Source organism: Hyperoodon ampullatus, assembly GCF_949752795.1.
Source record: "Hyperoodon ampullatus genome assembly, chromosome: 5".
In the NCBI taxonomy this organism is placed as follows: Eukaryota; Metazoa; Chordata; class Mammalia; order Artiodactyla; family Ziphiidae; genus Hyperoodon; species Hyperoodon ampullatus.
Genome location: NC_136918.1, coordinates 46,295,410 through 46,362,503, shown reverse-complemented (window position 1 = coordinate 46,362,503; position 67,094 = coordinate 46,295,410). Strand labels below are relative to the sequence as shown.

The 67,094-nt window shown below is 51.5% G+C and overlaps 7 protein-coding genes across 9 annotated transcripts in view; 5 read left to right on the top strand and 2 right to left on the bottom strand.

The window, feature by feature from the left end:
- Nucleotides 1-1,716, top strand: part of VWA5B2 (von Willebrand factor A domain containing 5B2) — a gene marked incomplete at both ends in the record, with an annotated part of 10,925 nt that extends 9,209 nt beyond the window's left edge. The window contains 4 exons of the mRNA XM_079704847.1: nucleotides 442-579; nucleotides 680-763; nucleotides 837-1,081; nucleotides 1,168-1,716. Of these exons, the coding sequence (XP_079560973.1) occupies nucleotides 442-579; nucleotides 680-763; nucleotides 837-1,081; nucleotides 1,168-1,716 (1,016 nt within the window). The remainder of the gene's footprint in view (nucleotides 1-441; nucleotides 580-679; nucleotides 764-836; nucleotides 1,082-1,167) is intronic.
- A 332-nt stretch (nucleotides 1,717-2,048) lies between these two features.
- ALG3 (ALG3 alpha-1,3- mannosyltransferase) lies at nucleotides 2,049-7,338 on the bottom strand. Its single transcript, XM_079704882.1, has 9 exons — nucleotides 7,104-7,338; nucleotides 5,173-5,272; nucleotides 4,929-5,076; nucleotides 4,659-4,819; nucleotides 4,048-4,168; nucleotides 3,418-3,623; nucleotides 3,203-3,281; nucleotides 2,467-2,609; nucleotides 2,049-2,323 (listed from the first exon to the last, which is right to left on the bottom strand). Exons 1-9 carry the CDS (start codon nucleotides 7,297-7,299, stop codon nucleotides 2,161-2,163), a joined length of 1,317 nt encoding a protein of 438 aa, XP_079561008.1. The 5' UTR covers nucleotides 7,300-7,338; the 3' UTR covers nucleotides 2,049-2,160.
- A 766-nt stretch (nucleotides 7,339-8,104) lies between these two features.
- On the top strand, nucleotides 8,105-13,488 carry EEF1AKMT4 (EEF1A lysine methyltransferase 4; the record flags this gene model as incomplete). Its single annotated transcript, XM_079705221.1, has 3 exons — nucleotides 8,105-8,300; nucleotides 12,255-12,538; nucleotides 13,069-13,488. The coding sequence occupies 3 exons, from the start codon at nucleotides 8,105-8,107 to the stop codon at nucleotides 13,354-13,356; spliced, it is 768 nt and encodes a 255-aa protein (XP_079561347.1). The 3' UTR covers nucleotides 13,357-13,488.
- Nucleotides 13,489-14,988: 1,500 nt separating this feature from the next.
- On the bottom strand, nucleotides 14,989-16,116 carry CAMK2N2 (calcium/calmodulin dependent protein kinase II inhibitor 2; the record flags this gene model as incomplete). The annotated part of the gene is made up of 2 exons (XM_079705615.1): nucleotides 14,989-15,059; nucleotides 15,948-16,116. The coding sequence occupies 2 exons, from the start codon at nucleotides 16,114-16,116 to the stop codon at nucleotides 14,989-14,991; spliced, it is 240 nt and encodes a 79-aa protein (XP_079561741.1).
- Nucleotides 16,117-24,663: 8,547 nt separating this feature from the next.
- On the top strand, nucleotides 24,664-37,542 carry LOC307053200 (endothelin-converting enzyme 2; the record flags this gene model as incomplete). Of its 3 annotated transcripts, none has more annotated exons than XM_079704507.1 (19): nucleotides 24,664-24,705; nucleotides 24,975-25,061; nucleotides 25,409-25,544; nucleotides 25,759-25,974; nucleotides 26,436-26,560; nucleotides 26,677-26,823; nucleotides 26,976-27,041; nucleotides 30,831-31,019; nucleotides 31,712-31,854; nucleotides 32,138-32,252; nucleotides 33,628-33,738; nucleotides 34,685-34,783; nucleotides 34,905-34,982; nucleotides 35,510-35,613; nucleotides 35,792-35,902; nucleotides 36,028-36,095; nucleotides 36,277-36,467; nucleotides 36,574-36,669; nucleotides 37,366-37,542. In XM_079704507.1, 19 exons carry the CDS (start codon nucleotides 24,664-24,666, stop codon nucleotides 37,540-37,542), a joined length of 2,301 nt encoding a protein of 766 aa, XP_079560633.1. The 3 variants fall into 3 exon arrangements, with proteins under 3 accessions (XP_079560633.1, XP_079560632.1, XP_079560634.1); XM_079704506.1 differs by having other exon boundaries at nucleotides 24,975-25,199; XM_079704508.1 differs by lacking the exon at nucleotides 24,975-25,061.
- Nucleotides 37,543-43,835: 6,293 nt separating this feature from the next.
- PSMD2 (proteasome 26S subunit ubiquitin receptor, non-ATPase 2) lies at nucleotides 43,836-52,710 on the top strand (the record flags this gene model as incomplete). Its single annotated transcript, XM_079704685.1, has 21 exons — nucleotides 43,836-43,970; nucleotides 44,420-44,476; nucleotides 44,862-45,026; nucleotides 46,168-46,289; nucleotides 46,455-46,679; nucleotides 46,962-47,120; nucleotides 47,274-47,418; nucleotides 47,602-47,662; nucleotides 47,911-48,057; nucleotides 48,226-48,332; nucleotides 48,530-48,657; nucleotides 48,877-48,964; nucleotides 49,739-49,901; nucleotides 50,027-50,128; nucleotides 50,294-50,439; nucleotides 50,680-50,763; nucleotides 50,977-51,145; nucleotides 51,238-51,332; nucleotides 51,563-51,689; nucleotides 52,104-52,222; nucleotides 52,369-52,710. 21 exons carry the CDS (start codon nucleotides 43,836-43,838, stop codon nucleotides 52,549-52,551), a joined length of 2,727 nt encoding a protein of 908 aa, XP_079560811.1. The 3' UTR covers nucleotides 52,552-52,710.
- A 5,129-nt stretch (nucleotides 52,711-57,839) lies between these two features.
- The window catches only part of EIF4G1 (eukaryotic translation initiation factor 4 gamma 1), a 17,417-nt gene continuing 8,162 nt past the window's right edge, over nucleotides 57,840-67,094 (top strand). The window contains exons 1-20 of the mRNA XM_079705438.1: nucleotides 57,840-57,898; nucleotides 58,121-58,214; nucleotides 58,506-58,592; nucleotides 59,111-59,131; nucleotides 59,713-59,889; nucleotides 60,120-60,219; nucleotides 61,300-61,412; nucleotides 62,219-62,311; nucleotides 62,510-62,576; nucleotides 62,864-63,685; nucleotides 63,934-64,022; nucleotides 64,115-64,301; nucleotides 64,394-64,527; nucleotides 64,656-64,814; nucleotides 64,965-65,153; nucleotides 65,341-65,538; nucleotides 65,748-65,894; nucleotides 66,106-66,342; nucleotides 66,537-66,641; nucleotides 66,757-66,916. Of these exons, the coding sequence (XP_079561564.1) occupies nucleotides 58,155-58,214; nucleotides 58,506-58,592; nucleotides 59,111-59,131; nucleotides 59,713-59,889; nucleotides 60,120-60,219; nucleotides 61,300-61,412; nucleotides 62,219-62,311; nucleotides 62,510-62,576; nucleotides 62,864-63,685; nucleotides 63,934-64,022; nucleotides 64,115-64,301; nucleotides 64,394-64,527; nucleotides 64,656-64,814; nucleotides 64,965-65,153; nucleotides 65,341-65,538; nucleotides 65,748-65,894; nucleotides 66,106-66,342; nucleotides 66,537-66,641; nucleotides 66,757-66,916 (3,145 nt within the window). The 5' untranslated portion in view covers nucleotides 57,840-57,898; nucleotides 58,121-58,154. The remainder of the gene's footprint in view (nucleotides 57,899-58,120; nucleotides 58,215-58,505; nucleotides 58,593-59,110; nucleotides 59,132-59,712; nucleotides 59,890-60,119; nucleotides 60,220-61,299; nucleotides 61,413-62,218; nucleotides 62,312-62,509; nucleotides 62,577-62,863; nucleotides 63,686-63,933; nucleotides 64,023-64,114; nucleotides 64,302-64,393; nucleotides 64,528-64,655; nucleotides 64,815-64,964; nucleotides 65,154-65,340; nucleotides 65,539-65,747; nucleotides 65,895-66,105; nucleotides 66,343-66,536; nucleotides 66,642-66,756; nucleotides 66,917-67,094) is intronic.

The following is a 67,094-nucleotide window of genomic DNA, read 5'->3' as shown; positions in this document are numbered from 1 at the left end:
ATGAGTGGATGGAAAAGGTACCACAGTCAATGCCTCCTCTGGGCTCTATCCAGAATGTTAAATTTGTGGGTGGCCAGGGGCCTAGTCTTGGTACCTTGAGTGTTCAGCCTAACCACTTCTTGTCAAAGCTGAGTCTGAGCTGACCCCGAGAAGGAACTCCACTCTGTTCAGAAGTGGACAGAAGGCAGGGAATTCCCTGGCGGTCCAGTGGTTAGGACTTGGTGCTTTCACTGCCAGGGACCAGGTTCAATCCTTGGTCGGGGAACTACTAAGATCCCGCAAGCCTGGAGGCACGGCAAAAAAAAAAAACAAAAAAAAAACGTGTACAGAGGGAGAAGCTATGGGAGCACTGAGATTTTTTTTCTGTGAAGCCCTTTGTAGAGAGTGGGTGCTGGGAGTGCACCCCCCTCCCAGTCAACATGTGGCCCCTTGGTTTTGCAGGTCATGCCCGGAGGTCCTGGCTCCGAGCCCTTCAGACAAGCAAGGTCAGCTCTGCCCCCTCCTGCTTCACCTGCCCTGTAGCTGTGGATGCTACCACCAGAGAGGTCCTACCTTCAGCCCTGCAGGTGCACAGCTCAGGTAGGTAAGGTCCCTTTCAGGTGACCTCCCAGGTGCCGGTTCCCATCTCACTGGCCACCCTCCGAGACATACCTCACCCCTCTCTTCTGTGCCCCTGCAGAGCCAGCCGAACCCCCAGGCACCCCTCCTGCCTCTCAAGGGCATCTAGATGCAGCTCCTCTGCCCACAGCCGTCCACTCTAAAGGTAACACTCAAATTTGGGTAACTGGTAGGGACCAACCAGGCTTAGGGACCACCACTGAATGGCTCCAGTTCAGGACTTAAGGGAGGCTCTCTGGCAGGCAGCTGGGAGCCGGACCAAATTGGCAACTCCAGTTCTGCTTTGGGGGACCGCGCAGCCCCCATCGGAGGTCCTCATCGTCTGCCCCCCGAGCATCCCTCTCGGCTCAGCCTGGGCCGTCGGAAGGCCAGAGGCCCAGACAGCCATAGACTCTGCAGCCCCAACACGGGCCAAGCCAGTGACAGCAACAGTGAAGGCAGCAACCATGACTACCTGCCCTTGGTGAGGACTCGGGAGGTGGAGGGTGGCGCTACCAGGGCCAGGGCGCTGTCTCAGCTCGATTCTCCCCCCACCTCCTCTCTCCTCAGGTGCGCTTGCAGGAGGCGCCCGGCTCCTTCCGCCTAGACGCGCCCTTCTGCGCAGCAGTGCGCATCTCACGGGAGCGCCTGTGCCGCGCCTCGCCCTTCGCTGCGCATCGTGCCAGCCTCAGCCCCACCTCGGCCTCCTCTCCCTGGGCACTTCTAGGCCATGGTGCTGGCCACGGTGACAGTGCCACGGCCTCTTGCAGCCCGTCCCCCAGCTCGGGCTCCGAGGGTCCAGGCCAGGTGGACAGTGGCCGGGGCTCAGACACCGAGGCCTCGGAGGGGGCGGAAGGGCCTGGTGGTGCCGAACTGCGGGGCCGGACTTGGGCCACCGCTGTGGCACTTGCGTGGCTGGAGCACCGCTGTGCCGCGGCCTTCGGTGAGTGGGAACTGGCGGCAGCTAAGGCTGACTGTTGGCTGCGGGCCCAGCACCTGCCCGACGGCCTCGACCTGGCCAACCTCAAGGCCGCAGCCCGGGGTCTCTTCCTGCTGCTGCGCCACTGGGACCAGAACCTGCAGCTGCACCTGCTGTGCTACAGCCCAGCAAACATGTGAGGGTCACCGGTTGCTCTGGCTGGCACCCCCCAAGAAACTCAAGTCACTGCCACCCAGAGCCGGCCTCTTGGTGCTGGGAAGGGGTGGGCTGGTGACAGTCCGCCCCTACTGCTTCTCATTCCCTTCACAGAATCCACTTGCCCCACAGAAAGTGCCTGCCTGTGCTCTCTCCTGCTCCTTCCGCCCCACGCCCCTTCCCCTCTGAGCTCTGTGCAGTGCAGTAGAAGGGGAGAGAGCCACAGTCCCTAAATCCTATGCAATAAAGTGCCTCTTAGGACTGTCTGAATGAGTTCTTTAATTGCCACGTGCCTGTCCCTCACAGCTTGGTCCAGGCACCTCCACGTAGGCTGCACAGAAGTGGACTTCGTAAAGTTTATTGGGAAGGGCACACAGTCCATCCCCGTCCAGGGTCCTGAGAATAGACTGGAGGGGAAGAGATGGATCTCAGTGGGCTTTCTTGCTGTGCTGGATGGTCTTGGGGAACGGCTGGGGGCCCAGCCAGAGCTGCAGCAGGATGACAGCATGGCACATGTGCAGGGCACCAGAGCTGCAGGACGTGGATGGGTATGTGTTCCAGGAGAGCTCAATGAGCCCCAGCACCAGCAACCTGGAGATGAGAAATAAGCTCCAGGTCTGTCCAGGTTCTAGGCCTGCAGCACTTCAGCTCACCCCCCGCCCCTCCGTGGTCACAGTCTTGGGATGAGGAGCTCCCTACCCCTTCCCACGCCCCCAGGTTGTCCCAGCTGGTACCTGAGCAGGTGTGTGAGCCAGCGTGCAGGCGTGGCCCACAGGAGGTAGGGCAGTGTGTGGAAATACCAGACGTAGAACTGGTAGTGAAGGGAGCGGCTGAAGCAGATGCCAATGAAGTTGGAGGTGAAGAGGGCAGAAACAATCTGTATGTGGTGGTCAAGGCCAAGGGCAGAAGCAGAAGGGGTAGGGAGGTTTCAAAGCAGAGGGACAAAAGTTTGGGGGTCAGATAGCCCCTTGGCTCTGCTGTTCCTAGATGCATACCTTTGGGCAAGTTTCTTAACCTCTCTGGACCTATTGCTCAGTCTGATGTGGAGGCAGTAATATCTAGAGCCCTAACGCCTAACGAGTCGTCACTTACTAGCTATGTGACCTTGGCAAATTACTTAACTTCTTAAAGCCCTAATTTTCCCATCTTTAAAATCTGTAAAATGAGGATAAAACAGAGTCTCTTGTGAGCTTTAAATGTTAGAATGTATGTAAATCTCTTAGGACAGCACCAGGCAGAGAGTGAGCACTCATAATGGTAACTCAATAATATTTAGAATAAAGAATAAAAAATGCTTAAATGTGTAAAGTGCTCAGCACAGCATTGGTAAGAGCTCTATGAATGGGCCCTGTAGCTATTACTGCTAGCTCCTTTTCCCTCTCCCAGGTCACCAGCCATGCAGGGCTAGTTGACCAGGACCCCAACTTCAGCTGGAGAGGGCAAGACTTACCTTCCCATGATTTAAAGGATATGGTTGGGTGTGAGGGGCTGGAGTGGAACCTTCCTTTTGGAGGGATCCTTCAGCAGTGACAGGATACTTTCCCCTGTCCTGGGGAGAAGCCATTGAGATACTTATCAAGCCCCCAATGTGGGCCAAGCGGAGCTCAACATCCCCCATGCAGCCCCTAAGGCCTAGGCCCTTCACTCCTTCCCCCATGTCTCATGAAATTGCTCCCCTTTCTCACCTGTGCCACCTGCAGAGGGCAAAGAGCAAGAGCAGGGTGAGGTGGGCAGTCAAAAGTGCCAGGTGGAAGGCACGATGCAGGAAGAGGGCCTCGGGGAGGAAGCGCCAGTTCACTGTCCAGCAGAAGAGAAACTGGCGGCCAAGGTCAAAGGAGCGGGATACGTAGCCGACGGGGTTCTCCAGCAGGAAGGGTAGCCCCAGCACCACCTGAGGATGGGTGTGATGTCAACAGAGCTGCCCAGGCTCACCCTCAGCCTCATGCTAATCACTGAGAGGAGGGGGAACAAGGTATAGGTCTCAGAGGTTCCCTAACTCCCACTAGGAATAGCAAGAAAGCCAGCCCACCCACCGAGACAAGAGCCTTGGGCCAAAGAAGCAGGTAATAACAGTGCTTTAAGTTTGGATTCACCAAGTCATAAATGCGCAGAGTTAGAAAGGCTCTCAGAGACCATGTAGTTCAACACCCTTGTTTGACAGCTAAAGGAACCAAAGCCTAGAGGTGGTGGCTGCCCAGATCAGAATCAACTCCAAAACTCTGTCTCTTGTCTTTGAGGAAGTCTCAAGGATGAAAGGAGGCCAGACAGAGTGGCCTCCGCTTCGTTAGAAAGGGGAAAGGGTAAGGAGGGAATACCTGAAGGACAGCACAGATGCCCAGCTTGGGGAGGGCCCCACGGAGGCCAAATTGCGTGAGGAGAAGGAATAGTAACCCAGGGGCGAAGAGCAGCACATTCATCTTCACAGAGACTGCCAGGCTGCAGTGGATAGGGGAGAGGAGAGTGGAGATCAGCTCCAGGGCCATGCACCCCACCCAAAGATGTACAGCCCACCATCACCACAGCAACTCCTCCCCTCCCCTGCCAGCAAGCTCCAGGCAGAGGGTGAGCACTCATACTCAGAACTGCTGGAGGGAGGATAAGGAAGCCTGGGAGGAGGCTGGGAGTAGGGTGCTGATGCCTTGTCTCTACACTCAGACTGAGTGAGCAAATATATATTGAGTATTTAGAAAGTGCAATGACCAACTCCAACAGCAGATGCTGTCTGGAGGGGACAGAGGATGGGAAGAGGGTGTGTGTGTAGGGGGCCTGGGGGGGAAGACTTTCTACACATCCTGGACTCACCTAGTATGGCCCTAACTGACCTACACTGTCTGGCCACTCCCTTACTTCCTCTGCTGCAGAAAATTGGGGAGAAAGTGATGAATACAGAAAATGAAAGAGGGGGCCAGAAGGGAGGGGTGTTGACCTGAAACAGCAGCAGCCCCAGCTCCAGCGCTCGGCCAGCAGGAGGTTGACACTGAGGAAGAGCAGCACCATGGCCACTGGATCATTGAAGAGCCGCAGCACAAAGATGGAGTGGACACGGTAAGAGGCACAGCACATGAAGAAAAAGACGAAGGGAGGTACCTGAGAGGTGGGCACAGTGGGGAAAAAGGTCAGCTCCCCAACCCTGAACCATCCCCACTCCCCAGCCCTCCCAGTTTGGGGCCCCCTGTTCCTGGTAGTGAGGACTCACCTTGCAGGTCTTGCGGTAAATCAAGAAGACAAGCAGCAAAGTGGCCAGGTAGAGCACAGCAAAGATGTGCTGGGCCATGCGGATGTCAGTGCCCCGGCCAGTGGCATAGTATAGCCCCATAAAGATGTACACAAAGCCGGCTGGGTACCTGGAAGAGGAGAAAGAACCTGAGTCTGGGTCAAGCTATCCGGTCTGGCATCCAGTCAGCCCCTCCATCCTCACTGAACCACCTATCCCCACTCACACAAGAGGTCCAGTGTCACCCCGCAGTTGAGTATAGTCATAGGTGCCATTGATGACACCCTCCACCTCAGACATGTAGGCTTTCCAATCAATCTCTGTATCTGGAAAAGGACAGGATGGTGTGGTTACTTCCAGGTTCAGAATTTCTCTGCCTCAGCCCATCAAAGCACAGAGTTCCAGCTCATCCTCGGGACTTCTATCATAACCCCTTCTCTAAAGGCCTATCTGACATTCTCTGGGTGAACTCAGGTATCTCAAACTCAAACATGTCTGTAATGGAACTCATAACCTTCCACTCCAAATCTGCTCCCCTTCCTGGGTTCCATGAATGGTACCATTAACCTCTCAGCTGCTCAAGTCACAAACCTGGGAAACACCTTTAATACTTCCTTCTCTTTCATTTCCAATGCCCAGTCACCAAGTCCTGCCTATTCTTTTTTTTTTTTTTTTTTGCTGTACGCAGGCCTCTCACTGTTGTGGCCTCTCCCGTTGTGGAGCACAGGCTCCGGACGCGCAGGCTCAGCGGCCATGGCTCATGGGCCCAGCCGCTCCGTGGCATGTGGGATCTTCCCGGACCGGGGCACGAACCCGTGTCCCCTGCATCGGCAGGCGGACTCTCAACCACTGCGCCACCAGGGAAGCCTCCTGCCTATTCTTTATCCTAAATATCTCTACTATCTCATCCTTCTCTGCTATCATGCACTCAAATTTGGGCCTAACATAATCTCTAGCCACAATGGTGTAAGAGCTCCCTAACTAGGCTCCCAGCTTCCACTTTCACCCCACTGCAATATATTTTCCACCCTGCAACCGGAGAGCTCATCCTATAATAGAAATCATATCACATTTCTCTGCTTAAAACTCTTCAATGATTCCCCAAGGCTCTTAAGATAAAGACCAAATTCTATTCTTCCCATTTTTAGAAGATGAAATTATGAATTAATAAGGTTAAGTGACTAGCTCAAGAACAGTGAGCTAGAAAGGGTAGAGTTGAGACTGGAACACATGGAGCTCTAAATTCTTAACCACCATGCTAACTATCTCCTTAACACAGCTTACAGATTCCTTCACGATCTTGTCTCGACTTCTGCAATCTCATCTCTTAGTACTACCCTCACTTGATTTCTGTGTTCCAGCTCTAAAAACTTCTTTCAGTTCCTCAAAGGAAACAGACTTTCTCTTTTGATAGGAGCTCTTTGATACAGGATTCTCTATGCCTAGAGTACTCTTCCCCACGACCCCTTTTGTCTCTTTCCTCAAGGAACTAGCTCTTATCTTTCGAGGAGGACTCTCGGAAGCCTTCTCTGACTCCTCAAGTCTGCATTAAGTGCCCTCCTATGTCCTTTTTAGCACCCTGTCTACTACCATCACGAGGAATCTGATGTGTTGTAATTTTCTGTTATCTTTGTCCAGGCCCACACACGCAAGTAGAAAATGTGTCTATCCTTTTCACCACTATAGCCTTGGTACCTAGCATAGTGTAAGCCATATAATAAGCACTCAATAAATATGTATTGAATTATTGGTCTTTAGCAAGTAAGCCTTAAGTCCAGTGTTTTCAGCCTGGAGAGAAGTCACCAATAATGCCAAACGGACTCAAACGGTCACAAAATGCCATCACTGAGAAGAGACTTCCAGACCTCAGAATTGAACAGATGATAAGATTGAGACCCAGCAAGGGAAGTGACGTGTCCAAAGCCACACAGACAAGCAGCAGCAGCAGCCACTAACTTGGACCCAGGTTTTCTGGGAGGGATTAAGATCGGGTTTGGCTCTCCGCGGAGCAGGCTTGGGATTTGGGTAAAAGATACGGGTCTGCAACTGATGACTGAGTGGATCAGGGGTCTAAGTCTGAGCTCCGAATGTGGGTCCCAGTTTTGGTCGGGGGTTCGGTCCCCCTTCCCACCCTCCTCTCCCCCTCGGCGCACTCACATGCCACCCTGTGAATGACCCAGAAGGTGATGCCCACCTCCGCCAGGCAGAGGCAGGCGGCCACCCGCAGCGTGTAGCGCGGCTCCAGCAGCAGTCGGCGCCGCTCTTGCCAGGCGCGCCGCAGCCACTGCCCGCACAGTCTCACTGCCCGAGCTGCGGGACCTGCCCGGCCTCGTTTCCTCAGGCCTGCCGCCATCTTGAAGGTGCGCCGCACTTGCGGGCCCGCTACCCCGGAAGCCCGACCCTTTGGTACTTAGGTTCCGCTTCCCGCGCCGCGTGCCCCAACGGACCGAGGGCTGAGTGGAGTTGCCGGAGTCCTTATTTACTCCACTAAAATCTACTTCTTCCACATGTCTCCCCTGATGGACTGCATGCTCCATACGAGCAGGAACGGTCTTACTCCTCAGTACATACTTAGCCCTGGGCACACAGGAGCTCATGTGGATCGAACGTTTGCCCAGAAAAGTAACATTCCTGCCCACGCCATGTCTCCCCCCACTCCTCCGCACCTCCTCCGCCTAGCATAACACTTCGCCTATGTTGGTAATATCTGCGTTCATGCCAGTCTTTTCTGGAGAGCAAGACCTCTGTCCGCGCTACTCCCGCCACCCCCCAGAGCCTTTCGGGTGCTCAAAACTAGAAAGAAATGAATGTTTCGTTAATTTTCAGACTTCTTAATGGAAGGAGCCAAACTGAAGATAGAGGGGCAATGACGAGCCGGAGTGAGTCTGACACCATGAGTGTGGCTCTCAGAAGTTAGTGAGCAGCGCATCCAGAGGATTCAGGGTCTGGACGATATTATTTTCCCACCCGGAGGATTCTTCCAAGAGCGCTTAGCAGAGAACGGAAGTTCCACGTGTTTATGTTGAGCAACTGCTGGTGCCGGGCGGAGACACAAAGGCCCCGCCTCCCACATGCAGCCATTCCAATTGGCTACATAAGGAGCCAAGCCCCGCCCAGAGGTGGGGGCCAGTTGCCTTCAAGGTCCGGCAGCCGCAATCATGGCCTGTCCTGAGGCCTGGGCGCCGCTGCTGGAGTTACCAGAGAAGAACTGTGGGTACCGCGAGGTCCAGTACTGGGACCAGCGCTACCGGGGCGCTGCCGACTCTGCTCCCTACGAGTGGTTCGGGGACTTCTCTTCCTTTCGTGACCTCCTAGAGCCGGAGCTGAGGCCGGAGGACCGTATCCTCGTGCTAGGTGGGTAGTCCCGGGGCTGCCCAGCCCAGGTGGAGCTGGTTGGACTGGCCCCGCCCCTCGCTCCTGCCTGCCCCTCTCAGAAGACTCCCCAGTCAGGAGTCAGGATCCAGTACCTTTAGAATCGCGGCAGTATTTAGCCAGGGCAAACAGGAGCCAAGAGATTCTTAGTCCGAGGACCCCCAGGAGAAAGACAGTCTCTCTGAGTCTGAGTGTGGTAGGTGACCCATGACCCCTTTCCGGACCCTGGGGAGGCAGCCTCGAGCACTGGAGAGTTCACAGTAACTAGTTCAAGTCCCAGCGCTAGTTGACTGTAGGACTTAGGACAAATCATGAACCTGTTCTGAGCCCCGGATTCACTTCTAGAAATGGGACTGCGAAATCAAGTCGGATAAGGCACGTGCAGGCACCTCGAGCGCAATGCCTAGCGCTTTTCTGGGTGCGCCACTGGGCACCGTGAGCCATTGTCGCCTAGAGAGTTATCTCTTGACTCTCCAAGCTCTAACTGAAACTTGGTCCTATGTCGTCGTCGTCCCCAACCCCCCTCCACCCCACCCCCATCCCACCGTGTGCAGTGAGGATGAGGACAGCTCCCTCTGAGGGGAGATTGCAGCCGACATTGGTGTGACTCCCCAAAAGGAACAAGTACTGGGGTTTCAGGTGGGGCTCTGAGAGGTCCACCTGCCCCCCTTGGGGTTCTCTTTCACTGCCAGCCTTGGGGGCTCCAGTGAAGTTTGATTAAACAACGGATTTCCTTCCAATTATAGTTTTTATTTTGCTATTTTTAAAACCATGTATTAAGTGAAATATTTCACATATATGAGACATTTATAATACAGTATATATGTAAAGTATAAATAATAACTCGAATGTGTGTGAATACCCTACTCGGTTTGAGAAATACAGCATTCCTAGGACTAGAAAGTGCTTAAGAACTTGAACCCTGGAGGCAGCTAATTATGTAGGGATCTCAGCACATGTCATCTTAGCTGTGGAATCGTGGGCAAAATACTTAAATTTCTGTGCCTCCATTTTCTCAGCCTTAAAAAAAAAAAGTAAGAGTACATACTTATTTATCAGGTTTTTAAGATGATTGAGTGTGTATGAAAGATAACTAGAAAAAAGCCTGACAAAATAAAAAGCCTTGTATATCCAAGGTTTTCTGTGTGGTCCCCCAAACCTCTTCCCCCCAGAGGTAAAACCTATCTTGAATTTTGTGGCTTTAAACCATTGCATTTATCTATAGATTTACCATAGATCTATGTTTTTCAAGATTTAGTGTAATAACCTGGAAAACTGGACCCCACTCTGAGTATATAATTCCAGGGATGGTCTAAGGCGGGTCCCGGGGTCTGTATTTTCAACAAGCCCACAGGCTGATTCTCATGCTGGTAATTGGCAGAGTAACACTGCCTTAAATTCTGCCCGACTGGGAGATACCCTTTTCTGGATAGAGGAGGGAAAAGTCTAAAAATCAAAAAGAAAAACTTTCCAGACAGGATTCCCAAGATCTAAGAACAGGACCCACAGCTTGGGGGGTACCCTATGTTACTTTCCACCTAAACAAACAAATTGAACACCTGGTAGGTGCTAGGGAATGTGGTGAGCCCTTTCTAACTTATTTAATCCTCATGGCAACCCCAAGAGGTTAGTGATAAATATTATGAGAACTACTGTAGGTTAGGGTTCAGTAAACTTTTTCTGAAAAATGGCCAAATAGTAAATATTTTAGGCCTTTCAGGCTACACAGTTGGTGTCACAACTAGAAAATGGCGATGGTTGTTATAATAGAATCTTCAGTATGGAGCTCCTGGGGAAATAAACTGAGATAATCCTTATAAAGTACTTAGCATGGGACCTAGTGTTCAAAAACTGTTAGCTATCATTATTATTGAAAATGGGAGTCAGAGAGGCACTTTCTCCAGGACTGCTCGGAGAAAGAGTACCTTGCCTGAAGACTTGTGTGTCTGGTCCCTATGGCTAGATTCCTCATTACAGATGAGTCCATGTGGCCGTCCCAGTTTTGCTGTCATTATACTTCTCTTGATTCTCTTCTTGCTTGACTCCATGCTCTGTAGAATCTTCGGATTATAATTTGGCTTCAGTTTGTATTTCCTATAGAGACACAAGGGACTGACCAGAGGATTGACTGTCCAGACCCCATGATGGCTATTTTTTCCTATTATAAATAAGCAAATTGGTATTCTGGTTTACACTTCAGTCTCTTGGTGTTGGGATAGCATCCACATAACTCTGGGCTCCCATATGATGGGTTCTTGGATCTGGCTCAATTCTCCAGAGCTCTGCTTCCCTAAGGCCCCACCTAGGGAAGCAGTGGCAGTTCCAAGCCTCATCTTAGTTGTTAGCCCCAAATCACTGCTTTGTAGGCATAACTGGCCCTGTGGTCAAGTTTTATTTTCCCTTCATCTTTAATAAAGTTGTTTTGGGAGATACCATTCCTGTACCAAAGGGAACGAAGGAAGGAAATTTGGGTTTGTCCACAGTTAGGCAGAGCTCTGCAGGCATATGAGGTCAGGTGTTGGTTGATGAAGGCATTGTGGTCAGAGAACCCAGTGGGATTTCAGGCTGAACTGGGTTAGAGTCTCCTATTCAGCTACCCTCACCTCCCGTCCCAGAGCCTGTTGTGGTTCCAGTGTTGGGACGCACACATTGGGTTTTCCCAGGTAAGACTGTACTCTTCCTGAGCCCCAGAGCCTGAGGAGAAACACAAGAAGGGGCAGCCGAGGACCAACCAGCAGTCTCTGGCACCTGTCCAGGTGCCAAGCTCTGCCTGCTAGATTAGGGCTATCCCAACAGCTGATTCTGTGATCCTTTTAGGGAGGCAAATGGGGATTAAAGGCAATCTAATCCCAAGAGCTGGGGATCCTCATGTGAGGCCACCAAGAACTGTCATCCAGGCCTGTTCTTGGGCTGATACTGACCACAAGAGGGCCTGGAAGAGGCCAACAGATCTTTGAAGGAAGCCATGCCCACTGGGCAGTAGGTCCACATCCACTCCTCTAACCTCCACCCTCCACCACTTTGCGACTGCTTTCCGGGCACTTCCCACCAGAGTGTTATGATTCTTCAAGACTCTGACTGGTTGTCAGTTCCCCCGATCCTGTTGGCCCACCCATCTAAAGTGGGGACAGGGACTCTCCTGTGTGCTCCTGCAGCCTGTCCCTATTGAAACTCTCACTGCATTATGTGGCAGTTGCCTGACTACACATCTGTTCCTCTCACCAGAGCATCAGCTCCTTGAGGGCAGAAGCCTTTTATTCATCAGCAGAACCCAATATGTGGCGCTCAATCATACATGAAGAAATTACAAGGAATCATCTCCACTGTGTGTCCCCACTTAGTTTCCCCTTCACTTGTTAATTCTGCCTTGGAAAGCAAAGTAAGATAAAAACCCCTAACATGAAGTCTTCCCAGGGCTGATATCATCAGAGGATCTCTGAGAGGTTAGGAATTAGGATAATACTAGCATTATCCTATTAATAATATTATGATGCCAATATTATTCCCATTCTGAGTCTGAGGAAACTGAGGCTGAGTTGAATGACTTGCCATGGCTGTATGACTAGAGATGTCAGAACCCAAATCTTTGAACTCCTAAGTTCAAAGCTCCTACTCTCCAGTTGTTTAGTTTTTAAATTTAGAGCATCACATCCTACATGTAGGCTCGGTATTGTTATCTTCATTTTTCTGACTAGGAAATCCAAGTTCCTAGTATGTAAATGACTTGCTTTAGTCCACACAGCCAGGAATGATAGAGCCAGGATATGTGCCCAGATCTGTATGACTCTAAGGCTCATGCTCTTGTACCATGCTGCTTCTCCCTCAGTACAGGAGGGTTTGAGCTGAGAGAAAACAGGCCAAGAGTGGATGGATAATTGGGGAGGTGAGAACCAAAGCTAACCTAGACCTTTTGTCATCCACCCCTTCTCACCCCAGGCTGTGGAAACAGTGCCCTGAGCTACGAACTATTCCTTGGGGGCTTCCCTGATGTGACCAGTGTGGACTACTCATCAGTAGTGGTGGCTGCCATGCGGGCTCGATATGCCCATGTGCCCAAGCTGCGCTGGGAGACCATGGACGTGCGGGCACTGGGCTTCCCCAGTGGCTCCTTTGACGTGGTGCTCGAGAAGGGCACGCTGGATGCCCTGTTGACTGGAGAACAGTATCCCTGGAACGTGTCCTCTGAAGGTATCCACACTGTGGACCAGGTGCTGAGTGAGGTGAGGGAGCACCAAGGGAAAGACGGCTGATCAAGAGCTGGGGATGAGGGGTTAAGGTTTTAGGAGACTAGAAGAACTCAGAAGCCAGAAGGAGGCATGGTTTGGAACAAGTAGTGGGTCCCTTCAGGACTATGGTTACCTGAAGGAAGGGGGTGTTAAGCTGGATCGAGATTGTAGGGGGCTGGAGTGGCCAGGCTCACAGAGGCTGAGGATTGAATACTGTGTTGCCATAGAGATGAGGTAGCGGCCAGGTTCCAGGTAGGGAAGGTAAGCAGCTGACAGGAAGGCAGTGCCCCCTGCACCTGACATCACTCCCATGCTCCTACCTGTTTAAAAAATAGCCCTACCCCCATGGAACAACCAGGGGCAGAGAAGAAGCCTCACTCTTTTGCCATGGAAAGCCCTGAGCCCTGAGCTACTGGATGGAGGGTAGTACCTGAGATTTCGCTGGGAGGGCATCTGGGGCCATACTGACCTTTGAGAACCTGGAGATGGGCTTCTCACCAATGGCTTCTCTATCTGCCTTTCAGGTGAGCCGAGTACTGGTCCCTGGGGGCCAGTTCATCTCAATGACCTCTGCTGCCCCCCACTTTCGGACAAGACACTACGCCCAAGCTCGTTACGGCTGGTCCTTGAGGCATGCAACCTATGGCAATGGTTTCCACTTCCATTTCTACCTCATGCAGAAGGGCAAAGAGCTCAGTGTGGCCCAGCTGGCCCTTGGGGCCCAGATCCTCTCACCTCCTAGACCTCCCACCCCACCCTGCTTCCTCCAGGACTCAGATCATGAGGACTTCCTCAGTGCCATTCAGCTGTGAGGCCAGAAGCATGGTTCTCCTGCCTTTCTGCCCCAGGCTCAAGTATTCAGAATTCCTGACTCAGTGCTTAAGGTCAGGTCCAAAGTGCCCACATCCCAGGGGCCTCATGCCTAACTAAGAGCTGATGGGAGCAACCCCACATGAAAAAAATACAGGCTAGGTCAAACTAGATCCCAGATCTCAGGTTTCTGACTTCCTTCTTAGGCTCCTCAGATCTCTCCTGGATTCCCCAACTTCCTCCCCCACCATACTGAACCATCAGTGATTCATCCCCAGGGGCAAATCTCAGCACAACCCCTGTGCATGCCAGCCAGACTTGGAGACTTGCATCCCTGGGGCCTGTTACTGACCCCCATTCAACCTGGACGTATTCATAGGAGGCTGCACACTTTGAATATAGACTGCTTCTGACCCCAGCTCCAGCTCCGGCCCCAACTCTGGTGACCTATCCTGCTCAGGTTGTATTATTTACCCAAGGAGGCCACGCTGTAATGATGTTCCCAGGCCAGGCTGACCTGCCTGTGTTTACTTGGCAACGCTTCTCTGTCAGTTACATGCACCTGAGGTTCCCAAGTATCTGCTCCCCTCCCCCAAAAAGAATTGGAGCCATTTTGGGCTGGCTCCTATAGCAAACCAAAGCAGCAGCTACACACACACGCACACACAGGGGGGTCTGTGTTTATTCACACACTCCTGGTACAGTGAGGATGGAGGAACATTTACAAAGGACATCCCTGGGGTTGAGAATATCTCCCGGGCTAGGGCTACAGGTGTCATCCAAAGATGCAATGCAGCCCCCATTTGGATTCCCAGGGGCAGGACGCAGGGGTCCAAGGTAAAATCAGACCTGGGCCCTTGGAAGGTGATACCTTGAGGGGAGGAGTCTGCCAGAGAGCCGCCTAGGGTCAGGCATGGGCAGACTGGTCATATGGTTGGTTACCATGTTGGGGGCTTGTCCCATCCCAGCCTCAACACCCATCCTATCTGCCAGGCGCAGAAGAGCGTGGCCGAGACCGTGGGGGGAGGGCATGAACCACGAGGGGAATCAGTAAACAAAGAGTCGGATATAAAAATACAAATGTGCTGAGGAAGTCCCTTAGAAAGAGGCTGAGGCTGGGGTCACGCCAGACAGGGGTGGAGGGTGAGGAGCGGCCTGGAGGGCTGGGCTCAGGTGGGTGGGAAGCTCATGCAAATGTGCAGCCAAACATCCCTGGCCGCGTGCGAGGTCCGGCACCGGCAGGCAGCCGGTCTGCGGACCAGACCTGCCTGAGAGGGGCGGGGCAGGGGAGCCGTGCGGGAGGGGACGGGCCGGGGCTGAGGGCCGCGGGTCTCTGTCCGTTCCGGTGTGCGGGGTGGGGCTGCGGCCCGAGGTTCTAAAGTGCATGAGCGCGGCGACGGGCTCCGGGCCGGTCCGCGCCGCCGCTACCGCCGCCGCCGTGGTGCTGAAGCGGACAGCTCCGGAGTGCCTGGCGGCGGCGGCGGCAGCGACTATGACCCGAAAGCGGCGCGGCCCTGCAGCCCCCGCCCGCGAGCGCCTGGGCCGGGGCGGGGGGCGCCGGCAGCCGCATCGCCGGCCCGCGGTCCTGGCCGCCGCGGGGCTGGGCCCGGAGCCCGCCGCCTGAGCCGGCGCGTCTACACTCCGGACGGCGGCTTCTCCCCCATCCCTTTCAGCACGTCGTCTATCCGGTCATCCTCGATCACCACTGCGCAGGGAGAAAGCGCGTCAGCCGCGCGGCCTCGGGGGGCGGCGGCGAGAATGGGGCCCTGGTCCCCGCGCCCCGCTCAGCTACTGCCCGTGGCCCAGAGACGCCCCTCGGACCTCCGTGCTACAGTGACCTCCCCGTCCGAACTCTCCTGCCGACTCAACCCACTGCTGACCCCAGCTCCCACAGACCCACTCCTCTCCTTGTGGAGGAACGCCCCTCTTCCAAAGACTCCAGCCGTTCAACCTTCCAGTCCAAACCCTCCCGCCGCCTGAGCTCTCCTCCATCCGAGCTGATCGGAAAGCTTTTGCTCATGGGATCCCCCTCTTCCACCCTCACTTCAACAGGATTTCCTCCTCAAACCGAATCTCCATCTATTCCAGCCCTCTCCCCAACCCAACCTTCTTGCGGCTAGAACCCCTCTTCCGATCCTGGCACTAACAGAGCCCCTTCCCCATGCAAACAACCAGGACAAGCGAACCCCCGGCCCCCTGCCCATTCTCCAGTCAGACATCCCTCCCCACCCGAAGGTTCTTCCGTAGCATACACCGACTTAGCGTTTGCTCCCGAAGAAGCGGCCGTCGCCCCATGTTCCCACTTCAGGCAGCCCCAAATGCCCCGGCCGGCCCCTCCCCTTCGCCCGGATGCCCAGGCTCTACTTCCAGAGGTGGCGAGCATCGAATCCGGAGCACTGCTTTCCCAGGAGAGGGGAAGAGGGGGACACAACACTGCAGCAGGGACCACCCCCCCCTCCAACCCCGGCCGGCGAGCGGCTGGCTGCGCTGGTCTGCGGCAAGAGCTGCTGGCGCTTGGCGGGGAACTGCAGCCGGGGGGCGCCCGGCGGAGGGTTTCTGGGTCAAGCGACGACTCCGGGCCCCGGCCGCGTACCTCTCTTGGCTCGGCCGATCTGGCCTAGCTTGGGGGGTCGCTTGGCTTGGTTGCCCGCGAAGAAGGAGTTGGTGTCCTGCAGGCGGCAGCTGAAGGAGAGGTCAGAGCCCTCGGGGTCGGCGCCGAAGCGGCCCATCTTGTCCTCACTGTAGGGCAGGATCTCGGACATGGCGGGTGCGGGGTGGGCGCGGGACTGCGGCGGGGCGCGGGCGGCGGGCTAGCTGCCGGACCGGCCCTAGCTCAGCAGGGGAGCCGGCGGAAAGATGAAGTCATGCAGCATCCGGGGCTGCGGAGCCAAGCGGGGCCTCCTCCCCCGCGCCTCCGCCTCCCGGGCCGCTGGGCAGGCGGCGGCGGCGGCGGCGGCGGGGACCGGGCGGGGGCGGTGCGCGGGGGGGGCGGGGGTGGCGGCGGCGGCGAGAGCGGAATGACGATGAGCGCCCGACTGCCGCAGAGCGCGGCGGGCGGGGCGCAGTGGAGGTGGGGAGGACACCGGCCAGGGCAGGGAGGGAGGCCGGCCGCGGGGGTGGGGTGGTGTGCGGACAGGAGCGGGCCCAGCTCTCTGCGGAGGAAAAGGAGCGAAAACGGGAGGGTCCTGCCATTGGCGGGACTGGCTGCTGGGCGAATGGTACCGGCCAACGGGTGCAGGAGGCGGACACCGGAAGCGCTGCGAGCGAGGGGGTCGGATACGGCGGAGATGTGCGGGAACCCGCAGGACGCGGGAATAGCTCAGGCCAATAGGTGGTGCCCCCGTCGTTGGCGCGCTGTTGTATAGGGTTGCTCTTCGGGTCTGGCGCGCTCTTGTACAGGGTTGCTCTTCGGGTCTTAAACTGTTCATCTGGAGCCTGTGTTTCTCTGACTGTGCTCTGTTTCTGTCTGTGCCTATTTATATGTCAGTCTATCTCCATGTGTCTGTCTGTGTCTCTGTCTCGGTGCCCCATATCTCTTTGTGTTATGGTCTCTGTCTACGTCTATCTCTTAAGTGTCTCTGCTCTTCTGGTCTCGGTCTCTTCTTGGAGGATTCTCGGTAACTGGGCCGACGCGCGCTCACCAGGGCAGCCCTCCACCCCCAGCGCTGTTGCAGCCGCCGAAACTCGGGCTCAAAGCGCCCGCCGCGCCCTGCGGTTCTCTCAGCCCCCGAGGCCCGCGCTGCGCTTGCAGTGTAGGAGGAATGAATGAAGGTGTCGCGGGGGGCGCCCTGGCTGCAGGTGACGCGGGGAAGCCCGGAGCGCCTGAGGACGCGTCGCGCGCGGGAGTTTGTGTCCGGAGGTAGAGGGGGAGGGATAGAGGACGCCTCCGCCCTGGGTGCGGTGCATCGCGTAACAGCTCTCGCCTCAAGGACTGTAACGCACCCTCTTCTCTCCCCCTCTCCCCCTCTGGCCGTCAGCGGCTTCGTCACCTGCTCGCTAGCGCGCTAGGGCTCTGGCGCAATCTCTGGCCTTGGGGGAGGGGGGCGTCTCACATTCGGTGACAGTGACGACAGCGCTGATAAGGGTAATTATCATCCGGACGTTCAGTCCATACTCGAGGCGGAGAGTTCTCCACCGTCCCTGAAGCGCGCTTCCTCCCGCCCTCTAAATCACTTAGTTCCTGGCGCTGGGTCTCCTTCCTCCAGCAACTCCTCACCACGTGTTAGTCCTGGGAACACAATGGCGAATGCCATGGTGGCTGCCCTCAGGCCGAGGTTGGGAAGTGCCAGAGTTGCCTCTGTACAGGCCTCACTCAAGACCACAATCCTATCCCTATCAAACCCTCCTCTGCTGTGTCCTAGTCTCTGGGATGAGGGCTGAAGCTGGAGGTGGAGGCCCAGCTGGAGTGAGAGGAGCCTCCAGACCTGGAAGGACAGGAGAAGCTGGAGCTCAGGGTCACTAGGAGAGAGTCCAGAAAATTCCACCCCCGCAGGGGGTTGTCCAGCAATGGGTTCCAATCCAGCCTCTGCCACTTTCTGTGTGGCCTTGAACTGATGACCCCACAATTAGTTTTAAAAAATTAGTTCATTTGTACCTGTAACCTTTTAGGGAAATATGGAAAATCACACAAAACCTGTTATATATATATCTTTCCCATCTTTTTCTCATGCATTTGCATAATATGCATACCTCTCTGAGCCTCCATGTTCTAGTGTGAAGCCTAGAGATGATAGAGCCTACATAATGACAGTTTTGTAGATGAACTTGGCATGAGGTGAAGTGGTTTGTCTCAGGAGGTAATGAGCTGCCCCTACCAAAAATGCTAAAGGGGCCATCCAGGTTCTTGCCAAGAATAGGATGAGAGCACTGGGTGAGGAACTGAAACATTTCTGGTTTCTCCCCTCAGAATGAGGGAGACTGAAGGAACAACAATTTAACTTGGAGATCCTTCTTAAATAATCTTAGTCCTGTAAGGTACATGCTGGATTGTGATTAAAGCAAAAGACATAGTGCATAATTGTAAGGATATAGTAATATATGTTTCAGCTATGTTGTGAAAATTTGGAGGGAGTTTTTTTAAATAAATTTACTTATTTTATTTATTAATTTTGGCTGCGTTGGGTCTTCGTTGGCTGTGTGCAGGCTTTCTCTAGTTGCGGCAAGCAGGGGCTTCTCTTTGTTGCGGTGCGCGGGCTTCTCGTTGCGGAGCACAGACTCTAGAGCGCAGGCTTCAGCAGATGCGGCGCGTGAGCCCAGTAGTTGTGACTCGTGGGCTCTAGAGCACAGGCTCAGTAGTTGTGGAACACGGGCTTAGTTGCTCCACAGCATGTGGGATCTTCCCAGAGCAGGGCTCGAACCCGTGTCCCCTGCATTGGCAGGCAGATTCTTAACCACTGCACCACCAGGGAAGCCCTGGAGGGAGTTCTTTAAATTATGCTCCTTTACTTAAATTCTGATGTTCTGCATCCCTGACCATGAGATGAAAATTCATTTTCAAAGCTAAAATGAAGTAAAGTTTGCTTGGATTTTTGTGAAAATGCATTGAATTTCTTTTGAAAGCCCCTCAAAACCTAGTGGGATTAATCCATACGTTCTCAGAAGAATAATATGCCTTTTGACAATTATTAATGACACTTTTATTCAAGTGGAGACTGTAGGCCTGTGTAGTGGGCTGAACAGGGTCCCCCCCCTAAAATTCATGTCTACCTGGAACCTCAGAATAGACCTTATTTGGAAATAGGGTCTTTGCAGATGTTAAGTAGCCAAATTAAGCTAAGGTCATACTGGATTAGAGTGGGCCCTATATTCAATCACTGGCGTCTTTGTAAGAAGAGGACAGGTGAACAAGACATATATACACATGAGAAGGCCTCCTGAAGAAGCAGAGATAGGAGTGATGTGGCTGCGAGCCAAGGAACACATAGTGTTGCTGGGAGCCACAAGAAGATGGAAGAGGCAAGGAAGGATTCTTCCCTAGGGCCTTCTGAGAGAGCATGGCCCTGCCTAGATTTTGGACTTCTCACTTCTGGAACTGTAAGAGAATAAGTTTCTGGGTTTGCTTGTTTGTTTTTTGGCCGCACCACGTGGCATTAGTTCCCCAACCAGGGATCAAACCCACGGCCCCTGCAGTGGAAGTCCATTATCCTAACCACTGGACCACCAGGGAATTCATTATAAGTTTCTGTTTTAAGCCACCCTGTTCATGGTACTTTGTTACAGCAGTTCTAGGAAACAAACACAATCAGTTAGAAGTATTTTGGGGTCTCTCATGATCATGTTTCTCCTTTCTTAAGCTCTCCCCGGACCCTTTGCTCCCACCCTGTCCACTCAAGGGAAGCCTACACCATGAGGGTATTTCTGGGACTCTTCTATTTAGCAGAAGCTGATAAATCACAAAAAAGGATGAAGCACATCTCTGTGGATTGACATAGTAAGATCTCCAAGGCCTGCCAAAATATCACCAAATAGCAAGTGTAGAGTATGATTTCATATGTGTGTATACATACGTATGCACACTTACACACACACACACAACAGTGTATTTAGGTGTGTAAATGCATATAAAAGAAAGAGCAGGAAGGATACATACCCAACTGCTAATAATGTTTATCTCTGAGGATGGTATTGGGATCCTGGCAGAAGGAAGTTCATCTTTTATTCTATATACCTCTGGAGTATATTACATTTGCAATAAAAAGCTTTTAGTGATTTTTTTTAAAGGTTTAAAACCGTTGATATAGTCCATTTATCAAACATCACACACTCTGACCCTAGACAAATCAGTTGACTTAGAAAGGAGATTAGTAGTTAACACCATGGAGTTTAGATTCAAATGAAGGATCTGCCTTCTCCCTGACGTGTGACTTTTAGGTATGTTATTAAGCCTCCCTGTGTTGTAGGTTCCTCATCTGGACAGTGATATTGGTAGACTCCATTTCGTTGGGTCATTGTGAGGATTAAATAAGTTAACATACATAAAGTGCTTAGGTAAGTGCTAGACAATAGAATTGTTAGCTATTATACAGAAAAGCATAAAGAAGAAGTTAAAAGTAACCTCATCATTAGATATATTCAGATTCACATTTTGTTGCGTGTCCTTCCAATCTCTTTTTTTAACCTAAGCTTTTTTACTTTTTTGCTTCAATAAAATGAGATTTTGTAATTCTTTTTCTCCTCCACTTAACTCTATATGGAGAACATTTCCCGATAGTATTAACTCTTCTTTTCTATCATTTGTAAATGTTGCATTGTATCCCATTGTATGGATGTTTGATTTATTTAACAAGTCCTCTACTCTCAGACATTGAATCCCTCCCATTTTTTTTTTTGTTATTGTAGACAGTGCTGAGATGAACATTTGTTGTAGGAGAAAAATGGCCCAAATATTTAATAGCTCTTCCAATCAAGAAGTAGGATCTGGGACTTCCCTGGTGGTCCAGTGGTTAAGACTCTGCACTCCCAATGTAGGGGGCCCAGGTTTGATCCCTGGTCAGGGAACTAGATCCCTCATGCCACAATGAAGATCCCACGTGCCGCAACTAAGACACTGCAAGCCAAATAAATAAATATTTTTTAAAAAAAGTAGAATCTATTTCTCCATCATTGAATCTGGGCTTGACCACCTGACTTGCTTTGCTCAATAGGGACATTAGCAAATGTGATGCAAGCAGAGGCTTGAAAAGTGTTTATGTACTAGGGCTTGCCTTGTTTGTTGTTGCTGGGAATCCTGAGACCACCATATGAAGAAGCCTGGGCTAGCCTCCTGGGGAAGGAGAGACCACACAGAGACTGGGCCCAGCCATCCCAGCTGGGGCCCAAGCATGTAAATGAGGTCATTCAGCTACACCATTCAGCTCCTGGTGAGCTAACCCAGACCTGAAGAATCACCCAATCAATCTACTGAACATGAAAAGTAATAAATGTTTGCTATTTTAATCCATGAAGTTTGGGGAGGTTTGTTATGCAGCCAAAGCTAATTGATACAAACATGCTGTAGATAATGATTATTTCCTAGAACAATTTCCTAGAATTCAACTTTCTGGGTCAGAAAATACGTACACATACCTTTTGATTCATATTGCCAAAAAGACTGTATCAGTTTATAAGCCACCAGCAGTATATGACAGTGCCCACATTCCCCATCTTTGTCAACACTGGACATTAATGTGTGTTGTTATCTTCATGACTATACTGTTCTTGTAAGTTAACACATAAACATTTTCCATTCCCTCTCGATTCACAGTCAATTTAGAGAAAAATAGACCCCCAAAACTTACTCTTATAGGAAAAGAAGAGCAGAAAAGAGAGAGAAAATAATAGTGAGAGAATAAAACAGAGTCAAAGGTTATAAACACAGAGGAAAAAAAATAGAAATATAGAATGCAGCAGGGACTTCCCTGGTGGTCCAATGGTTAAGAATCTGCCTTCCAATGCAGGGGACGTGGGTTTGATCCCTGGTCGGGGGAATTAAGATCCTACATGCCTTGGGGAAACTAAGCCCACGTGCTGCCGCAATAAAGACCCAGCACAGCCAAAAGAAAAAAAAAATAATAGAGCAACCTCCAAGCCTTTTTATACATAGGGTACTTAACATGCATTCAGGAATAGCTGTGAACCTAATAAATGATTTGGGTCATCAAAGAAGCATGGAAAGGAAATGTCCATTTAGGCCAAACCTAGTGAAACTGGGAACACTGTAAAAGCAGGTACCAGCCTCTTTCTTACGTGGTTGCATTTAATTCTTACAACAATACTCTGAGACAGGGATGATTGTTCCCACCTTACAGATGAAGAAAAGTGAAAGGTCAGAGCTTTCAAATAAATTAATATAGATTATACACCTGATAAAGATTTGAGCCCAGATTTGAGTCCAGGTCTGTCTGGCTTGAAAACTATGTGCTTCCCCTTACTCTTCCAGAGGTGTGGCAGAAGACTATCAACTAATGCTGGGAGGAAGTATATCCTCCTTTTGATTCATATTGCCAACCTGCTCTTCAGAGGGCTGTCAGATTGCCTGGGTTTGAATTCCAGCTCTACTGCTTACTAGCTGTGTGACTCAGCCTCTCTATGCCTCAGTTTCCTCATCTGTAAAATGGCTTCATAAGTGCCACGAGGATAAAGGAGTACATCGAGGTAAAGCACCTGGAGCAGTGGCTGGCCATGGTACAGTGCTGTATAAGCTGACTACTTACAGCACGTCATTGCAGCAGCCATGGGACCACTCTAATGAACCTGTTGCCAGAAAGTCCTTACAAAGTGGCTTTGCTTATACTCACATGGCCATGTCATGGTGGAATTTTCCATGTGGCAGGACTGATCCTGCTGCCATGTTTCGCTTCATCCAGGCTTGCGGGAGAGGGGAAAGAGGTGAGTGATGTGATGCCACATTGTCATCAGACTGAACATGAACAACTCCAGAGACTTGTCCTATGTGGATACCCCAAGGTCGTGCTGCTGCAAACCACAGTGTGGCTGGATGTGAAAGTTCCTTGCTCAGGGAACCCCTGACAACCTAGAACCCATGTGCCTACTCTACCATCTGGGAAACAGAACAGGCTTCCTCCAGCCGTGCAATTCTCATTTCTACCTATAGGATTTTAATAATAACAACAACAACAACAACAACAATAATAGCAGCTAGAGTACTCATTACACGCCACACATTGTCCTAAGCATTTTACAAGTATTGTTTCATTTAATTCTCACAACCATCCTTTGAAATAGGTACTATTCTTATTTCCATTTTACAAGAGAGGAAATCGAGTCTGAATCCAGGATCTTTCATCCTAACTATGACACTGTACTGTCTCTTGTTTGAGAACATGCAATTTTGGGGTGGAAAATGCCAAAAGACAGCAATCCAACATTTCTCAGCCTGATCCATTCATCACCTACCCTCTCTCAGCCACAAGAGCATTCCATGTTAGAAATGCTCACAGCAGGAGGTTTAAGAACTGAGGTGAAAGTCAAGAAATGGGTGATGGATTTGCTACCATTCCAAGCCTTCTCAGGTCAAATCCATATACTCTTTTGCAAAAGAGAGGCGGGATGAGGATGAGGCACTTTTAAAATTTTTGTGGTAAAAAAACAAACAAAACCAAAAACTAGGCACTCTTCAGTGAAGCAGACTGCAACACCACCAGGCTTGATTAAGGAATGACAATATGGAAGGCAGATGGCAGATGCATAGATGCCACACTATTGCCTTTCAGTTAAACATTGCTTGGTGTGTGGGTTTTTTTTTTTTTTTTTCTTGTAAACCTCCCAAATAAAGTGATTTGCTTTCCTCAAGTTAGAAGTGTTAGTTCGTCTTTCCTTTAAATATCTGTGCATAGCTGTTTTTTTCCCTGCCGATTTGTTACCATCTGTAACCCTTCCTTTGTGAGATGATCTGATGACAACAGTTATCTTGGAGAGTAAAAGTGCAGTCTTGAAACAACATGTAAGGGTGGACTCAGAGTGTGGGCTGTGTGTACATGATGCCCGAGCACTTTGTGTATGTTGTATGTGTGTTTGTGTGTGTCCAGAACCTCAGTAAAGAACATATGTTGGCTCTGGGTGCCTGGTGCGTGTATACATTTTGTGTGAATATGCAGTGTGTGCATTCTGTGAGTGGTGAGTGTGTGTGTGTGGACCGTGTGTCGGGCTGAGTGCCTGCCTGTGTACTTTGGGTCTATGTGTTCCCTGTATAGATACCGTGCTGACATCCTGAATGTGGGTCATCTCCTCCGTGCTGCTCTGTATGTGCTGGCTGAAGAGGGGCAGTGCGGACAGCTAGGGGAAGACGTTCTCCATGAGAGCATAATTTCTCAAAGGTGTTAAAGGGAATGGGGAGGGCCTGCAATCTGGGGAGTTGGGCCAAAAAATATCAGCAGGGTTTGGGCCTGGGTCAAAGGAATGTAAATTCCGGGAGTCTTGCAAGAGGGTGTTGCTGGGATGGGTGCTGACCACGAAGCGGAGAGGGAGTCTCCGGCGTTTCTGCAGGGCGGCTCGCTCCAGCTGGGGCGGCAGGCTGGGTGCAGCTCTGCGGGGCGGGCCGCGGGCACCCGGAACGAGGACCGGGCGCCGGGCGGACGGCGGGGCGCGGCAGGCGCGCTCCTCCCCCTGCCCCACGTCTCCCCCACCCCTGGCGCGGCGCCGCGGGGGGAGGGGGGCGCAGGCAGGCGGGGGCGGCGGCGGCAGCGGAGCAAGAGGCTACGGCGACTGCTGCGATGAAGGGCGGTGGCGCGGCCGGGCCGGGGGCCGAGGCCACGGCCCGGGCGAGGGCCAGCCGCCGGGAGCCCTAAGGTGCCGCCGGCTCCGACTCCACCATGAGCGTCGCGCTGCAGGAGATGAGCGGCGGCGGCGGCAACGTGAGTGGGGGCCCCGGGGGAAAGGACCGGGGTTGGGGGGAGGCAGAGGGGCAGGCGGCGTCGGGAAGGGGCTCCGGCTCGCGGAGAAGGGGCTGCAAACTTGACGGGCGGGGGTCGGAGGGACCCAGGCCGGAGAGCCCGGCGGGCCGGAGGGAAGGAGCCCGCACTTCATGCAGGAGGGGCCCGGCCGGGCAAGGGGCGCCGGGGCAGGGCAGTGGGCGCGCAGCTCTCTCTGCCTGACCTGGGTTGGCGCCCCGACTGTCTGGCAGATGGTGGAGTACAAACGCGCCACGCTGCGGGATGAAGACGCACCCGAGACCCCCGTAGAGGGCGGGGCCTCCCCGGACGCCGTGGAGGTGGGCAAGGGGGTCATCCCTGTCTCACCAGGCCCCCGCCCTGGCGTGACGGCCGGCACACCCGGGAGCTCTGGGTTGCCCTGGAGGGTCACCTGCCCCCACCTCCGCTTCATCTCTGGCCTCTGCGCTAGGACTACGGTGAGGCGATTCGAAGTCATGACGTTGCACAAAACAGGCTGAGGGATCAACTCAGCTTGCTTCATTGCCCCTGTGCCCCAAGTTAACCCCGTTAGCGTCTTTGCTTCATGGCTCTGGAAGCTGCCTGAGCCTTCACCCTCTGGGAGGACTTCTGTGATTGGGTCGCCCACCTGCAGCTTGCTAGCTCCAGGTCCTCCTCTGTTCCCCAGGTGGGATTCCGGAAGAGGACAGGACACCTCTTGGGCTCGCACACCCAGCTGGAGCTGGTCTTGGCTGGTGTCTCTCTACTGCTGGCTGCACTGCTTCTGGGTTGCTTGGTGGCCCTGTGGGTCCAGTACCACAGAGGTAGGTGGGCCCACTCCTGTCATCAGCCCTTTTAGCTTGGGGGCTCTGGAGGCAGAAGGGGCTGCTAAAGTTCTCCCTGGGTGGGGCCAGCCTTCCCCCAGCTGTTCTCCCTCCTCCCAGCCTTCCTGCTGTCACGGCCCCTCCCAAAGCATTTGCCTCTCCCAGACTGACTGACAGTCCCCCACCCCCCTACCCACCGTGTCCCCTGCCACAGACCCATCCCACAGCACTTGCCTCACAGAGGCCTGCATTCGAGTGGCTGGAAAAATCTTGGAGTCCCTGGACCGTGGGGTGAGCCCCTGTGAAGACTTTTACCAGTTCTCCTGCGGAGGCTGGATTCGGAGAAACCCTCTGCCTGATGGGCGTTCTCGCTGGAACACCTTCAACAGCCTCTGGGACCAGAACCAGGCCATACTGAAGCACCTGCTCGGTAAATGGGCCTGTCCGGGAGGCACTGAGCCAAGTACATGCCTTGTTCCCAGCACAGGGCTCGGCACTTAGTAGGTACTCAAGAAATGTCCATGAATAAATGAATAAGTGGATGACTGCCACCACTCCTGGCCTAGGGGTTGCAGAGAGCAGGGGGCTCCTGAGGGGTGGAGATGAGTTTGAGGGGGCAGACCTCTGAGGTGAATGAAGGGACTCCTCTCTGCGCTCTGGAACACTGCTGAGGTGTGGTAGGCACCAGGGAGTCCGTAGTGCTTAGAGATCTTTGAGAGTCTCCCCGGACAGGGGAGAGAAAACTACTCTTTGCTGTGGCAGACAGTCTTCCTGGGTCTACATTAGGAGGACTACCCCCTTGAGAAGGCAAGGAGAGGGATCAAGCAAGGGTCCAGGACCCCTCTTAGCAGTTAGCATGGTTGCCACCTGGACCTGTGTTCTATTCAACAGAAAACACCACCTTCAACTCCAGCAGTGAAGCTGAGCGGAAGACACAGCGCTTCTACCTCTCCTGCCTACAGGTGGAGCGCATTGAAGAGCTGGGAGCCCAGCCGCTGCGAGACCTCATTGACAAGGTAGGCCCCCGGGATGGGCTGCAGGTGGGGGAGCAGCACAGGCCTTGGGAGAGGATGTGGCCCCAGAAAGCTTTAGGGGCCCCTGTTCCAGAGGTGCCACCATGGTCTCTACTCAGATTGGTGGCTGGAACGTTACGGGGCCCTGGGACCAGGACAACTTCATGGAGGTGCTGAAGGCAGTAGCAGGGACCTACAGGGCCACCCCCTTCTTCACTGTCTACATCAGTGCCGACTCTAAGAGTTCCAACAGCAATGTTATCCAGGTACGGGGCTGGGGAAGGGTGGGGAGGGACTTACGGACTATTTGCTGAGACCAGACTCCCCTCCCCTGTGCTGGGCTGGCTGGGGTGGCTCCCCCCGCACAAGCGTCCAGATTTCATGGGGGGAGGACTCACTCCTCACCTTGCTATTGCAGGTGGACCAGTCTGGGCTCTTTCTGCCCTCTCGAGATTACTACCTAAACAGGACTGCCAATGAGAAAGTAAGGAGCATCCTCAGAATATCCACCCTGACCCCCCTGTTGAGCTGGGCTGATCCCTGTTTACTTTTACCTTTACCCAGGGTCAGAGTGACGAAGGTGAGCCTATCCTGGCACCTAGTGAGCCGACTACCATTCCTTCTTTCTCTCTTCATTCTCCCCTCCCTGCATTCTTCCCTCCCTCCTTTCTTCCCTTCCCTTTCCTTTCTCCCTTCCTCTTTCCTTCTTTCCTTCCTTCCTTTCTCTTACTCTTCCAGGAAAACATTTTACAGGCACCTGCTGTGAGACGTACATTTCAGAGCCACTGTCGTAGGAAGCTTTCAGTGTAGATGGGTTCACAGACCTAGATAGCTGAGAACACGGCTCAAAAGAGGGCCTCTGGGACTCAGGAGAGACCTGGCAGCCAGAGAAGTTTTCCTAAGGAGGTTGCATTTGAGCCAGGCCCTGTAGAATATCTAGGACTGGGTGAGGGCATGCTCAGATTTTAAACAAAAGTGTTGAAGAAGGAAAAGCTAAGGCGTGTTTGGACCACAGGAAGGGGTCCAGTTTGGCAAAGTGTAGAGCTCAAAGCAGATGAGAGGGTGGAAAGGTGGGTAGGAACTAGTTTGGGAAGGCAGTATGGCTGGGTGTGAAAAGTAGATGCAAGAGAGGGAGGCTGGAGATCAGTTAAGAGTGTCTGCAGTACTCCAGGCTCTGAATCTGTGAGGACCCAATGGGGGAAGTGGCAGAAGGAAAGTCAGGAAGGGGAGGATGCAAGAGACATAATCAAGTGCAAATCATGAATTGTTGATGCCTGGATGTTAGAGGAGTAGAAGGAGGAACAGGTAAAGACAGTTGAGGCTGTGCACCTGAATGATGGTGGGATGGAGGGGTCCTTAGAGAATTCGGGATGCCTACAGGGAGAACCAGCTTCAAGCACATTGGGGAGGTGGTCATATCACAGGAAAAAGGCAGACTTTGAACTCAGACCTTGATTTTAATCCCAGCTTGGCAGCTTGGTGCAAGTTGATTAAGCTCTCTGAGGCTGTTTCTTCATCTGAAAAATGGGGATCACAGCATCTATCTCATATAGTGCTTGGAGGCAGGAGGAGGATGCAAGTTTATGCTTCTGCATGTGGCAGACCCTTAGGGAGTGGGAGCTGCTCGTGTCAGACGTGTGAGTGTGAGGGACCTGGGTACCATCTCTGTACAGAGGTCAGCAGACAGCTGTGAAAGCTGGGTGGGGTCCTGGAGAGAGCACGGGCCTGGAGGGAGCCGAAGGCTTGAGGGGCATCTCCTTAAAAGCCTAGACAAAGGCTTAGGAGAAGTGAGAGAAAGGGCAAGACTAGAGAAGGAAAACAAGGAGATCCTTGGGACTTCCCTGGTGGCGCAGTGGATAAGACTCTGTGCTCCCAATGCAGGGGGCCTGGGTTTGATCCCTGGTCCGGGAACTGGATCCCACACGCATGCCACAACTAAGAGTTTGCATGCCACAACTAAGGAGCCCACGTGCCGCAAGTAAGACCCGGTGCAACCAAGTAAATAAATATTTTTTTTAAAAAAAGAAGAAGGAGGAGATGCTTGTATTTCAAGGGCAGCGGGAGAAAGAGAGACTTCTGTGGGGAAGGATAACCAAGAGGGGGGGGTTTGTCCTTCTCCCATTCACTCCCAAACACTTACCAAGCATCCCTCAGCCAGACCCTCTGCTACCATGTGGTGAACAAGACACTGCCACTCAGTGGGGGAGAAGGCAAGAAATGGCCAAGTGCAGTTATCCTGTGCACAGTTGCTGGGACTGTTGTAAGAGGAGGAGCATGGCATTCCAAGAGTGCAGTAACAGGGAGCCAGCCTGGTCCTAGGGTGAGGGTAGGCTGTGGGAAGGGAGAGGGTTCTAGGCAAAGGGAACAGCTGATGCAAAGGCTCTGAGGTGGGAAGCGGTGTGACTTGTTAACAGATCAGAGAGGGGAGTGGGAGGGGAGAGTGGGCCAAGTCCTTCTGGACAGGTAGGTGGAGTCATGTTATACATAAACACTATGGGTCAAGTTTAGCATTTATCCCAAAAGAAATGGAACAGGAAACTCAAAAGTGGAGAGTGTTATGAACAGATGTGTGATTTTGATATCACCTGAGTCAGGGGAGGAATTTTGAGAATTCAGGAGAGAACCACATGGCCTAACCCCCGGAAAGGGCAGGAGAAGCCTCGATTCACCTCTCAGTGTGTCACCAGTTGTCTTGGGTAGGAAGTCTCCTGAGCCAGCATCTAGGGGAAGCTGTAGTGCCAAAGGAAGTCTTGGGAATTCTCTGGCGGTCCAGTGGTTAGGACCCAGCACTTCCAATGCCAGGGGCCCGGGTTCGATCCCTGGTCAGGAAACTAAGATCCCGCAAGCTGAGTGTCACGGCCAAAAACAACAACAACAACAACAACAACAACAAAAAAAAACACATTTAAAAAAAAGGCAAGTCTTAAGCTGAAATTAAGGAAGTAGGGAGAGAGGGGTAAGTGAGTTGGGGGGCGGGGCAAGATCACTGGTTGAACCAACCATCCACTTTAGGAGCTGGGATGACTGGAGTTGGTAGGCAAACCTCTTCTTCTGACAGCAGCAGCAAGAAAGAAGGGAGGTGGGAAAAAGATATTTTGAATATCTTGATATTTGAATATTTTGAATATTTTGCAGAGAATGGATATTTAGGGATATAAAACTTCTCAGTAAAGTGGAAGAGGAGATGGCCTTTGGCAATTAAAGGAGCCCCGGGTGGGGCTTCAGGGCAAGAGTGAGAGTGGTCCCTGGAAGGAGGGCCACAGGAAGTCAGTGCTGAGCAGGGCAGAGGGTCTGTGCACGGGTTTTCATCCATCAGTCAACAAATATTTATTGAGCACCTACTATGTGCCAGATGCTGTGCTACAGCCTGAGACTACAGTGCAGAACAGAACAAACAGCCCCTGCCCCCATGCAACTCAAGTGCCAGCAGGCTCCGAGGCGACATGGGTTTGTTCTGAGCCCAGGCAGTGCTGGGATTGTGGCCCTGGAGTCATCAGGCCTAGGCCACATTTCAACTCTGCCATCTGCTAGTTTGTAGTATGAGTCAAATCATGTAATCTTGCCAAGCTTCATCTGTAAGATGGAACTATATGGAGTTGCCATGGTGGGCGCGGGGTCAGGGCACAGATATATTACATGTAAAACGCAAGCAGAAAATTTGATACATGTATATACATGTAGTCACTAAATATTTCTTTTCTGTGTTTTTCTCCTCCTTGGAGACCAGAGGGGAAGGCAGCAAGTTTGAGGCCTAGCAGGATGGGAGGTAGAAGGAAATTGAAGCTACTGTGGACCAAATTCCCCACTGGGGTCCACTCAGCTGTTAAGTGAGGGCACATGGTCACTGACAGGCTGGGAAAAGTAGAAGGGCTTTAGGAAATGAGAGCAGTATGGGAAGCGGATCCATCCACTGGACAAATATTTACAGGGCTCCTATTCTGTGCTAGGCCCTATTCCAGACACTTGGGATACAGTGGTGACTAAGCCGCTGTAACTTGGAACAGTGCTCTCCTGTAACTTACCTTCTCCTTGGGGAAACAGATGATGAACAATTGCACAAATAAATAAAAAAAGATCCTAGCAGGTGGTGATAAGCAGTATGACAGAAATGATGAGGGTCATCCAGGAAAGCTTCTACGAGGAGGGTCTGCAGACGAGACAGTGAGGAGGGTCTGCAGAGGAGATGGTGAGCAGGGATAGCAGCCAGAATAGTCGTCTTAGCCTTGGGCAGGACTTGTTGCTGGGCTCTGAGGGTGACTTGGGGCCTTGACAGGTGCTTACCGCCTACCTGGACTACATGGAGGAGCTGGGGATGCTGCTGGGAGGACATCCAGCCTCCACGCGGGAGCAGATGCAGCAGGTGCTGGAGCTGGAGATACAACTGGCCAACATCACGGTGCCCCAGGACCAGCGGCGGGATGAGGAGAAGATCTACCACAAGATGAGCATCGCAGAGCTGCAGGTGGGGCAGGCAGGGAATAGAGACAGCTGCGGGGGGGCAGCCCCAGCACAGGCCACATAGCTTCCCTTCACGCCATCTGTCTGAGGCAGCCAAGACTCTCCTCATTTCCTTGCTTTCTCTGAGCTTCCCAGCTGAACTGTTGCTATCCTGGAAGGAAAAGTGGTGTCCATTTTAGGGCACCCCCACTGGGCCATCCCTTGGTCCCTTTCATATTGCCTGGGGATGCATAGAGGGATTATGTTAAAAATCCATGACAACTTGTACAAGATGTTCACAAAACAATCAGAAGAGAAATGGAAGCATCTCCTGGAGGGCCCTTACTGTGCCAGGCATCAGCCTCTTAGTTGTTGGATTATGGAAAAGTTGGATAAGGGGGGTTCTGGAGGAGAGGCCAGGTATGTAGGGACCCTGGGTGGTATCTGGGGAGTTTGTTAACTGTCTGAAAGATATTGGAATATCTGCAGTCCAACTAAATATCACACATGGTGGTTTTCCTTGTATGATATGTGATTGGGTTCCCTGATTGAAGAGCACTTAGGCCTGAAAATGGGTTTATTATAGGAAGGGGCCTCCAAGCAGCTAGTAGCTGTTGCTATGACAATGGAAAGGGCTCCCAGCTCCAGTGTATCAATGGGGGAGTGGTCTGCTGAAAGCCAAGGGGGCAGGGACGCTTGAGATATTTTTGCTCACAGGCCCTGGCGCCCTCCATGGACTGGCTGGAATTCCTGTCCTTCTTGCTGTCACCGCTGGAGCTGGGTGATTCTGAGCCTGTGGTGGTGTATGGGATGGATTATTTGCAGCAGGTGTCAGAGCTCATCAACCACACAGAGCCAAGGTGGGGGGTGGAGCCCAAGGTGTCAGGGGTGGGGCTCAGGGCTCTGTGCAGGCTCTTCCCCTAGGCTGGGGCTTCAGGGGACCCACTTGTGGTCTCTATTTGCACACCTAGCTCCAACCTGACTTTTACAGGCAGGTGTGTGGTCCCAGGGTAAGAGCGAGGGATTATGGAACAGCTCCCACATGTGCCTCTCGGGACTCCTGCTGTCTGCATGCTGGTAGAGCTGGTTTGGGGTGGAAATGTTACCTGCCTTTACCTTATGTTCTGGCTACCTGAATGCCAGTGTCCTGAACAACTACCTGATCTGGAACCTGGTACAGAAGACAACATCAAGCCTGGACCGCCGCTTTGAGTCTGCACAAGAGAAGCTGCTGGAGACCCTCTATGGCACCAAGAAGGTGGGCTTTCTGACTCTGCTCCCACCTTCCAATCCAGTCAGGCTGACACTTCACACCCACTGTGTGTCAGGCACTATTTGCACATGGAGCACAGGATTAGGAATCAGGCTGACTTGGGTTCCATTCCTAGCTCCTCTATCTCTTGGCCTATGGGACCTTGAGCATATCCCCCTACCTCTCTGACTCTCCATTTCTTGGTCTGTAAAACAGGAATTTCTTGTGGGGTTGTGATGAGGACTGAGTTCACGTAAGTGAAGCACCTACCCAGTGCATGCTATGTGTAGGCACTCAACTTTGATGATGAGGGTGAAGGAGAGAATGAATAAATGCAGTTCTTAGTTTCAAGAAGCCCTGTTAAGTGGGGGAAGAAGACGTGTAAACAAACATTATATTTTGGGGTGATAAGCGCTCACACTGAGTGACAAACCTTCTTTGTGTTGTAGGACAGAGGTGGAGACAGCACATTTTACCTGGGGGATGGGGGTCATTAGGAAAGTCTTCTCTGAAGAGGTGACATTTGAAGAATGAGTTCATCAAGAAAGCCAGGGAAAAGGGATTCCAGACTGAAGGAATACGATGTGTAAATTCCCAGAGGCCAGAAGGAGCGTGGTAGTTTTGCATGTGTTCGGGCATGACTTTGAGGACAGGGCACCGGAGAGGCTGAGGGTGGTGAGGCGGGCCTGGGGCAATCCTTGGAGGGACCTGAACGCTGTGCCTAGGAAGCCTGGCCTTGATTCAGGGATGGAGAACCTAGGATGGTTTTAAGCAGAGGTGTAACCTGGTTGGATTTATGTATTAGATCATCTTTCTGTAGCTAAATGGAAGATGGATGGAGGGGGTGACGAGAGGGGGATGAGAATGGAGTCGAGTGTGTAGTTAGGAGGCCACTGCAATCTTCAGGCAAGAGACGACAGTGTTATAGGACAGGGAAGTGACAACGGCGTGGACGAAGGAGACGATTAAGAAGCAGAATTAGTATTAGAATCTGGTGATAGATTGAACATGAGGGTAGGGAGATGGAGGAAGCTGGTGACTCCCAGGTTTCTGGCATGGGGGACTGACTGGATATAAGACTGAGATGTGCAGCTGAGCAAAGAAATGTCTGGACCCCAGTGGGCCTCTGAGAAACATAAGAGGAGGAGAGTGCTGCAAATAGAGTGGGCAGCACACATGTCCCTCCTGAGGTTTCGCTGCTGGCATTGGCATGCTTTGCGATATTGCCCTTCATTTTCCCTGGAGTCTGAAGGAGAGATGGCACCCCAAACCCAGGCCTCCTATGTGCAGAGCAAGAGGGGCTGGCCCTAGAGACAGAGAAAGGCCCTCAGACTGGAGGGCAGAGCGATCTCCAGGAGGCCTGGCTCTTTACCCCTTCCAGTCCTGCACGCCAAGGTGGCAGACCTGCATCTCCAACACGGACGACGCCCTTGGCTTCGCTCTGGGCTCCCTCTTTGTGAAGGCCACGTTTGACCGGCAGAGTAAGGAAATTGTGAGTCTTCAGGGTCCTTCCAACACTGCCCCTTGTTTTAGTTAAAATTCACCATTCATATTTGTATGTACCTACAGGGAAAAAATTTGGAGGAAATTCATCGACAAATTAGCGGTGATTACTTTGGGTGGTTGGGATTATGAGGGGGTTTCTTTTCTTCTTTTAAAGTTTTCTGTGTTTTCCAAGTGTTCTACAATGAGTTTATGTTACCTATATAATTAGAAAAATAATGTTTACTTTTTAGGAAATTATGTTTGTGCTTAAAATATTACCTATAAGGATGTAAATGGCAGTGTTGTTTATAATAGGTGAAAATGACAACAGCTTAAATGTCCAGCATAGGGGACTGGAAAAACAAGTTGTGATTAGGCTGGATTATGAGGCAGCCTTAAATCTGATGATTGTTAAGTGAACAGAAAGTAAGTTATGAAATGTATATATGTTGCACAACATAATTCCATATTATATGTATATGTGTGTAAAAAAAAAAAAAAATATATATATATATATGAATATCCCAGCAGGGGAAGACACTAGACATAGTCAAAATGTTGAAAGGAGTTATCTGTGAGGGATAAGATTTTAAACGGTCTATTTTCTTCTTCAACTCTTCTCAATTTTCCACATTTTCTGCTATTAATGCCTTCTTTTCATAATTGGATAAAAATGAATGCACTACATTAAATTATAATGTTAATTCAGTTAACTTATTGTCAGTTTTTTGATTAGTTAGAAAAAAACCCACCACAGTCCCAGTACCTTCACAAATCATGTTTCCTTCTCATCCTGCCCAGATGCTCAGCCTTATTTCAAGAGTCTGGGTACTCCCATGTGCTCCCCTGGAAGGACAGGGATGGGGCACTAGGGGGATGGGGCACTAGGGTAGACGGGGAGAGAGGATGCTTTGCTGCGAGTGGGAGGCAGACTTGTGCACCCTCTCTCCCAGGCAGAGGGGATGATCAGCGAGATCCGGACTGCCTTTGAGGAGGCCCTGGGACAGTTGGTTTGGATGGATGAGAAGACCCGCCAGGCAGCCAAGGAGAAAGTGAGCAGTGGCCAGGGTTGGGGTGCCATCTTGAGGTGAGGATGGAGAATACAGTTTTGGTTGGCGGGGGTGGGGGGCTGGGGGGAGCCTGGGGAGGAAACCCTTAACCTGCTCTCTTTAGGCAGATGCCATCTATGATATGATTGGTTTCCCAGACTTCATCCTGGAGCCCAAAGAGCTGGATGATGTTTATGATGGGGTGAGTACCCTGCCCATCAGTACTGAACCTTAGCCCTGTGGGGGGCACAGGGCTCAGGAATGGGAGCTCAAGCACTGAGAGGGAAGGAGATGCTTGTTGGTGCCTTTCAGAGGCAAGTGCAGGCAGCCAGCATTGCTCAAGTGCTGGCTGTGTGCCAGGCTGCAGGCCAGACAGCAGTAGAATGCAGTGTTCACAAGCAGGGGTTTGTAGTCAAACCTGTTTTTACCTAACTGTAACCTTGGACAAGTTATATAACCTCTCTGGGCCTCAGTTTCTTCATCTGTAAAAGGGAGTCCTATTAGCACTTACCTGATAGGATTGTTGTGAGAATAAAAGGAGATACTATTAAAAAAAAGTAAAGCAACTGCAACATAATATCGGCAATTATTATTTATTAGCTATTTTACACCCATTTTACAGTTGAAGAAACTGAGGCTCAGAAGGGTGCTAATTAGTAGCCAAACTGGGACTATTATCTTCTCCAACGTGTCCTCTCACTGGCTTTCTACTTCCTACCATTCCCACAGTATGAAGTGTCTGAAGATTCCTTCTTCCAGAACATGTTGAATTTGTACAACTTCTCTGCAAAGGTGATGGCTGACCAGCTCCGCAAGCCTCCCAGCCGGGACCAGTAAGAATGGGGGCTGCAGACACTTGGGGCAGCAGGAAATGTAGGGGAGGTTTCCAGGGCTGAAGGAAGGGGATGGCAAGATGGATCCCAAATGAGGCACGAGGTTCTTCTAGAGTGTAGGTCAGGGCTGCTGGGCATCGAGAGAGTCAGGCTCCGCCTCAGCTTCTCCCTCCCCCAGGTGGAGCATGACCCCCCAGACAGTGAATGCCTACTACCTTCCAACCAAGAATGAAATCGTCTTCCCCGCCGGCATCCTGCAGGCCCCCTTCTACGCCCGCAACCACCCCAAGTGTGTCTGAGGCAGGAGGGGCTGGGTGCTGGGGCCTGGGCCTGCGGGTGAGCTGGGAGCAGGGCTGGTGGTGGGATCTAGAAGTCCCCCCACCATGTCCTCACTCAACATTCCTCACCTACCAGGGCCCTGAACTTTGGTGGCATCGGCGTGGTGATGGGCCACGAGTTGACACATGCCTTTGATGACCAAGGTAGAGGTCCATGTAGTTGTCTCCTCCAGCCTAGAATTCCTAGTGGCTCCTGCAAAACCTTGGGATGTTGGAAGCAGGCCCTGTGGACCCCGGGGTCTGTGGACTAGGGCTGGTGGGGGCACTTGTGCCCCCAAGGGTTGAGTTCTGCTCTCGGTGGGGTGCAAAGGTTAGTTCTCCTCAGGGCGCGAGTATGACAAGGAAGGGAACCTGCGGCCATGGTGGCAGAATGAGTCGCTGGCAGCCTTCCGGAATCACACGGCCTGCATGGAGGAGCAGTATAGCCAGTACCAGGTCAACGGGGAGAAGCTCAACGGCCGCCAGACGCTGGGGGAGAACATCGCTGACAACGGAGGGCTTAAGGCTGCCTACAACGTGAGTGGCCCCCTGGTGGCTGAGGCTCACCTGCCCTGGGGGGCAGGGCACTGGGTGGAGCTGGTGGGCAGGCCCCAACAGACTTGCCATCCGTTCCCAACCCCAGGCTTACAAAGCATGGCTAAGAAAGCATGGGGAGGAGCAGCAGCTACCAGCCGTGGGGCTCACCAACCACCAGCTCTTCTTTGTGGGATTTGCCCAGGTATTGCCCTCCTGGGAGGCCAGGGGTCTGCCCTTCTCCTACAACCTCCTGGGCATGTCGTTAGAAGCCTGGGGCATGCAGAAGGGACTGGGAAATGGGGCCGAACTTGGAGTGTGGAAAGTGGTTTGGGAAGGCCTTGTGAAGCCTTTTGGTGGGGTCCACAAAAGCATGTGAGGAGGGCTGAGGAGGGAGAAGGCTTCAGGAGGCTTTTGCAGATCTCGAAGGGCAGGGCTGCCCTGCCTGATGGGGCAAGGGGTGGGGAGCGGGGTTGACCTCCATGATGCTCCTGTGAGGTGGCTGTGGAGGAGGAAGTGCGGGGCAAAGTGGCTCGTCCAGGGCTACCCAGGGATAAAGTAAGTGGCAGACTCAGCAGGGTCTCCTCCAGGTACTTTGCAGCCTCTGGGGGCTGGGTTTCTTCCCCTCGGACACATCCATCTAGGCAACCCATTGTCCAGGCAGCTTTGGAAGGCCCTTAAGGAACTTGGGAGGGAGGGCGCTTTCTCCTCCCTTGGTGCCGATGGCAAGGGGTCGGGGCTGAGACTCCTTGCTAAGCCCTCTCCTACATCCCTGAGGCTCTCGGAACCCAGGGCCTGGGGCGGTGGTGCCGTGTGTCCCCGGGATGGCTCTGCTGCAGCTGGGGCAGTGGCCTTGCCCGCACTAGACACCCTGTGTCCCCATGTCTGTCCTGGCCTGCAGGTGTGGTGCTCGGTCCGCACACCCGAGAGCTCTCACGAGGGGCTGGTGACGGACCCCCACAGCCCTGCCCGCTTCCGCGTGCTGGGCACGCTCGCCAACTCCCGTGACTTCCTGCGGCACTTCGGCTGCCCTGTCGGCTCCCCCATGAACTCAGGGCTGCTTTGTGAGGTGTGGTAGACTTGGGTCGGGGAGAAATGGCCAGCTGTTGCCAGGGCCTGGGGCAGCTTGCCCAGCGAGGCTGTCTGCTCTGCGGTTTGGAGAAGGCAAATGCCAGCTGGGCTGGGTCCGGCCCCTCCACACCACAGATGACATGAGTCCTAGTCCCTCCTCGCCCACCACATCGTGCCAAGGCTTTGGGGGTGTCCCTGCCTCCAGCAGAGCCCCCACCATTCACTGTGACATTCTTCCGCGTCACCCTGCCTGGAGGAGGCCTGGGCAGGGGGCACCAGCTCCCACAGGAAGGAGTCCACCTCTCTGGTCCCAAGCTCCCTGGGCTTGGTGGCCACGGGGCCTGCTGTGACTGCCACACGCTGCCCACGCAGGGCCCGGCTGGTGTGCCTCCCACACATCTCCCCGAGGCTCACTCAGTGCTCCCTCGGGAGTAGACGGAGCTCCTTTCAGCCCCACCCTCGGGGTGGCCCCCACCCCGTGTTCCTCCTGCTGCTGCTGCTAATACTGCTGCCAGCCCTCGCTGACAAACCACCTGTGCTCAGTGCTTAGTGGAAGCCTTTACGAACCTTCCTGCCGCCCCCCAGGTTCCCTGGGCTCAGAGGGGAAGAGTGTACATGTAGGGGATGCTAGTCCCTGTGTCTCGGCATACAAGTCTTAGGGGATGGCTGATTCTCCCTGGACCAAGCAGGAAAGCAGACAGGGCAGGGAGAGGGAAGGATAGAGTTTATTTTTACAGGAAAGAGGGTGGGGAAGGAGTGGTCTTGGCCCTGTAGGACCCTGTGACAATAAACAGACACGCATCAGTCAGCCTGTCTCTTCCTTCAGCCCTGTTTTCATTTACTCATTCCACCAGTATTTATTGAGTACCTGCTGTATGCCAGGTACTCTTATAGGCACTCATTTACTCATGCACCAGACACAGGGGACTGAAATTCGAAGTCCCAAGAAGAAAAAGAAAGAGGCAGCATGGAGGAATGGCATGAAATTGAGTCTGGCAAGTGGAGTATATCCTCCGCTCACTGGTGGCCATATTCCATCACTGGCTGTTCTATAGCTGGAAGCGTTGGCCACGGCCCTCCACTGATGCATGCAGCTGGGTCTGACACTGAGTCTGGGTAACTACTTGGGCAGGGTCGGCTTGGAAGATGGGTGGCCCTTACCCTGCAGTGGAGGGCGGCCCTGGCCACGGTAGCATTTTACTCCCTGGAGCTTGGAGCACCAGCCTCTGCTGGTGGCTGAGAAGACATGCATTTCTCCATGTTCTCAAAGGCTTAGCGCTCCTGAGAGCCGCTCATCCCACCTACACACGCTCATCGAGGCCTACCAAGTTCCAGGCACAGAGACTGCAGGTTTGGCTGCCGCCCTCCAGAACAAGCAAGGGAAACAGAGCATTTATTGAACACCTCTGTGTTCCAGGCACTTCTGCTAGGTGGCTCATTTCTTTCTTCATTCATTTATTTATAAATTTGTATATTCATAGATTTATTTTTATAAGTATATTGATTACCAATAATGTGCCAGGCACTGGTGACAGAGGAATAAGATGATTCCCTCCCTCAGGTGACTCTTCTTCTGTTGGCACTTTCACCTTCATAAGCTCGCCTGATCCTCGCAGCAACATGTTTTATAAGTGCTCCAGTTTCCATTTTACAGGTCTAACTGTAAACACTTCACTGCAGTCAGAGACCTGGATTGAAATTGAAGCTCTGACAGCTGTGTGAGCTTGAGCCGGTTCCCTAACCTCTACAAGCCTCAGTTTCTTTATCTGTAAAATGAGAACCAGAGCAAAGCAGTGGAAAGAGCCCAGTCTCAGTTCTCTTTAAAATGCAGTGTTCCCCAAGGTGTAAGTAGGTGTGGGTTTATTAAGTTTGGAGGAGTAAGAGTGAAGCTTTGTCAGTGATTGCTGCTGGGGTCACTGGTTCCTGGGTGATGGCACCAGCACATGTCCCACAGTCTGTATCCTGTCCCAGCATCAGACTGTCCCCATAAAGAGCTGTATGTGGGTCTCTGTCAAGTTACTTGGAACTGTGGCTGCTCACCAAGGGAAGGAAATTGCTGGCTACTAAGAAAAAGGAAAAGTGGCCTTGGGAACTCTAAGACCAAGGGAAAGCATGGCTTGAGTCTCTGCTCTGAGTGCAAAACTCTAGGAGGGGTGGCAAAGTGTATTGGAAAGAGGAGGGCCATCACGTCTGGAAATCTGGTTCTGGCCCCAGTTCTGCCATCCCCCAGCTGTGACACCAGGCATGGCTTATCCCCTCTTCAGATCTCAGTAACCTTAGCAGTCTGTAAAATAAGTGGGTTGGATGAGATGATCTCTGAGGACTAGATCAGCTTTAATGTTTTAAGAAGTGAATTCAAGGGCTTAGCAAGTTCCAGAACCCAAAGAAATATTAAGAAATGGCTTGTGAAGTTTGGGTGTTGCACAGAGTATGAGATTTATAATGTCAGTGTAATGATAGAGGAGATAGGCTTGGTATCACAAAGCCCTGCCCTTCCCTTGACACCTGATTTCAGAGGCCAGCTTGGGATCCTGACCAGTTGGCCACTGTGGCATTAAAACTCCATATTTGCAAAGGTCCAAGTGTCAAATAATGATCATGATGATGGTGATGATGATGGGCAGCCCTCATTTACCAAGTTCCTTTTTTTTTTTTTTTTTTTTTTTTGCTTAAGCCTGTGCTAAGCACTTTAAAAACATCACCTCATTAAATTCCCACAACTTATAAGGAGGTCCTATCATTGTCTCTATCTTACAAGTGGCGAAACTAAGGAAAAAGATGACATAACTTCCAGTGTCAGCCAAGATTGCATTAAAGTCAAATTTGGAACTCAGAGCCTCAGATTTGGAATTCAGATGTTCTTAATCACCACCATTTAGTCTGCTAAGCCATGGCAGAATTTAGACTCAAGCATATACATCTGCCTCTTCTGGGCAATTTTATCATGCTTCCAAGTGAGGCCATTACCAGCAGGTGCACTTTCATGGCTCCCATCTCACCCGGGCCAGGTACCTGCAACAACCATGCAGCTGCGGGAAACCTAAGCACATGTTGACCTGAAATTAAGCCAGGTGGCACTGTTTGTTGAGCACTCTGCAGGTGCTTGGTTCCATGGGCAAGGCAAGGTGAACATCAAGTGACAGATGTAACCTTCACCCTTAGTAGCCTGCCAAGCTGATAAATATGCATCTGCAATATGCTCTGATGTGTTAAAGCAGAAGGGGGAATAATGCATGGTGCTCCTGGGTGGACACATGAGAATAGTTATTAGTAAGGTGCTGGGCCATACCCTACACTATCCCATTGGAAGTTTGACTAATTCCCATGCACAATACGGTAACATATGCCAAACAATATGATTTCACACTTGGAAGTGCTCTCAAAATGTCAAGTTGGAAGAGAGTCTCCATAAAATAAGCACAGTTTCAGTAGACCTATCATGAGTCACAAATGTAGACTCCTGACAGTTTCCCAGTGCTGAACTCTGGGCTCCAAAGAGAGCTCCCAATGGGCTATTATTATAAACAAAGATGACCTGAAGTTGAATGCAAAGCCATTTATTCAACAAATATTTGTCAAGGCCTACCACAAGCCAGGTATCAGATTGGGTGCTAGGGGCACAAAGTTGAGTAAGACACAGTTCCTGTCCTCTAAGAGCTCAGAGTGGAGGGAGGGAGAGGTATGTATCAAGCATTGTAGGAGCACAGGGAAGAAATTAATAACTTGAAAGACAGAACAGGAAAGGCTTCCTACACAGGTGATACTGAGCTGGAGTACAGAGAATGGGAGAATTTGCTAGCCAAAAACAGTGAAGGGCATTCCATACAGAAAGAACAGCAACAAGAAAAGACTGATCCAGCTTGAAGGGGCAGGGCATGTTCAGAAATGGTGAAATGTTTAGGGTGATCAGAAGGAGGTAGATGAAAGGGGCATAATGAGAGGTGAGAGCCTGAAGAAGGGAAGTTGTAACAGTAGTTATAAAAAAGGGGGTTGTAACAACTTCTTTCAGTCCTGGGAATTAACAGTAAAAGGGCCCCAATGCAATCTGATTTTGAAAAGTATCACACAAAGAAAGTAGCAACCCAGTGGAAACAGTGCAATGCTGTGTCCGGCCTGAAGCATTTCTGGTATTACATAAGTGACGCTTTGGGTCAAATGATTCTCAGATGAGTAGAACCATCCATAAAATGTGTAGCTCTATAGCTCAGGCCGTACGTTTGGGGGAAGCATGGCTGGCCAGTGGGTGCAATTTGAAGGAAGGTGGTAGGAAGGGACGGGTGATGGGCTGTCCCCTGATTGGAGAGCAATTTGGTCACAAGGCTGGGAGTCTGGCCAAATGGTAGGAAAGAGTGCTTCTGGGAGAGCAATTTGACTGAAATGAAGCTTGAGGCAGGATATCAATGTTATCATAAGGCCTTGAGAATAATTGCCAGACATCTGCATTTGGCCAGAGAGGTTTGGGGCTTGAGTGTTTGGAGGTGGGGAGCAAGGGGCAGCCCTGCAAATCTGAGGAAGCTGGAAAATGCTAACTGCCTCCTCTCCAGTTGCCAGGCACTTGCTAAGCACTTTATATACACTGTCTTTATTCTCATAAAAACTTCTGAGGGAGATACTTTATTACTCTCATTTCATAGAAGAAGAAACCAAGCTGAGAGAGGTTAGGAAGCTTGCCCAAATATCACAGCTGGTGAAGGGCAGAATTTGGTTTTAAATACCGGGTCTGTCCTCTCTAAAGCTTATGTTCTCCCACCCACCCCCAACTTTTTATTTTACAAACTTTGCCAACTTTGTATTTTAAACCTACAAAAATGTTGAAACATAGTACACAGACATTCGTTTACTCTTCACCTGGAGTCACCAGCTGTTAGTAGCCCGTGCTTTATGCCACAACATCACCCTGTCTCCTCTAAGGTACTGGTGGGGATGTGACTGGTATAAAAGACAAAATCTGAGATCGGATAGAAAGAAGTCATGGAAATAGGAGAGATTTAGGAGAAATACCTCTACAGATGACCGAAGAAAGCATGACAAAGTATGGACATCACGAAGCCAGAAAACAGAGTAGGCACACCAGCTATAGACCATCCAATTTCTGTCAGTAGACTAGGGCTGGGGCCATCACCGGTGATGCAAGTGGAAGGTCATCCCCAGAATCCAAACACTGAGTGGAAAAGAGCAACAAGTTTTAAAATGGGCATCAGACCCTTACATCAATACCTATACAGATGTTTAGCCAACATTCATTCAATGCTAACTGTGCTGTGACAGGTGGTTTGTTTTTTTAAGCAAACGTTTTTTGCATTCTTTAATGCCTCAGGACCCATAAAATAAGACTCCAGGCCAAATGGTGAGTGTTCCCACCAGATGAAGGGGAGAAGAATTACTTCCTCTTTTCTCACCTTCAAGATATATACACAGAGCCCGATCAGAAGAACTGTGAGGTTTGCCTGAAACACTCAAGAACTTGGGAGACTCAAAGATCGAGATTCATACCCTGATTCTACTACTTACTATATGATTTCCGCTGTAAAATGGACACAATCCTACCAAACTCAAAAAGTTGTGCGAACAATATATATAATTTAAAATAAGTCCTGGCATAAAGTGTCGGTCACATCCCCTCTAAGTCGTAAGAGGGAGAGGAAGACCAAAAGACACACTGAGGACAAAGACCTTATGTCCCGTTTTTAGCTCCAGAACTTCGCATTAGGGTATAGGGCTTGATGTATTCATTTCTACTCCATCTGGCTCCGCAGGTGGATTTAAGATGGTATCCACATCCTTATGGTAATAGTAGAGCACTATTCTTCAGCTGGGGAGGTGAATATGCCACAGTAGTGTGGGGCTAAACATAGATTACACAGGCTTCACAAAGACGGCAATCGAGCGTCCAGGATTTCAAGAATCTCTTCCGTTTGTCCCACCACGCGGCTAACGGGGGTGTCACTGGGGTGTAGTATTCACACTGCTTTGGGGGAACCGAGGGGCGGTCTCGGCTCGCAGCCAGCTCAACTCCTACTGCAGCTGGCGCCCCCAACCCCAGACGGCGTTCAGGAAACTCCAGGTCCGAACCGGGGAGGTGCCTATGGCACGCGGGAAGCTGGGAATTGGAGTTTTCGTGCGGTTTCGGAGGGCGAGGTCCGAGGGATGGAACTCCCAGGCCGCGGGGGTGGGTGGGTTGCCGCGGCGTTTCCGGTCGCAGGCGGGCTCTGGAGAAGGAGGGGCGCCGTGGGCCACGCGCGCGAGGACATCTGGGAAACGGGGCGGTGCGCGCGCAACGGGCCGGCAGTGGCGGCGGCGATGGAGGAGGGTGGCCGGGAGAAGGCACCGCTGCAGCCCCAGCAGCCCCCAGTGACGTCCCCCGGCGGCGGGGATGAGAAGCCGAGCGGCAAGGAACGGCGGGATGCCGGAGACAAGGACAAAGAGCAGGAGCTGGTGAGGCGCGGCCCCGGGAGCCGGCGGAGGAGGCCGCGGGCTGAGTCACGGCGGCTCCGCAGGCCTCGGGCCCGACTCCCAATGGCCCCGCCGCGCCCGGGAGAGGGCGGATGGGGCGACCCTCGGGGCTCCCGGCACCCGCCTCTCTGCCCCTCATCCTCCATTCCGCGCTGTCACCGCCGCCGCCCCTACTAGTCCTCACCACCGACTCGTGAGGTGGGCCCGGGCGGGTCATTGTCACCCTCGTTTTTCAGAACGGCGTTCAAGCAGAGCCTGGCCCAGAAGCCAGGCTGCCTTCCCACCAGGGCTTCCCATTCCCTCTCTCTTTCCTTGTCTCATCTGGTCCTTCCTAAGGAGGCAGGCTCACTCTCCACCTGCCCCAGGGTGAATGGGAGGAGGATGTGTTTGAGATTCCTTGTCTTGATGAGCTTCTTCCCCCAACCCTCCAGTCTGAGGAGGACAAACAACTTCAGGATGAACTGGAGATGCTCGTGGAACGATTGGGGGTGAGTCACGATGTTAACAAGAGCCGGTGCATATATGGATCTTTCCCACTTGTTTTCTTTATTCCACTTGGGGCAACAACTCCTATATGAGGTATAGGGAAAGAGAGACTGTATTTTGGAGTCATATTACAACCATGTTGTGAGGAAGGGGAATAAAAAAAGATAATTGAAAGATTTTGTAGCTTTGTTTCGTGGGAGAAGCAGTTCTTGAACTCTTAACCTGGGACATTTGTTTTTGTGTCAGGCAGTGCGTGTGCAGGGAGTTGGGCAATCACAGATGGATAAGACACAGTTAGTTACTTTCCTAGGAGGTTGTTGAACACTTATGTATTATGGCTTAAGGTATGAGACTCCTTTTGTCTGAGCCCTAACATCTCCTGATCAGGAGAAGGACACGGCCCTGTACCGACCAGCCCTGGAGGAACTGCGGAGGCAGATTCGTTCTTCTACAACTTCCATGACTTCAGTGCCCAAGCCTCTCAAATTTCTGCGTCCACACTATGGCAAACTGAAGGAGATCTATGAGAACATGACCCCTGGGGAGAATAAGGTAAAACTATTGCAGAAGCTGGTGGAGACCTAGTTTAGGAATTCCTTTTCTTCTAGACCATGGGGCTCATGGTGAATCTCAGGAAGCCTGATAGACCTGAGATCTGAGCTAGTTGAACAGTGCCCGGGACTTCCCTGGTGGCGCAGTGGTTAAGAATCCACCTGCCAGTGCAGGGGACAGGGGTTTGAGCCCTGGTCTGGGAAGATCTCACATGCCACGGAGCAACTAAGCCCGTGTGCCACAACTACTGAAGCCCGCGCGCCTAGAGCCCACGTGCCACAACTACTGAAGCCTGCACGCCTAGAGCCCGTGCTCCACAACAAGAGAAGCCACCGCAGTGAGAAACCCATGCACCACAACAAAGAATAGCCCCCGCTCGCCACAACTAGAGAAAGCCCATGCACAGCAACAGAGACCCGATGCAACCAAAAATAAATAAATAAAAATTAAATTAAATTAAAAAATTAAAACAACAAAACAGTGCTCATCATAATCGAAATGGTCACATAAGAGCTGACAGGAAGACTGTCTTCAGAAAGGACAGTGTTTCTGTCATTTATGTTGGACCTTAGGATTTTATTATCATGATTTATTATTAACTTACTTTTAACCTTAATTTTTTTTTCTTTTTATCACATGCACCTTCATTTGTTTTACCTCTAAAATATATTCCCAGTTCATAACTTTCTTGCCTATTGGCACAACCCTAATCCAAGTTTTCAGTTCTCACCAGAACTACTGCAGCAGCCTCCTAACTGACCCTCTTCCTTTTGTCTGCGACCTCCTACACAGTTTGTCTTTCATACAGCAGCCATAGTGATCTTTTCTAGAGTGTGAATCTTTTCTGCTTAAAACCTTTTAATAGTTTATTATTACAATTGGAATAAAATTCAGAGTCTCCATTTTTCTCCACTCTCCACTTGTTATCACCCTTCAGTCATGTTGGTTCAAAAGGGAGATTGCAACACTAACCTTAGGATTATTATGAGGCTTAGCTGATATAACATGTTTTAAGTTTTTAGTATGGAGGCTGGTGATATAATTAACATTTAATTTTGGGGGTAGTGACAGTGATCTTGATTCCATAATGTAACATTCCCCTTACCCTGGATTTGACTTCAAAGGACTGGTTTCTTTATAGCGTTTTGCCGCTGACATCATCTCTGTTTTGGCCATGACCATGAGCGGGGAGCGTGAGTGCCTCAAATATCGTCTAGTGGGCTCCCAGGAGGAATTGGCATCATGGGGTCATGAGTACGTCAGGTAAGACCTTTTCTTCTTGGGAATCTGAAGGGGTTCTGAGATACAGTCCTGAGTTCTGTCTTGGAGTACCAGTGTATTGAGTTTCCCAGATAGTGAATTCCTTGACCCACAGGGAAATGCTTCCCATGAAGGTCTGCTTCTCTAATAGTCTGGGCCTGTCCGTAGGCATCTGGCAGGAGAAGTGGCTAAGGAGTGGCAGGAGCTGGATGATGCAGAGAAGACGCAGCGGGAGCCACTGCTGACCCTGGTGAAGGAGATTGTCCCCTACAACATGGCCCACAATGCAGAGCATGAGGCCTGCGACCTGCTTATGGAAATTGAGCAGGTGGATATGCTGGAGAAAGACATTGATGAGAATGCATATGCAAAGGTCTGCCTCTATCTCACCAGGTGAGTGAGCAGGATGGGGAATGGTGGCAGGCCTGCCCTCCCCAGCACTTCTTCTCAACTGTGACTCCTTTATTCTCCAAGAGTATCTGCTTCAAAGGTCGCAATCAAGCTGTAGTGAATTTGTTAACATCTGTGAACTTCTTGAGGTCAGAGACGGCATGTCTCCTTAGTAGTCCCAATAACTAGTATACTGCCTGGTATGTAGTGGGCATTCAGTGTTGGGTAAGTGAATTAAATGGGGTAAATGAATGCCTGATAGCTTTATTATTTTTACCTTTGTAGTTGTGTGAATTACGTGCCCGAGCCTGAGAACTCCGCCCTACTGCGTTGTGCCCTGGGTGTGTTCCGAAAGTTCAGTCGCTTCCCTGAAGCACTGAGATTGGCATTGATGCTCAATGACATGGAGCTGGTAGAAGATATTTTCACCTCCTGCAAGGACGTGTATGTAAAGGAAAAAGTTGGCAAAGCGATAAGCTCATGGGTGGGACATTTGCATGAAGTGCTGGGACATGTAGTTTCTGGTTAGGGCTTGAAGGGCTTTTCTGTGCCCTTAGTGGATGGGGGCTGAGCAGATGTGATGGCTCCCTCCCACAGGGTTGTACAGAAGCAAATGGCATTCATGCTAGGCCGACATGGGGTGTTTTTGGAGCTGAGTGAAGATGTGGAGGAGTATGAGGATCTGACAGAGATCATGTCCAATGTGCAGCTCAACAGCAACTTCTTGGCTTTAGCTCGGGAGGTGAGACTCTTTGCCCTTTTCCAACAAGGTTTTTTGGTTGTGATGATACCTGGCATTTCACTTCCCTAATGATATGCCTCTGACTAGACTCTCCTTGGTTAGAATTGCCATTCAATGGGGTAACAGAAGGGACAGCTAGGGGAGGACTGGGGGAGCAGTTGTGATCCTCTGACTTCTCTTCAGCTGGACATCATGGAACCCAAGGTGCCTGATGACATCTATAAAACCCACCTAGAGAACAACAGTGAGTAAATATCTCCATGTGTGGGGATTGGAGGATTGTTAATTATGCCCCTTGTATTGAGTGATGGCTTGGCCCAACATACTTATCCTATAGAGCTCAGAATTCCCACATACTTTTTCCCTAGGTCACTGTTGGGGTTTTAGATAGAGGATTCCAAGGGGCCAGCTCAGAATCAGAGACCAGCTGTCATACTGTGTTCTTTTCTTGTCCTACTCTAAACCTTCATTTCCTCCTTCCCTCCTTTGCAGGGTTTGGGGGCAGTGGCTCTCAGGTGGACTCTGCCCGCATGAACCTGGCCTCCTCTTTTGTGAATGGCTTTGTGAATGCAGCCTTTGGCCAGGACAAGCTGCTGACTGATGATGGCAACAAATGGCTTTACAAGAACAAGGATCATGGTATAATTCTCTTCCTACTCTATCTTTGTATAATTTTGGTTAATCTTGTTCTCCTAGGTTCATGTATTACAATGGCAGATCCCCAAGGCAGTTCTTTGGAGAGCTTCTTTATAACAGTTTTTTCAGGGCAGGGCCATTTTAAGACTGATAGAGTTTTCCTTGGTATAGGAATGTTGAGTGCAGCTGCATCCCTTGGCATGATTCTGCTGTGGGATGTGGATGGTGGCCTTACCCAGATTGACAAGTACCTGTACTCTTCTGAGGACTATATCAAGGTTGGTCTGGGTATAACCCACTAATGCAGACATCCCCTCCCATGTTCTAGAGCCCTCTCAGGACCTCCCTTTCACTGGTAAGGTCTACCCTGTTTTTAACTCCAGTTAAGGCGGGTGCTATAATAAGGCCCATGTTGCATCCTTTGTGGTGAGGAAGGTAGAGTAGCCCGAGTGAAGAATCTATTTGCATTTTGCAGTCAGGAGCCCTCCTGGCCTGTGGCATTGTGAACTCTGGTGTCCGAAATGAGTGTGACCCTGCTCTGGCACTCCTCTCAGACTATGTCCTCCACAACAGTAACACAATGAGACTTGGTTCCATCTTTGGGTAAGGCTTCTTGCTTCTCCTTTTGGTAGTGCTTAGCCTGTAAGCTCTGTGAAAACAGAATCAGGTGCTTTCACCTTTGTATTGCCAAAGAGAACCACTGTGCCTGTTGAGTATGTGGCTCTTGGTGACTATTTGTTGAAATGACCAATCCTCTTTTTGTTTCTTCCTTGTCCTATCCTCGGGTGTGTGTCGGGGACTGCCTCTCCCTGGCTTTTGCAGGCTTGGCTTGGCCTATGCTGGCTCCAATCGCGAAGATGTTCTAACACTGCTGCTACCTGTGATGGGAGATTCCAAGTCCAGTATGGAGGTGAGTAGAGTTTGTTCATCACTTAGGGGAGATAGTAGGGAAGGTGCTCTGAGTCTTGCCGGTCTCTGAAAATGGTGAAAAAATGTGTGTGTGTGTGTGTGTGTGTGTGTGTGTCTGTGTGTGAGTGAGTGTGTGTGAGAGAGAGAGATATGTATCATTTCAGTGAAACTGCTTGGAATCGGGCTTCTAAGCCTCAGGAGATACTGAGGCTCAAGAGTTAACATTTTAGTATTGAGTTCCAGCCCTTGGGATCCATGAGGAAGTACCAGAATAGAGTGGGGAGTAACTTAACCCAGCTTGGGGTGGTACACTGTTTTAGTCATGAGCCAACTTTAAATTTTCTTACTTGTGCAGAATCATTTTAGTGATGGATAAATATAATATGGTGGCTAAAAGCATAGGTTTTAGTCAGATGGGCTTCAGTTCAGATCCTGCCACCTCTGCTTACAAACAATGTGATCTTGGACACGTAACTCAGTCTCCTTAGGCATCATTTTTCTCATCAATAAAAGAGGAATAACAGTAGGACCTGTTTCATGGGGTTGTGAGGATTAAATGTTAATAGTATGCAAACGAGTTGGCATAGTGGCTGACCTGTAGTAAGTATTCAGTGAATGGTTGATGCTACTCTTATTTTGACCTACCATCAGAAAGGGGTTATTACCTCATGTGATTTCAGTGGACTGTAGGAATTGGCTGTCTTGAATCAAGATAGGTAAACAACTATTTTAATACCTTACTTTAATAACTTGATGTCGATTTTCCTATTGCTAGGTGGCAGGTGTGACAGCTCTAGCCTGTGGAATGATAGCAGTGGGATCCTGCAATGGCGATGTCACTTCCACTATCCTTCAGACCATCATGGAGAAGTCAGAGACTGAGCTCAAGGACACTTATGCCCGTTGGCTTCCTCTTGGACTGGGCCTCAACCACCTAGGTGAGGGGATGTCTCTCTATTTGGGCAAAAGGCTAGTAGTAACTGGATACAACAGGGAGAGTTTATGAGTCAGGCTGTGCTGGAAGGGAGTACATGTCCTCTGACCCCTCGAATCTCTCCGTTAGGGAAGGGAGAGGCCATTGAGGCCATCCTGGCCGCGCTGGAGGTTGTGTCAGAGCCATTCCGCAGTTTTGCCAACACACTGGTGGATGTGTGTGCCTATGCAGGTCTGTGTCTTTGTTCTTCCTCAGTGACTCTTCACTTCTCTCTTGGACTTCCTTTCTTAAGTCATTCTGAATTGCCTTAGATTCTTTAGCTTCTGTTCCTAGAGCAAGCTTTTCCTTGGTGTCTTCTCATTTCTACCCTTTCTCTCCCTTACCACCCTGCCCCAGGCTCTGGGAATGTACTGAAGGTGCAGCAGCTGCTCCACATTTGCAGCGAACACTTTGACTCCAAGGAAAAGGAGGAAGACAAAGACAAAAAGGAAAAGAAGGACAAGGACAAGAAGGAAGCCTCTGCCGACATGGGAGCACATCAGGTTCTGTGGGCAGCTGGGCATACTCCGAGGGAAGCTCTGAGAAAAGATAACTGTGGGTTTGTTTGTTTTAGAGTCTCTCTGGGTATCACTGTCTATTGAAATAGCATGAGACTGGGTTCCATACATGAGGGGTCAGGGTGTGCCCCACAGGATGGCTTTTTCTTCTTACATGGGACTTGAGTCAGGGGTGAGTTTTTTGTTCCCCGAGCTTATTGGGCTCTGCTGCCTCTTCAATTGCAGGGAGTAGCTGTGCTGGGGATTGCCCTTATTGCTATGGGGGAGGAGATTGGTGCAGAGATGGCACTACGAACCTTTGGCCACCTGGTGAGTATCCCATGGAGAAGATTGAAGTATATTAGTTTTGATGCCTGGGGTTTCCCCAGGAGATTTCCCTGATGGGTTTTCTCGGTGGAGAAATGGTCTTTTTGCTGTACCCTTTCTACAAAAATTAAGACCCTGTCTACCCATCTGTTCCTGTAACCGAGCTTATTCTTTCTGCTTTCTGTAATAACCCTTGTTACTTTCTTTTATCACCAGCTGAGATATGGGGAGCCTACACTCCGAAGGGCTGTGCCTTTAGCACTGGCCTTAATCTCCGTTTCAAATCCACGACTCAACATCTTGGATACCCTAAGCAAGTTCTCTCATGATGCTGACCCAGAAGTTTCCTATAACTCCATCTTTGCCATGGGCATGGTGGGCAGTGGTGAGTATTGGTCAGAAAGAGATCATAAGCATCTTGGGGGAAGGGTTGTTGAGGCCCTTTTTTCAAGCCTTTGTAATGCTTAACATTTCCAGGTACCAATAATGCCCGTCTGGCTGCGATGCTGCGCCAGTTAGCCCAGTATCATGCCAAGGACCCCAACAACCTCTTCATGGTGCGCTTGGCACAGGTAGAGAATAGAACTCTTCTCCTTAGAGTGAGTGTGCCAGTGGAAGTGTCTGTGTGATGGGAGGGGAGATGTGACGCTTCGTGAAGGGGACCTTGAGTTTGGCCTGGAAAGGAGAGTGTGAACGAGCTGTGAGGTTTCTGTGTGGCCGGGTTAGGTGATTTCTCCTTAGATGTGACTTGTGACTCCCCACGTCCACTTCTCTCCATTTTGTTTTGTTTTCTTTTCCCCAGGGCCTGACCCATTTAGGGAAGGGCACACTCACCCTCTGCCCCTACCACAGTGACCGGCAGCTTATGAGTCAAGTGGCCGTGGCTGGGCTGCTCACCGTGCTTGTCTCTTTCCTGGATGTCCGCAACAGTGAGTCCCTGTCAGGAATCTTACATGGTGGCACATGGCACCCTCTCCGCACCCCTACCAGGGCCTCCTTGGTAATTTAGGAGCAAGACTCTGAGTTAACTCTGCTGCTCTGGGTTCCTGAGGTTCTTTGGGCCTCATTGAGACTTTCATCTCCTACACTTTTGATTTGATCCATAAAGATTTTCTTTTGAAGATGAAGAACTGAGCCCAGTTTTTGCCTCTGAGTGACTGGGGGAAATTGATGATCAAGTCCGCAACCTGTAGGCAGAGTATGGGGGTGGCATCTCCAGTAGTAGGGTGTATGAGGGGAGGGTTGTGGGTTCAGCTGTATAACTGAGGGGTTAAAGAGTCAGGGCTGGAGTGGGGTCCCAAGGTTCAGGCATGCCTCTAACTATATTTGTCCTGTGCTCTTAGTCATCTTAGGCAAGTCGCACTATGTATTATATGGGCTGGTGGCTGCCATGCAGCCCCGAATGCTGGTCACATTCGATGAGGAGCTGCGGCCATTGCCAGTGTCTGTCCGTGTGGGCCAGGTGAGGGGCTGAGCAGAGGGGAGGGCTCAGGCTGTATTCTAGAGCTTGTAGAATGCAGAGATACCATTTCTCTGAAACTTGAATGGGCACTGGGTTGCTGCTGTACTCCTATCCAGAGTCCCTATCTCAGTCTTCTCATCCCACAGGCAGTGGATGTGGTGGGCCAGGCCGGCAAGCCCAAGACCATCACAGGGTTCCAGACACACACAACCCCAGTATTGCTGGCTCACGGGGAGCGGGCAGAATTGGCCACTGAGGAGTTCCTTCCCGTCACCCCTATTCTAGAAGGTTTTGTTATCCTTCGGAAGAACCCAAACTATGATCTCTAAGTGGCCACCAGAGGCTCTGAGCTGCAGCTGATGTGTCAGCGGGTCATGCTTCCTTCCGTCAGGGGTGGACACTGCTCCAAACCTTTGGGGGAATTGTTACCTCCTGTTCTTTTGTTACTGAGTGAGATAACTTTGTTGAATAAAGACCTTTATCCCCGAGGTCCCTCTGTGTCTGTTTTCTGGGGTATTGTGGCTGGAGGCCAGACTCGGGTGGGGAGTGGATGTGAGAGGGTATTGTTTGTAGCAACTCTGAGCCTGGGCTAGCAGGGAGGCTGCCAAGAATGGAAAAAACTAAGCCCCTTTTCCTTCTCCCCTCCTTCCTAATCATCGTAGAACAGTGGTTCATCTTTAGAGGCATGAACCGTTGAGAAGCTGATAAATGTAATGGATCTTCTTTCTAAGAGATGTTATGTACGCAAATTTTTACTTAAACTTTTACAAATAACTTTCCAAGGGGCTTGTAGATCCCAAACATCCCCCCTATTCCCACCTGCCAACGCACACCCACCTCAAGCCCATCATTCCCTGGCTTTGGACTAAGGATCCCTTCTCTTAAGAGGCAGCAGAGTTAGTTCCACTCTTCCTAACTTGACTTCTGTGCTACTGAATGAAATGGACATCTTTACCTCGTATGACCTGCTTGTCCTTTTGGGGAGGCTGCTATTTGAGAGATACGATCATGTTAACATCTACCCCTAGGCTGTCCTTGCGGGAACGGTGCAAGAAAGCTTGATCCTGACCTTCCTCTTAGTAGAGAAATGGGAAAGAAATGGCCTCCTTCCTGGAATGTAATCACTCTTGATCTGTAGTGCTCCTTCCTGGTGGGACTGGTATGAGTATAGCTACACTGCCGGTGGGGGCCTAGATCCCTGTGGATGCAGTGGAGGAGAACATGTGGCCCTGTCAGATAATTGCTAGCATTTATCCAACACTTATTGTGAAAACGCTTACTGTGGGTTTAACCTCCAAATAGTGACCAGCACCTAATAGATCATCAATAAATGTTGAAAGAATAATTGCTCTACATACCTCACAACAACTTTGAGAGGTAGGTATTATCCCTGTGTTTTGGTGAGGAATATAAAGTTCAGAGAGGTTCAGTAACTTGTTCAGGATCACGTAGTAAGTAGTAGAGCCAGGATTGGAATCTAAGTCCATCTGACTCCAAGGCCCATGCCCTTTTCACTGTTAATCAGTCTCTGTAGCCTTGGAGACTTGTGGACCCCATAGTAGTCCAAGCTCTTGGCTAGGCTGGAGAAGCAGCAGCTTTGGATGGAGTATCTCCATAGTCTTCTCTCTAGTCTCACTTAGCAGCCTGTGTAAAACCTGTATAAAAGGTGGAAATGCTGGACTTGGGAGTCAGCAGACCTGTAAAGCCCCTTTAATGGGAACTGTCTTAAGCAAATCAGTGTGATAAGTCTCTATTATCTCTACATTGGGGATATAGTAATTGTCTTACCTGATTTTCTAATGGTGGTGATGTTAAGAAATTAGAAAGTATTTCCATCCAGTAGAACATTCCTCAACAATAAAAAGTGACACAAGGGAAATTCCCTGGCGGTCCAGTGGTTAGGACTCTGTTCTCATTGCCGAAGGCCCAGGTTCAATCCCTGGTTGGGGGAACTAAACTCCCACAAGCCGCACAGGGCAGCCAAAAAAAAAGTGACACAAGTAACAACATGAATGAATGTCAAATTTATTATTTTGCATAAAAGAATCCAGATTTTTAAAAAGTACAAAAATAAAAACAAAAAGGAAAACAAGGAGTACATACTCTATCAGTTCATTTATATACAATTCTAGTGACAGAAAGCAGATCAGTGGTTATCTGTGGATTGGAGTGAAGAGAAAGATGATTCCAAAGGAAGAAAACTTCTGAGAGTGATGGAATTGGTCAGTATCTTGATTGTGGTAGTGGTGGTGATGATATTCAACATCTCTGTCAAAACTCATCAACTTGTACTTTTTCTTGTTTTTTTGGCTGCGTGGCTTGTGGGATCTTAGTTCCCCAGCCAGGGATTGAACCCAGGCCCTCAGCAGTGAGAGCACAGAGTCCTAACCACTGGACTGCCAGGGAATTCCCCGTACATTTTAAACGTGCAGTTTATAACATACCTAAATAAAGTTTTAAAACATGAAACAAAATTAGAAAGTGATTGTAAACTGAAAAACATAAATAAAAGGATAGTTCTCTATCCAAGTCAGTGATTGTACTTTAGAGTAAGAAATTTTCATAGTGGCTCTTAACCTTTCACATTTAATGTCATTCAGCAATAAATATCAATGGAGACTTACTTATTCTGCATTGGACATTAGTTTGTGGATATGCAAATATAGAAAATATAGAAAAGCAAATCCTCACAAAGCTTATATAATGAAAAAGAAAACAATTGTGTTGTACTGGAGTGTGAACAAGTTATTCTAGGATCACTGAAATAGGGCCTAAGTGCCCAGGTAAGTGAGGGGAGATTTTTGAGGAAACTGATTCTTGGAGAAAGATGAGTTTATCCAGAGGAAAAGAAGGCAGGATATAGCTAAAGGAGTAGGAAAAGCAAGAGGCAGACAAGCTATTTGTTTTCAGAAACCATGGATAGTTTGGTTTGGCTGTGTATAGAGCTACGGGAAACTGGTAGGAGATAAGAGACACAGGCTGATGAGGTTTAGAAGAGCTTAGTTGTGCTAAGAAATGGACAGTGTCTCTCAATGGGGACCAATGAATGAGAGCAGGAAAGTGACATGGTCAGCTAGCTATCTGGGTGAGAAAGCTCACCATGGAGGCCTGGAGGCCAGGCAAGGGAAATGAACTGAATTATGGCAGTAGAAGTGGGGAGGGGGGAAGGGCAGAAGTGCTTTTAAAGACAAAATCAACAGGACTTGATTTTGATTCAAACACCAAGAGGACCTGATGTCTGATGAGACATGTGTACGGGAAGGAATGTAGGATGAATCCCAAATTTTCTGGTTAGGCACTTATTCATAAAAAGGAATACAGGAGCAAAACATGTTTGGGGGCAAAAGGAGGACTCTATCCAGTGGGGAGAGATGACACATTTCTATCTGGGCATACCCAACTTAAGACGCCTGTGGGGTGACTAGGTGAAGGTGTCTTTTAGGTAGTACCTTGTTCTGACTGGAATTTGAGAGTGATTTCTGAGCTAGAAACGAATTGGCATGCAGGCAGTAACTGATTTTTATTTATTAGTTTGCTTAGGGAGAAAGAGAAATGAGAAGAGTAGAGAAGGGAGCCAGCCATACATGATAAAGTCACAGAAGTCAAGTGAAGAGTGTAACAGAGAACACTCTAGATCTGCATTTTCATTCTCTTTACGGTTCCTCCTCTGTGTGTCTATTTTGCTCTCCTTTCTTTGGAGTTTCAGTTACTCAGATACAGTGGGAATAATAATACAACCCATTTTGTAGGAAATTGTGAGGATTAAGTGAGATCACAAAGGTCATATATTGAGTGACCAGTTCATCATTGGTGCAAAGAAAATGTTTTCTTTTGAGATTATATGTGTTTGTATACAGAGAGGGGGTTGGGGAGGAGAGAGAGAAAACAGAGCTAGATACCTAGGCACAGTTTTAAGCACCTTCACAAAAATTAATTCCTTTAATCCTCACAATCCAATAGCGTGAAAGCACGGTGGGTAAAAGCCCAGAACTGAGCCAGACTGCCTCGTTTCAAATATCCCCATTTTACAACAGGTATTAAGTAGGTAGATAGTAGGTACATCGCCAGGGGAGTAAGTGGCAGAGTTTGGATTAAAATCCAGGCTGACTGAGTAACTAGATGTGGCTCTAGTGTGTCCCTTCAGGCGGTTCAAAATCTTGGCTATCGGGCAGGGAGAGGTCTTGGATTACTTCTTCCATCACTATTTGAACTTTCCGTGATTGGTTTTAGTCCCTCCCTGGGAGTGGCCGATCTCTATAAAAGACAAATCTACTAATTCCCTACTTAGAATGTTTCAATCCTTTTAGTGTAACATTCAGTTTAATCGGTCTTTCAATGATCAAATTTACATTGTTTCAAAGCTGCCTAATTCGTATCTTTCCGTATTTGTCCATGATTTACTTCCGCAGGACTGAATCTTTAATTTCAGTGTTCTCAGCCCTCAGCCAGCACTTCGCCTAGCACACAATATGCAGTGAATAAATGCTTGCTCGAAGTATGAATGAACTAAAGAACCGCGGAACAGAGACGCAGAGGGGACTCGGTCTGGGGAGTTCCAAAGTTCGGGAGGGGACACGGGGCGGGCAGTGGCTGTCACATGATGAGGCGGGGCAAATCCCATGTGCTCCGCGGCGCCGGGCGAAGCTCCGCCTTCTGCGCCGGTCACGTGTGGGCGCCGGCTGCGCCTGCGGAGAAGCGGTGGCCGCCGAGCGGGATCCGTGCGGGGAGCCGGAAATGGTTGTGGACTACGTCTGTGCGGCTGCGTGGGGCTCGGCCGCGCGGACTGAAGGAGACTGAAGGTAAAGCCGCCATGTCCGGGCCCGACCCGGCCCCCCCACCCCCTCCCCCCGCATCCGCCGCCATCCGGGCCCGGACCGGCTACCCTGCGCCGCCGCCCCGGCGCCCTGGCCCTGTGGCCCAAGCCCGGGCCCCGGCCCGCCAGGGCCTGATCCCCGGCCCACGTGTGCCCGGCCTGGCCCGGCCTGGCTGCTGGGTGGGGGTGGGGGAGCGCGGGGCCGGAATATGCGGTCCCCGCGGGCTGGGAGGGCGCCGGGTTCCCCGGCCGCTAAGTGCCACCTCGGTCCGACCCGAGGAGGCCCCGCGGGCGCAGGCACCGCGGCTCCCGGCCCGCCGCCCCCTCCCCCCTTTGCGGCCCGGCCGCCGGGAAGTGACACGTTGTTCTTTGGCACTGGCCGGCGCTGCGCAGGGAGGGCGCAGGGGAAGGAGGCGGCGGCGGCGGGCAGGGAGGAGCCCCCGGCCCCGCCCGCCCTCCGGGCCGACCCTCACTTGCTTCAAACCGGCTCCTCTTCGGCCGCCGCCCGCCTGGCCTTTTACGGCCCGACTGCCGCCCTTCCTGGCCTCCACTCCTGGGCAGCGGCAGGCCTCGTCTCTGGCCCCGCGCGGGTGCCCCCGTGGTCACCCGCGGCAGGCGTGCCTCGTGTTCCCCCGGGCCAGGCCCCGAACCCGGTGTCCCCGGGTGGGGGGTGGGGACACCACGGCCGAAGCTGCTAGCTCCGTTTGTGATCCGGGAGCCTGGTGCCAGCGAGACCTGGAATTTCCGGTCTGGTTGGTCTTGGGCCCCGCGGAGCCAGGTTGATACCCCTCACCTCCCAACCCCAGGCCCTCGGATGCCCAGAACCTGTAGGCCGCACCGTGGATTTATTCTTAACCGAGGGGGTGAGTGAGGGCCTGTTTCAGCAGGTCAGGGGGGTGGTTGGAGGCGGTGTGGGTTTGACAGGGTGTTGGTGGGGACGTAAGCTGGGTCTTTAATGCTCCTTCACCCGCTTGGCGCCTCCGGGGCTCGCTGTGGGCCCCAGCCCTTGCTTCATCCCTTCCCCCACTCCATTTGCCTTCAGCTTGGGTCCCTTCCCCTTTCTGAGCTCCTCTCTTTCCCAACAGGTGCTGGGGGGACCCTGATGTGGCACCAAATGAAATGAACAAAGCTCCACAGCCCACAGGCCCCCCACCTGCCCCGTCCCCTGGACTCCCACAGGTAATTAGGGAGGAATTAGCAGTGACTGGGGTGCAGGTTGGGGAGACCAGGCAGCCGGGTCAGGAACAGGTTCCAGCCTCTGGATTTTCCCACCCCTTTCTGTGTCAGGGCAAAGTGCAGCTTCCTGCTGCCAAATTGAGACACGGCCCCTGGGCTGTTCCCAGGGGCTGTCATGGGGAGGGTATATGTGGACTGTTGAGGCTCTTGCCACAGATCTGCCCCCTTGACCAGCTTGAGTTTCTGCCCCACCTGGGTTTCCCCTCTTGCTGAAATCTGGTCTCCCCCCTTCAGCCAGCGTTTCCCCCGGGGCAGACAGCACCGGTGGTGTTCAGTACGCCTCAAGCGACACAAATGAACACGCCTTCTCAGCCCCGCCAGGTGAGGGGCTGTGGGGAGGGGAGTAGGGGGCATGGGTGGGGGCCACGTAAAGCTTAGGCCAGTTTGGGCCTAGGATGGAAACTATGGAGGCCCTGTACCTGCCCCAGTTTCCTGACAGTTGCTATGTGTTCTTTCATGGGGCTCTGCACTTCTCACTGTTGATTACTTACGGTGGCTGGCCCCTCGGTTAGTATGTAGTCCGTGGGGACGGCATTACTAGGGGTCCTGGTGCCTTAAGAATTGGGGGCAGTGTTGGGCCCTGCTGCCAGCTCTTTGGGCCCTGCTTTCCTATTTCCTCCTTTTACTGGGAGGTTGCCGTTGCTCCATTCCCCATCCCTTCTTTCTCTTTGGACTGTGGGAAGATAAACACTCCAGCTGGTTCTTGCCTTTCTCTATTCCCTAAATTCTTCCTCACTAAGTGGGAGAGGATTCTTGTCCTGCGTCCTTCATATTTTCCTTCATCTTTTCCCCTCACCTTGGGGATAATTCTCTTCTTTCCTGTCCCCATGTGCTCTCAGGGAGGATTCAGGTCTCTGCAGGTAATACCCCTTTGCTAATCCTGGACTCTCTCCTGGTCTCACCGTTACCCTCCACCCTAGTCAGGGACTAGAGACAGGGACTGGGGTTCCTCAGGGTGGGGACTTGTTTGCTGTTCAGGTCCTCATTCTGAGGCTGACCAATGCATGTTAGGGGCTAAATCTTGCATAGCGCATATCTGGGAACTGGGAGACTTGCATGTTAGCGGTTAGCTCCTCAGTACCTTAGGGTGGAGCAGTGCATGCTGGGGAGTATGTTGCTGAAAAAGGCTTTACTTAGGCATGATGCATCTGGGTGTTAGGAAGCCTCTGCTGAAGGATAGACCGGAGGAGGTGACATGAGTATGCATGGCAGGGAGGGAGTAAATATGCAGAGTGCAAAGTGTGTATCTGAGTTTGGAGGGCACATTGTGAGTACAAGAGGCCACTTAAACATCACTTGGTCAGGTGAATCTTGGAAGTGTTGGTCCCCATGCTCCAAAGCCCCTGGCACTTCTCACCAGACTAGAGACATAGCAGAATGGCCATTTTGCTGTCCACTTCCTCCCCTTCCCAGTGCCAACTGCCTTCCTCCCTCCTGACAGCACTTCTACCCTAGCCGGGCCCAGCCCCCGAGCAGTGCAGCCTCCCGAGTGCAGAGTGCAGCCCCCGCCCGCCCTGGCCCAGCTGCCCATGTCTACCCTGCTGGATCCCAAGTAATGATGATCCCTTCCCAGATCTCCTACCCAGCCTCCCAGGGGGCCTACTACATCCCTGGACAGGTGAGGCTGGAGGCTTGGGGGCTGGAGGCCACACAACCTTGTACCCCAACTCCTACTTTCCTTACCCTGACCCCCCAGTCCCATCTCTTCTCCAGAGGTGGGACTTTCTTCTGGTCATTGCCTAGAGTTGGCTTGTCGTGTCTTGCCTTATATTCTCTTTGTAGTCTGATACGGTATTCGTAGCTCTGTCAACTCCTCTCCCCTCCTTCTCCCCCCTTCCCCTCCACCAGGGGCGTTCCACATATGTTGTCCCGACACAGCAGTATCCTGTGCAGCCGGGAGCCCCAAGCTTCTATCCGGGTGCAAGCCCTACAGAGTTTGGGACCTACGGTAAGCAGGGGAGGGAGTCAGGTGAGAGTGAGTCCCAGGGAGCATCTAAACTCACCTACTAATTGCTAAGACCCTTCCCAGGCTTGTTTCTTGGTCTAAAAATGACAGGGGTAGCAGGGATTGGTGCTTAATATGTAACTGGTGTTGGGGGTGGTACGGAGAGGATTTTATACTGTTGCTGAGAGTTGGAGTCCTCCCCACGTCAAGGAATACAGTTCAAGCACTAGTTTGAAGGCCTGTTAGTAAATATTCCCTGTGACACTCGTTCCATGGTTGGGGGGAGCCCATGTGACATGGATCTGAGAGGTTTCTGTAGCTGTTTTTCATTTATATTCTAGGAGAGGATTAGTCTGTTCTTTATGGCAGTGGTTTCCAAAATTTTTTGACCATCAGGAAAAATTTTGAGTATGTACTTTTAATGTATGTTTTTGTTTGTTATACGTATGCATAATTTAGACAAATAGCACTTAATGTTGCTTGTCAGAAACAAACAAGTGGAGGTTATGGATGATATTAAAGAATGTATCCCATTTTGGAGACCATTGCTTTAAGGAATTTTTCTCATCCTGGGCCTGGTTCATAATGTTACTTTTTGTTTCCTTGCCCCTTAGCAGAGGGCTGGAGACTGGAATTGGACTCAGGTTGAATGGAACAGGGGTGGCAAATCTGTTTTTATCATTCCCAGCCAAAGACCTGATTCTGTTTCAGGTTAAGTAGTTGCTGCTCTCTCAGAGTATATGTGTGTGTGCTGCTGGGGGTGGGGTGCATACGTGTTACCTTACGGGGCAGAAGAGGAGCAGACATAGTCCTGGTAGCTGGTGTATGGTGGGGAAGAAGTGCCTGCCTACAAGGCGTGTGTGTGTCAGTGTTAGGAATTCTTGTAAACGCAGTTCAGACTGGTTCCCCAGCTTTGATAGACACCTCATTCCCTTGGGGAGGAGGGTGGGGCAGGGCGAGGGGCCAGCTGTGGGTGATGAGAGGTTCTCCAGGGGGTGGGAGGTGTTCAAGCAGGCATTTGTATGTGGTTGGGCTCTGACCCTGCCACTGTTCTTCCTTTCCGTGTCCCTCCCGTCCCCCAAGCTGGCGCCTACTACCCAGCCCAGGGTGTGCAGCAATTTCCCACTGGTGTGGCTCCCCCGCCGGTTTTGATGAACCAGCCACCCCAGATTGCTCCTAAGAGGGAGCGGAAGACGGTGAGTAGCAGCAGGGGGCTCTAGGATATCTGGGAAAGGGAGAATCAAGGTCAGGCACGTTGTGGGTCAGGGAGCAGGAAATTGAGGGAGATCTTCAGCTGAGAGTAGGCAGAGAATGGGGATCTGTGAAGTGCTTAGGTTCTTTGTAAGGTGCTAAGATTTCCGTGTAGAAGAAGCTTACTGGAAGATTGGAGTGTCTGGTGGGGAAATTCATTAGAGACCTGGGTCCTGGGTCCTGGGTCCGTAACATCTAAGTTTGGTTTTGGGTTTCTGGTGGCTTGCCTTGGAAATGGTTTGCTTTTTGTGGCCCCACCCCCCAGTCCTGGAAGCTCTCGAGGCCTCCGCCTCTGCTCGGTCCTCAAGCCCTGGGCGTGGTGCCCAGAATAGGGTGCCAGGGCTGGGGAAGCCGCTGAGTCACCCTGGCTCCACCCACTGGATCTGGTCCCTGCCCCCAGAGATCAAGCAGACTAGCCACAAGTGAGCCGGATGGGTGCTAGATGGGGGTCCTGGGCCCCAGGGCATGCAGTCACTTCTTGAGGACTTCTGGTTGGGCAGGGATGAGGGAGGGAGGGGCATTGTGATGTACGTGGCTGCTGTGAGGTCAAGGGTGTCTTAGGGGTGGGGGCCAAGACGAGACTGTAAGAGCAGCTGGATGGGTTGACAGTAGAACTCATGGGGTTTCTGGCACCCACCTGCCTGCTTCTCAGTGAGGGGTAGGGGGTTGGCCTGGAGTCCTAGGAGTGGGGCAGGGTGGAGAGGTGGGTTCCTCCTGCTTCCCACTCATCCTGTAGCTTTTTTTCCCCCAGATCCGAATTCGAGACCCAAACCAAGGAGGGAAGGATATCACAGAGGAGATCATGTCTGGGGCCCGCACTGCCTCCACACCCACCCCTCCCCAGGTACTGTTCTTTGAGTGATGCCCTGGCTGGGATGGCTGTTCTGCCCCGGACTCCTAGGTCCCTGGATCTTTTTCTTCAACTAAGGGATTTATTTCCCTGCTTTCCTGGATTTCTAGGCGGCTAAAGTAGAAATGGCTCTAGTAAAGAAGGGTTGTGGGACTCTTCAGGGCAAACTTGGTAACCCTTTGTGTCCTGCAGACGGGAGGTGGTCTGGAGCCTCAGGCTAATGGGGAGACACCCCAGGTTGCTGTTGTTGTCCGGCCAGGTAAGTAAGCGGGTGGGGCAGAGCCTTCATGGGGAAAAGGAGTGTGAACATTTAAAATGCCAAGGAAGTGGAGTGACTTGAACTGGGTGCCAGAGAAGAATGACTTAGGTGTCAGGTAGTCGGATTTTAGGGTAGATTGGATTTTGAGTGAGAATGGAAAAGACCTAGGTGGGAGAAGACTGGTGTGTGTGTAGGGGGCTGTCAGGTTGGGAATGCTTGACTGGGAGGAGGAAGAGCAGTAGCAGTGAAGGACTTGCCTCTAATTACTCGTTCTTCCTATGGTGCAGATGACCGGTCGCAGGGAGCAATCATTGGGGAGCGGCCAGGGCTGCCTGGCCCAGAGCACAGCCCTTCAGAATCCCAGCCTTCATCACCTTCTCCGACCCCATCACCACCCCCCGTCTTGGAACCGGGGTCTGAGCCTAATCTCACAGTCCTCCCTATTCCTGGGGACACTATGACAACGGGGATGATACAAACGTCTGTAGAAGAATCAACCCCCATGCCCCCTGAAACTGGGGAGCCATATTGCCTCTCTCCAGAACCCACTCCCCTCGCTGAACCCATACTGGAAGTAGAAGTGACACTTAGCAAACCAGTTCCAGAATCTGAGTTCTCTTCCAGTGCTCTCCAGGTTCCCACCCCCCTGGCATCCCACAAGGTGGAAATTCTTCCTGAGCCTAATGGCACGGCCCTATCTGAGAATTTGGAACCAGAGTTGGAGTCGAGCCCGGAGCTTGCCCCTCTCCCTCCCCCGGCTTGTCCCTCTGAGTCCCCCATGCCCATTGCTCCAACTGCCCAACCGGAGGAACTGCTCAACGGAGCCCCCTCGCCACCAGCTGTGGACTTAAGCCCAGTCAGTGAACCAGAGGAGCAGGCCAAGGAGGCTACAGCATCGGTGGCTCCCCCCACCATCCTTTCTGCCACTCCAGCTGTGGCTCCTCCAGCTGCTTCCCCTGCTCAGGAGGAGGACATGGAGGAAGAGGAAGAAGAGGAAGAGGAAGGAGAAGCTGAGGGTGAGAAGGGAGGAGAGGAACCGCTCCCCCTAGAGAGCACCCCTGTCCCAGCCCACCTGTCCCAGAATTTGGAGGTGGCATCAGCCGCCCAAGGTAAGGTGTGGCTGGATGGTAGAGGTGGGGCACGCTGGGTGTGGTTCTTTTTCTTCATTGATGACCTCTCGTGCCATTGTGTCTGGGTCATAGAAGCTCTGTAATGGAACTCTTAAGGGTTAGATTAAGGAATTTTAAGTCGAGAGGGTGTGATGAAAAAAGGGAATATTGTACAGTGGCTGCTTTTTGTTTTTCTGAGGGATTGAGGGTACTCCTTAAGTTATTCTCACTCCTCCCCCCCCAAATAGTGGCAGTATCTGTGCCAAAGAGGAGACGGAAAATTAAGGAGCTCAATAAGAAGGAGGCTGTAGGAGACCTTCTAGATGCCTTCAAGGAGGTAAGGGAGCAGAAAGTGGAGGGAGAAGGGCAAAGTTTGGGTATGGAACAGCGGTCACACTGCAACCAAAGCGGAATGTCCAATGGTTACAGGTGAACCCAGGAGTACCAGAGGTAGAAAATCAGCCTCCTGTAGGCAACAATCCCAGCCCAGAGCCTGAGGGCAGCAGTGTGCCCCCGCGGCCTGAGGAAGCAGATGAGACCTGGGACTCAAAGGAAGACAAGATTGAAAATGCTGAGAACATCCAGCCGGGGGAACAGAAGTATGAATATAAGTCAGGTATGCAGAAGGAAGGGTTGAGAAGGGTTGAGTATGCTTACCAGGGCCCCAGGAGAAAGCAGTGTGATTGGTTCATCCTGTTTTCCTTGCAGATCAGTGGAAGCCTCTAAACCTTGAGGAGAAAAAGCGTTACGACCGTGAGTTCCTGCTTGGCTTTCAGTTCATCTTTGCCAGTATGCAGAAGCCAGAGGGATTGCCCCATATCAGTGATGTGGTGTTGGATAAGGTTGGTGGGCTTAAGGGAGAGGGTAAGTTTGGGCAGGTTGGCTGGCTGGGGAGGAGCCAGAGGTCTTGAAAGAGTGGTCAGTAGCTAGCCCTAGCCTGTTTCTCATACCTTCCCTGTCCTTTTCGCAGGCCAATAAAACACCATTGCGGTCAGTGGATCCCGCTAGACTTCCAGGCATAAATTGTGGCCCAGACTTCACTCCGTCCTTTGCCAACCTTGGCCGACCAGCGCTTAACACCCGTGGGCCCCCAAGGGGTGGGCCAGGTGGGGAGCTGCCCCGAGGGCCGGTGAGTGGGACTGGCAAGGGGAGTTGGGGATGTTGGCTTCCTGTATCTCGTTGGGGGGGTGGGGAGAAGTCTGCCCTGGATATGTGTGGTAGTGGTAGTAGGTCGTGCTGACTAGTTCCGTGGCTTCTCTTGTCCCTGCTCCTTGCTTAGCAGGCTGGTCTGGGACCCCGGCGATCTCAGCAGGGCCCCCGAAAGGAACCACGCAAGATCATTGCCACGGTGTCAATGACCGAAGATATAAAGCTGAACAAAGCAGAGAAGGCCTGGAAACCCAGTAGCAAGCGGACAGTGGCTGATAAGGACCGAGGGGAGGAGGACACTGATGGCAGCAAAACCCAGGTACCTGCAAGTCGTGGTTTGGTCTCCATTCCTTCTTTGCAAAGTCTGCCCTCTGAGCCAGCCTTGCCCTCTTTGCCTCTGTCCGTTCTCATTACTGGTATCTACTTTCCCCATTCCTCCCAGCAGCCCCTGTTCTTCTGAAAACTTCACTGGATTCTATGTCTTCTCTGTCTCCTCTCCTCTCCAGGACCTGTTCCGCAGGGTGCGCTCCATCCTGAATAAGCTGACACCCCAGATGTTCCAGCAGCTGATGAAGCAGGTGACGCAGCTAGCCATCGACACCGAGGAACGCCTCAAAGGGGTCATTGACCTCATCTTCGAGAAGGCCATTTCAGAACCCAACTTCTCCGTGGCCTATGCCAACATGTGCCGCTGCCTCATGGCGGTTAGTTTCCACTGTTTTCTAAACCTTGTGGTTTAGCTTCCCACTTCTCTTCCTAAGACTCTGAGTCCAGCTTCTTGGTTCTCCTCTATCCTGTGCTGTTGGTGGCAGAGCCAGGGCCAGAGGTCTTCCTGGGTCAGGTAGTTGAAGACTTTTGGAGGGTTTTCCCTTCCCTGGACTGGTCTGAATGTGGCATTCTCTTTGACATACAGCTGAAAGTGCCCACTACAGAAAAGCCAACGGTGACTGTGAATTTCCGAAAACTGTTGTTAAATCGATGTCAGAAGGAGTTTGAAAAAGACAAAGATGATGATGAGGTTTTTGAGAAGAAGCAAAAAGAGATGGATGAAGCTGCTACGGTGAGAGAAACTCCATTCCCAGTTCTGCTGCTCACCCAGATGCTACTCAGCTGCAGAAGTGGGGGTGGGGATATTGGTGTTTTGGGGGTTTCTCTGCCTTAGGACGTGAGTGCTTGCTGCTAGGTTTAGGATCTAGATAGTGGAAGAGAGAACAGTTTTAGCTGAGTGGCTGGCTGTCTTTTTGATGTGGTCCCTGTCCCATGACCGGCAGGCAGAGGAACGGGGACGCCTGAAGGAAGAGCTGGAAGAGGCTCGAGACATAGCCCGGCGGCGCTCTTTAGGGAATATCAAGTTTATCGGGGAGTTGTTCAAGCTGAAGATGTTAACAGAGGCAATCATGCACGACTGTGTGGTTAAACTACTTAAGAACCATGATGAAGAGTCCCTCGAATGCCTTTGTCGTCTGCTCACCACCATTGGCAAAGACCTGGACTTTGAAAAGGCCAAGGTAGGGGGTCCTGGGGTACGGGAGAGGACAGGCTGAAGCGCGTGGGGTCTGCGGTCCACTGGCAGACACCCTTCCCAGCTGCTGTGTGCCACTGAGCTACAGTGGCGGAGCTGAAGGCCTGAGGAGGGCCAGGGCCTGTAGTTGGAGGTGAAGTTTTAGAAGTTCCTGAACTTGACCCCTTTGCTTCTTGTTAGCCCCGGATGGATCAGTATTTCAACCAGATGGAAAAAATCATTAAGGAAAAGAAGACTTCATCCCGAATCCGTTTTATGCTGCAAGACGTGCTGGACCTGCGACGGGTGTGTGTCCCCTCTTTCCCACGGTTCGCTGCCTCTGACCCCACAGTCCCAGTTCCCGACACTTTTGTCTGGCCCTGTCTGATGTTATTACCTTGTGACTGGCCTGTCCCCACAGAGTAATTGGGTGCCGCGTCGAGGGGACCAGGGTCCCAAGACGATTGACCAAATCCACAAGGAAGCTGAGATGGAGGAGCATCGGGAGCACATAAAAGTGCAGCAGTTAATGGCCAAGGGCAGCGACAAGCGTCGAGGTGGCCCTCCAGGCCCACCCATCAGTGAGTTTGAGGCTGGGACTGAGGAGGGACAATGTGAGGGGTTGTGCTTTCCACTGATGACTTCTTGTTAGTGCCACGTGTCTGGGCCACTGAGACCCCATGATGGAACTGAGGATCTGAGGAAGGGAGGCTGGGGGCAGCCCTCGGGAACGGGGTTCTTGGGACTTACCCGTCATTC

Bases quoted from the DNA above. Each gene is read 5' to 3' on its own strand.
- ALG3 (XM_079704882.1), bottom strand. From the start codon at position 7,299: ATGGCGGCAGGCCTGAGGAAACGAGGCCGGGCAGGTCCCGCAGCTCGG. The intron at 5,077-5,172 runs GTGAGTGGGGAT...CTCCTCTTCCAG, and splicing joins GGTGACACTGGACCTCTTGT to GTACCCAGCCGGCTTTGTGT. The intron at 2,610-3,202 runs ATCCTTTAAATC...CACCACATACAG, and splicing joins AGCCCCTCACACCCAACCAT to ATTGTTTCTGCCCTCTTCAC.